This window comes from Chaetodon trifascialis, chromosome 11 (assembly GCF_039877785.1).
Source record: "Chaetodon trifascialis isolate fChaTrf1 chromosome 11, fChaTrf1.hap1, whole genome shotgun sequence".
In the NCBI taxonomy this organism is placed as follows: Eukaryota; Metazoa; Chordata; class Actinopteri; order Chaetodontiformes; family Chaetodontidae; genus Chaetodon; species Chaetodon trifascialis.
This window is the reverse complement of record NC_092066.1, coordinates 694,308-766,145: the sequence shown is the minus strand read 5'-3', so window position 1 is coordinate 766,145 and position 71,838 is coordinate 694,308. Positions and strand designations below refer to the sequence as shown.

At 42.9% G+C, this 71,838-nt stretch overlaps 2 protein-coding genes, 2 pseudogenes and 1 gene segment (V, D, J or C); 2 read left to right on the top strand and 3 right to left on the bottom strand.

Annotated features, from left to right (window-relative positions):
- Nucleotides 1-21,452: 21,452 nt before the first annotated feature.
- Nucleotides 21,453-24,417, bottom strand: LOC139338728 (uncharacterized). Its single transcript, XM_070973971.1, has 4 exons — nt 24,191-24,417; nt 23,635-23,968; nt 21,909-21,970; nt 21,453-21,799 (listed from the first exon to the last, which is right to left on the bottom strand). Exons 1-4 carry the CDS (start codon nt 24,231-24,233, stop codon nt 21,453-21,455), a joined length of 786 nt encoding a protein of 261 aa, XP_070830072.1. The 5' UTR covers nt 24,234-24,417.
- A 7,502-nt stretch (nt 24,418-31,919) lies between these two features.
- On the top strand, nt 31,920-38,314 carry LOC139338727 (uncharacterized; annotated as a pseudogene).
- Nucleotides 38,315-44,162: 5,848 nt separating this feature from the next.
- Nucleotides 44,163-45,630, bottom strand: LOC139338726 (uncharacterized). Its single transcript, XM_070973970.1, has 3 exons — nt 45,588-45,630; nt 45,131-45,458; nt 44,163-44,523 (listed from the first exon to the last, which is right to left on the bottom strand). The coding sequence occupies exons 1-3, from the start codon at nt 45,628-45,630 to the stop codon at nt 44,163-44,165; spliced, it is 732 nt and encodes a 243-aa protein (XP_070830071.1).
- Nucleotides 45,631-61,982: 16,352 nt separating this feature from the next.
- LOC139338725 (uncharacterized) lies at nt 61,983-63,835 on the top strand (annotated as a pseudogene).
- Nucleotides 63,836-69,793: 5,958 nt separating this feature from the next.
- LOC139338724 (T cell receptor alpha variable 3-like) lies at nt 69,794-70,644 on the bottom strand. The segment is given in 2 exon segments: nt 69,794-70,173; nt 70,635-70,644. Coding segments are annotated over 2 exon segments (390 nt in total).
- Between the last annotated feature and the right edge of the window lie 1,194 nt (nt 70,645-71,838).

Here is a 71,838-nt window from a genome sequence, read left to right as displayed (position 1 = left end):
CCAGTTCTATTCACCCTGTATTTGCGTCCTTGAGGCAACATTATCAGGAAACACTCCTTAATATTTTGTTGCCATACAGATGATACCCAGCTACATTTATCAATGGCACCAGATGAAACCAATCACTTAACGAAAGTCCAAGTGTGTCGTAAGGACATAAAGAACAGGATGACCTGCAACCTCTAAATCCGTCATGCTGGTGTCATTCTTGTTGATTTTGGAACATATTTGAGTTTTCAGTGTTTTCAGTGTCCATTTATTTGTTGTCATGGCGTCTTGAGTTTGAAGCATCATCCAGCTGGTTTGTCACTGATTGGCTGCTCATGTCAATCCTCCCACAGTGTTTGATCAGCAGCTGTAACCACAGTGACTCTGATCCAACAGGAATGATCAGAATCCATCTGATATGAAGCTGTGGTTTGAATACCACTTCCCTCCTGCTGTTTGAAGAGTAGTCAGATATCTGTGTTCAGCTTTTTGTACAGCCTCTTCTACACTTTGTATCACTGTGTTTCTAGAGCACAGTAGTAGAGAGCTGTGTCTGCCAGGGTTAGCTTTGTGATGGTCAGTTCAGTTGATGATCTTGATGTTCGACTTTTATATCGATTGTCAGGAATATATTTCTCATCACTCCGTGATCTTGCTCCTTTCCAGAGTATAAACTGAGGAGCCTGAATGTCAGAATGATGTTTGTACCAGTAAAGGTCAACATACTCTGATGTTGTCTCATATTGACATGTGAGTGTGACAGATCGTCCTTCTCTTCCACTGACTTTATCTTCTCTTGGAGAGATTGTGTCTCCAGCTGTGAGTCCTGGAAAAAGTGGATAAAATGAAGCCATTAGACTCACATTGTTCATGAGGCTGAGAGGAGAACACAGTGGAAAATATCAAGTGTACATTGTGATTGTATGGACCTTGACAGTAAAAGAGAAAAAGTACAGTTCAATTTCAATTCAATTCAATTCAACTTTATTTGTATAGCGCCAAATCACAACAGAAGTTGTCTCAGGACACTTTCCATATAGAGCTGGTACAGACCAAGCTCTTTTATCTACAAAGAAACCAACAGTTCCATTAACATTCACTGTTCCAGGATGATGAAAAGGTGAGGTGCTTTCTGTCAGAGCAAAGAAATGAGAGTCGTTGTGAAATACAGCTTGTGTATATGTGGTTAATGCAGCAGCTTCAAGAAAACTTGAGCTCCTGTTCTGTTGTAACACTCACCTATAAAGTGACAGAAGAGCAACAAGAGGTAAAGCAACATGTCTTTGAGTTGTTGAAGTCAGACAGACAGCAGAGGAGCAATGATGTTCCACTGCAGGAGAATGAGTAAGAAATCATGTCATTGGTTGAGTTGAGGCTCAGTGGGCGGGGCCAGTCACCTCCTGATGTCATTTCCTCAGTTGAGCTCAACCAATAAATGTTTCCTCTGTTCACAGGAGCTCTGTCTCTAATCTGCATTGCTTCTTTCTTTGTTGTTGGATTTGTCATCAGTCCAGTGACTCTGGCTCAGACCGTAATGGCTTCATGGTGTGTGACTCCCTCTAGTGGACGTTGTGGAGGATTCAGTTGTGTTTGCTCCAAAGGTTTTTGTACAGAGTTTTGGTGTTTCCTGTCACTGTGGGCTGCAGAGCACAGTAGTACACAGCAGAGTCAGACAGCTGAAGCTTCTGGATCTTCAGAGGAACTGACTTATCCTTGATTGTAGCATTAAATCTGTCTTTGTCGAACTCTTCAGCATTTTGTGTTGTTCTTGAGATGCATTTCAGCATTAACTTTGGGAAACTGTTCACTTCTTGTTTGTACCAGAACAAAGTTGGACCTGTCCTACTGGTCTCAAAAGTACAGTCCAGTGTAACTGTGTGTTCTTCAGTAGCAATGACATCTTCTTTTGTCTGGGTCACTCTGTCTTCTCCTTTACACTCTGAGGAAGAAGAGAACATGCAGAGGAAGAGATGAATCAATAAAGATGATTGATTCAAGTTCCGTCATCAGAGTCAGACACACAGACATTCAAGACTTTTCAAAGGAAATGTGATGTTTTATTTCTCACCAAAGCAAAGAGCAGCCAGAATAATCCACAGCCAATGTTCCATCTGTACAACAAGGTTGAAATGAAGAGGAGAAAGTAGGTGATGTTCAACATTCAGTGTGAGAATGCTTCTCTTCACAGCAGCACTTCTTATTGACACAATGGTTGAACACAGTGCACAAGTAGTGCAGCGCCTACTTGATAATGTGGCCCTCTAGTGGAGGTAAAAAGTTGAGTCCAACAGTGTGGAACAAAGGCCTCCAGCAGCTTGTCAGTGTGTCAGCTTGTGTTTTTGTACAGAGTTTTGCTGTTTCCTGTCACTGTGGGCCTCACAGCACAGTAGTACAGAGCAGAGTCAGTCACTGCAGCAGAGGAGATCTGCAGATCCATTTGGGTTTGATCCTCACTCACTTTAACAGACAGTCTGGAGTCTGGATTAGATATTAGATTTCCTGTTCCTGAGTGAGAGATGAGGAACTCTGGTGGTTTTCCTGGATATTGTCGATACCAGAAGAAATAATCTCCAGCAGCTGCTTTTTTGGAGTATTTGTAGGACAGAGTCACAGTGCTGTCTTCTAAACTGGACTCTTCATTGTTGACTGGACTGAGTTCTTGACAGCTGACACCTAAACAAAGAGATAACTCTGTTATAGCATGTTGTAAAAGCTAATAATGAAATATCAGATCAGATCAGCATCAAATATTATTCCAGATTATGAGCAGGACGCTTAACATCAACAAACAATTTTGCAAGTTTGAATTTGATCCATTTGACAGAAATTTGACGAAAATTTCATGGATCTCCGTTCTAGACTCTGTCAGCCGTATGGAGGTCTGGAACACCAACACTTCACATATAATAAACAATATGGACAACCTGATTATGGACACCTAGTACGCAGTTCCAGTGAATCTGTCTCTTCACTGATCTAAATTAATGCACAGACTATGTCTGAAATGAGTAACCATAGGAAGAGGGATGTAGTCACAGCCTCTGTTTACAGCTCAACTCCACATGTTAACATGTAATTACAACGAGTGACTTCAACATTTCTTTGATCTGTTTAGAGACTTTGGCATTAACATGGAAACCATGGAGTTATGGCTTGTGAAAACCTTTAGATTTGATTTCAAATATGAATAAATAACATTCAACCTGCACAACTCCTCCCTCTGAATGGCCCTTGGACTTTTAACTTATCTGTTACATATTTGACTTAACTTGCACATCCGTTACTTTGTAATCCATTTGTAATTCTTTGCACATCCTTTGCACACCCATTTGTATATACTGTTTATTTTTCCTCAGTACATGAAAATCATCATCCACAGGTTTATATGGCAGGGTGAAAAGTCAACAGAACATTGTGCTTTAGTTCATCTAAAAGTTAGGATCCTCCCTAAATCTGTCCTGTTTCAGCTCTCATGAAAATGTTTCATTTCAACAAAAGTTGAAAAAATATGTTGTTGCACGTTGCCATGGTTACCTTGGTGAATTATAATTGTGAATGAATAAGTTTTCAGTGGTTTAATTTCTGAAGCTTTCCATCACAGTCCTGTCTGAGAGGACAGTGAGTCCAGACTGTTTCATCATGTCTCATTGAAGCTGAACAGTGTGTGACTCCCTCTAGTGGACGTTGTGGAGGATTCAGTTGTGTTTGCTGCAAGGGTTTTTGTACAGAGTTTTGGTGTTTCCTGTCACTGTGGGCTGCAGAGCACAGTAGTACACAGCAGAGTCAGTCACTGCAGCAGAGGAGATCTGCAGATGGACTCGATTTCTCTCCTCATTCAGTTCAGCGGTCAGTCGAGGGTTTGGAGGTTTTGCTTCCACCACTGAAGGATCCTTTGTATCAGTGATGAGCAGAAGGAACTGAGGAGCTGATCCAGGATCTTGTCGGTACCACTGGAGGTTATTGGCTTTAACTGAATAGTTACAGGACAGAGTCACACTCCGGCCCTCTGATGAAAACTCTTCAGGTCTGCTGGCAGTAATATCATCTTCCAAGGTGTGACCTAGTGAGGGAAACAACATGTTGTATTGAGAGTTCAGTTCCAAAGTGAGAAATCCATCATTTGAAAAATATCACACATTGACATTGTTCAGTGAAAACTCTTGATGCTGTTTAGTGATCAGTTATTAGTGATGAAGTGATCACATGGAGAATAGCATCTTTGAAATGTTGAAATGTGAACTCATTCACACTAGATCTGTTTTCTTGTCAGAAACATACGAACCTACGAGAGTTGAAAAGAACAAAATAGCAGTGAGTGTTTCCATGTTTAGAGGTGAAATGTTGTTGCTGGATGTTCAGTATGAAGGAGTTCTGTGAGTTGTGTTTGGTCTGATGTTCACAGCTGGAATCAAACCGTTCGGAGGAGTAGACTCATGTTTCAGATTATCGTCATTACTTGAGCTCATCATTGCAGCTGTATCTCAGCAGTGAAAAGACTGTAGACTGTTTCATCACATCCCATTGAAGCTGAACAGTGAGTGACTCCCTCTAGTGGACGTTGTGGAGGATTCTGTTGTGTTTGCTCCAAACATGTTGTTGTTTGTTCATCTGAGCCTCTTGTAACTTGCTCCAGCAGTCTGGACTTTACCTGTGGTCATCTTGGATAAACAGCAGTTACAGTGTCATCTAGTGGCCACAGAGGCATAAAAGGCAAAGGCAAATTTATTTGTATAGCACTATTCATACACTAGGCAATTCAAAGTGCTTTACAGAAGCATAAAAATACATTAAAATCATACATTTCAAAGAAAGAAAGAGATTATAAGAGAATAGAAAAATAAAAATGAAATACAATTAAAGGAAAATTAAAAACCGAAGCCAGCAAAAGACAATAATTTAGCATTTAGAATGATTAAAATCATTGAGCAAATACATTTACTTTAATCAAAAGCCATAGCAAATAATGTTTTTAGCCATGATTTAAATGAGCTGACACAAGCTGCTTCACTTTGTTTGGTTCTGATTCTGGGAACACACAATAGACCTGTCCCTGATGACCTGAGAGGTCTGAATACTTCATATGGAGTTAATGAATATAGAATATATTTTGGTCCTAGACCATTTAATGCTTTGTAGACCAACAGTAAGATTTTAAAGTCTATTCTGTGACCACAGGAAGCCAATGTATCTGATCTGAGGACTGGTGTGATATGGTCCATTTTTCTGCTGTTTGTAAGGACTCGTGCAGCAGCATTTTGGATCAGCTGTAGTTGCCTAATTGATTTTTTGTTTAGGCCAGTAAAGACTCCATTGCAATAGTCCAACCTACTGAAAATGAATGCATGAACAAGTTTTTCCATGTCTTCTTTGGACAGACATCCCTTGATTCTGGTTATATTTTTCAGGTGGTAGTAGGCTGATTTGGTAATCAGCTTTAAATGGTTGTTAAAATTCAGGTCAGAATCAATAATTACACCAAGATTTCTGGCTTTATCTGTTGTTGTCAGTGGCATGGATCTTTGACCTTTCATTTTTGGGGCCAAATATAATCACTTCTGTCTTATCTGCATTAAGCTGAAGAAAATTCTGGCACATCCACTCATTGATTTGATGAATACAGTCACTCAGTGAAAGTAAGGAACTGTAGTCATGTGACGACACAGAAATAGAAAGTTGTGTATCATCTGCATAAGTATGATAAGAAATATTATGATGCTCCAAAATCAGAGCTAGGGGCAACATGTAGATATTGAAAAGAAGTGGTCCGAGAATGGACCCTTGTGGCCCCCCACACATCATCTTCTTTCGTTCAGACACATGCTCACCAATTGAGACAAAGTAGTCTCTATCTTGTAAATAGGACTTGAACCAGTGTAGTACAGTGCCAGTAAGTCCCACCCACTTTTCCGGTCTGTCAAGAAGTATGTCCTGATCAACCGTATCAAAGGCAGCACTGAGATCTAATAATACTAAGACTGAGGTTTTGGAAGCATCATTATTCAGATGTATGTCATTTAAAACTTTAATAAGTACAGTCTCAGTGCTGTGGTGTGGACGAAATCCAGACTGAAATGCATTAAAACGATTGTTCTGCATCATGAAAGCATGCATTTGTTGAAAAACAACCCTTTCAATATTTTTTCCTAGAAAGGGAAGATTTGATATTGGCCTGTAGTTACTTATTACTAAAAGATGCCATTGAAACTTCAGTCCTCTCCAGGAGCATCATGCAGTTATTAGCTGATGATCGGTGTGTTCAGCATTTTCCAAACACAGCATGGTTAAAGTCTGTACTTCTGTGTTCCATCGTTGCCTCGTCACACCTCTGAAATATGTGTATTTACCAAAGAAATTAACTGTCAAAGTGATGCTCTGACCTTTTCTGTCACCTGTCAAGCTCCCAGCTGTTGAGCACATGGTAGTCAAATGAGATATCTTCAGAGGAATATTCTTTGAAACCAACAAAACCTCCATCTGGATGTTGACATCAAGTGTAGTTTATAAGCACAGCCCAGTATCTCAAACAGTGTCTTGGTGGATTTTACAGACCAACATCATCAACAAGTGGAAAGTCCACATACTGTCCCTGCCTTAACATGTCAGAAGTGTAAGTGGAACCTCAGAATGGGACATTCAGAGAGATGTCCTCCCTTCATGTCTGACCGGAGGGGAAATAGAGGCTCAAGATGGGACATAATGAAATGAATATTCATTCACCAATCATGGGCTCATCATAACTCCAACTGAAGTATGAAAGGGCCAGTATGTCGAGTCAAGTATGAGTTCTTCATGAAACCACACTTTCCCCTCATTGTGTGTTTTGTCTTTAGTTTCATTGTCTGTTTTTTCATAATCACCTCAACAAAGAATCTAGACTCTGTCATCAACCACTGAAGCTGAACAGTGTGTGACTCCCTCTAGTGGACGTTGTGGAGGATTCTGTTGTGTTTGCTCCAAAGGTTTTTGTGCAGAGTTTTGGTGTTTCCTGTCACTGTGGGCCTCAGAGCACAGTAGTACACAGCAGAGTCAGACTGCTGAAGCTTCTGGATCTTCAGAGGAACTGATCTTGAGGTGGAATTCTGTGTGGATGAAAATCTGTCCTTGAACTCATCCTCTGTTTTTCCCGAGCCAACCTTAAACTGGCTCAGTATGAATCTGGGGCTGTTGTTTCCATCCTGTTTGTACCAGAAGAGACAATCATTTGATGAACTGCTGTTATATTGACAGCCAAGTGTTACTTCCTGTCCTTCGGTAGCAGTCTTGTCTCCTTTGGGTTGCAGCACGTTGTCTTTTTGTGCTCTGCTTCCTGTAAAACAGCCACAAACAGTATCAGTGTGCTGTCAAAGAATCATGTCAATGTTGGATTGATGTCAAAGAAACAGAGTTGTGTTCATACCAAGGCACATCGCAGCCAGCAACACTGAGATGAACAGAGGCGTCATGTGTGCAGTGTTGAGTCACTGTGAGGTCCAGCAGGTCTAAAGAAGGCTGTGATCTCTGTGTTTAGTCTTCATCAACAATCAGTTGGTGGATTAGGAGGAGCCTGATCACAGTGTCAGGGCTCATTCACAGCCCTGTTATTCCCCCGACTGACGAGTTTACACTCAACACATTTCACTGACACTCTCCTCTCCTGTAGAACTTGTCTTGTATGTGGTCATTATGTGAAACTACAGCTATAGGTTCATTGCATATGCCACTGAACTCTATTGTCCTTCTAACAAAAAGAAGATAACAAAACAGAGGAGGTCCACTTTGAGAAACCTTGGGAAACCTTGGGAAACCTTGGGTCCTGCCATCCATGTGGATGTTACTTTGACACGTACCACCTACATAAATATTTTTGCAGACCATGTAAACCCTGTCATGGAAACGCTATTCCCTGATTGCTGTGGCCTCTTTCAGCAGGATCATGTGCTGTGCCTCAAAGCAAAAATGGTTCAGGAATGGTTTGTGAACAACAACAACAAGTTTGATGTGTTGCCTTGGCCTCCAAATTCCCCAGATCTCAATCCAATCAAGCATCTGTGGGATGTGCTGGACAAACAAGTCTGATCCATGGAGGCCCCACCTCGCAACTTACAGGACTTAAAGGATCTGCTGCTAACATCTTGGTGCCAGATACCACAGCACACCTTCAGGGGTCTATTGGAGTCCATGCCTCGATGGGTCAGGGCTGTTGTGGCAGCAACAGGGGGACCAACACAACATTAGGCAGGTGGTCATAATGTTATGCCTGATCAGTATTTGACCTCCTCTTTCTCTTTGAAATTCTTGAGAATGGAGTCACCAATCAGCTGTGTGATTTTCTACACAGCAATAGTTTGTCAGCATTTAGAGTGCACCACAGCACAGAAACAGCATTGGTCAAAGTTACAAAAGACCGTCTAATTACATCAGAGCAAGGACTGGTCTCTGTCCTCGTCTTGTTAGATCTCAGTGCTGCATTTGACACCATTGACCATGGTGTCCTGTTATAGAGACTGGAATACTTCATTCGCATTAAGAGAACTGCACTAAGCTGGTTTGAATCCTATTTTTCAGATCAATTTCAATTTGTCCACATCAAGGATGATTCTTCGAAAGCCAGTCATGGAGTTCCACAGGGTTCTTTGCTTGGACCAGTTCTATTCACCCTGTATTTGCATTCTTGAGGCAATGTTATCAGGAAACATTCCTTAATATTTTGTTGCCATACAGATGATACCCAGCTACATTTATCAATGGCGCCAGATGAAACCAATCAGTTAACGAAAGTCCAAGCGTGTCTCAAGGACATAAAGAACAGGATGACCTGCAACCTCTAAATCCATCATGTTGGTGTCAATGTTAGTGATTTAGCAACATGTTTGAGTTTTCAGTGTTTTCAGTGTCCATTTATTTGTTGTCATGGTGTCTTGAGTTTGAAGCATCATCCAGCTGGTTTGTCCCTGATTGGCTGCTCATGTCAATCCTCCCACAGTGTTTGATCAGCAGCTGTAACCACAGTGACTCTGATCCAACAGGAATGATCAGAATCCATCTGATATGAAGCTGTGGTTTGAATACCACTTCCCTCCTGTTTGAAGAGCAGTCAGATATCTGTGTTCAGCTTTTTGTACAGCCTCTTCTACACTTTGTATCACTGTGTTTCTAGAGCACAGTAGTAGAGCGCTGTGTCTGCCAGGGTTAGCTTTGTGATGGTCAGTTCAGTCGATGATCTTGATGTTTGACTTTTATATCGATTGTCAGGAATATATTTCTCATCACTCCGTGATCTTGCTCCTTTCCAGAGTATAAACTGAGGAGCCTGAATGTCAGAATGATGTTTGTACCAGTGAAGTCTAATATAACTATAGCTTGTCTCATATTGACATGTGAGTGTGACAGATCGTCCTTCTCTTCCACTGACTTTATCTTCTCCAGGAGAGATTGTGTCTCCAGCTGTGAGTCCTGGAAAAAGTGGATAAAATGAAGCCATTAGACTCACATTGTTCATGAGGCTGAGAGGAGAACACAGTGGAAAATGTCAAGTGTACAGTGTGATTGTATGGACATTGACAGTAAAAGAGAAAAAGTACAGTTCCATTAACATTCACTGTTCCAGGATGATGAAAAGGTGAGGTGCTTTCTGTCAGAGCAAAGAAATGAGAGGCGTTGTGAAATCCAGCTTGTGTATATGTGGTTAATGCAGCAGCTTCAAGAAAACTTGAGCTCCTGTTCTGTTGTAACACTCACCTATAAAGTGACAGAAGAGCAACAAGAGGTAAAGCAACATGTCTTTGAGTTGTTGAAGTCAGACAGACAGCAGAGGAGCAATGATGTTCCACTGCAGGAGAATGAGTAAGAAATCATGTCATTGGTTGAGTTGAGGCTCAGTGGGCGGGACCAGTCACCTCCTGATGTCATTTCCTCAGTTCAGCTCAACCAATAAATGTTTCGTCTGTTCACAGGAGCTCTGTCTCTAATCTGCATTGCTTCTTTCTTTGTTGTTGGATTTGTCATCAGTCCAGTGACTCTGGCTCAGACCGTAATGGCTTCATGGTGTGTGACTCCCTCTAGTGGACGTTGTGGAGGATTCAGTTGTGTTTGCTCCAAAGGTTTTTGTACAGAGTTTTGGTGTTTCCTGTCACTGTGGGCGTCAGAGCACAGTAGTACACAGCAGAGTCAGACAGCTGAAGCTTCTGGATCTTCAGAGGAACTGACTTATCCTTGATTGTAGCATTGAATCTGTCTTTGTCGAACTCTTAAGCATTTTCTGCTGTTTTTAAGTAACGTTTCAGCATGAACTTTGGGAAACTGTTCACTTCTTGTTTGTACCAGAACAGATAGGGATATTGGTCACTGGTCTCAAAAGTACAGTCCAGTGTAACTTTGTGTCCTTCAGTAGCAATGACATCTTCTTTTGTCTGGGTCACTCTGTCTTCTCCTTTACACTCTGAGGAAGAAGAGAACATGCAGAGGAAGAGATGAATCAATAAAGATGATTGATTAAAGTTCCGTCATCAGAGTCAGACACGCAGACATTCAAGACTTTTCAAAGGAAATGTGATGTTTTATTTCTCACCAAAGCAAAGAGCAGCCAGAATAATCCACAGCCAATGTTCCATCTGTACAACAAGGTTGAAATGAAGAGGAGAAAGTAGGTGATGTTCAACATTCAGTGTGAGAATGCTTCTCTTCACAGCAGCACTTCTTATTGACACAATGGTTGAACACAGTGCACAAGTAGTGCAGCGCCTACTTGATAATGTGGCCCTCTAGTGGAGGTAAAAAGTTGAGTCCAACAGTGTGGAACAAAGGCCTCCAGCAGCTTGTCAGTGTGTCAGCTTGTGTTTTTGTACAGAGTTTTGCTGTTTCCTGTCACTGTGGGCCTCACAGCACAGTAGTACAGAGCAGAGTCAGTCACTGCAGCAGAGGAGATCTGCAGATCCATTTGGGTTTGATCCTCACTCACTTTAACAGACAGTCTGGAGTCTGGATTAGATATTAGATTTCCTGTTCCTGAGTGAGAGATGAGGAACTCTGGTGGTTTTCCTGGATATTGGCGATACCAGAAGAAAGAATCTTGACCAGTTGCTTTTCTGGAGTATTTGTAGGACAGAGTCACAGTGCTGTCTTCTAAACTGGACTCTTCATTGTTGACTGGACTGAGTTCTTCACAGCTGACACCTGAAGGAGAAGAAATCTGTTTAATATGAAGTTTCAAGACTCTCAAGAAGTGAATGACATTTAAAAACATTGGAGTGAAAAAGCTTTCTTGATTGCAGAATGTAATGTACCTGTTAAAACAGTGACAAACATCAGACAAAGTAGAAAATATTGCAGAGACAGCATGTTGAATAAAGGTAATGTTTGTGGTTTGTGTGTTGAACTCTGCTGAATATGGAAGCTCCTCTCTCTTCTATAGTTCAGTAACAGCTCAGCTCCTCCCTCAATCTCTCCGTCTCCTCATAGATCTGGATTTTCTCTTCTCTCTGTTTCTCTTCCTCTACCTTCAACTGTGGAAATGACACTGATGCTACAGTCACCGTCATGTAAATGATAATAATATCAGAAATAATACACATACACCACCAGTCAAAAGTTTTAGAACACCCCAATTTTTTCCAGTGATTTCTTGCAATTTCAAGTCTTTCAAGTCGAAGTGCTGAACCGCCAGAGGTTATATAAAAAAAGTTAGGTTACCCAAAATTGTAAAAAAATAATAAAATAAATAAATAAATAAATCAGAATTATACTAAAAGGCCTTTTTCAGTGAACATGACTTGGCTTTACAATTGAAAGCTGTTCTGCAGCAATGAGGCTTGATGAAGCCTCGAAAGCTGGTGCTACTAACTCCTACAGGTGCAGGGTTAGGGTTAGACATTGCAAAGAAAGTCGAGGTGTTAGTACAGTTTTATTCACCATTAAAAGGCACTCAGAAACTGGGGAAACTCTGACAGGAGAAGGTCTGGCAGACCCAACACTACAACTGAATGAGAGGACAAGTTTCTGAGAGTTAACAGCTTGCATGATCGGCGGCTCACAGCACAACAGCTTCAAGCACAGCTTCATAGTGGTCGTAGAAAGCAAGTCTCAGTTTCAACTGTGAAGCAATCTGCTGCAGCAAGAAAGCCAGAATAAGACAACGAGGCTTGCCTGGGCCATGAAACACCGCCATTGGACTATTGAAGACTGGAAGAAGGTATTATGGACTGATGAATCAAAATTTAAAATCTTCATCACGCAGGACCTTTGTACGCCATCAAATAGGCAACAGGGTGGTTCCACAGTGTGTGACATCAACTGTCAAACATGGAGGAGGACATGTGATGGTCTGGGGTTGTTTTGCTGGATCCAGAGTTGGTGACTTGTACAGACTGACCCTACGTTTGCATGTCGCAGAGTATTTTGGAAAACGGATAATTTAGCCCCTCCGTTTTTAAAAATAACATCATGCACACAACATCGTTTTTAAAAATGTTGTCCTTTACATGAACCCGGATAAATATGCTGTTGAGCGCCATCATAACTATGCCAAACCCATGGCCGTGAGTATAAACAAGGTCGGTCACATGTTGTTAGGTATTTTCAGTCGCTTGTGACGTTTTGGAACCTAAAACGCTGTCTAACCCTGTTTACACTCCAACACATCACCAGCGTTTTCAGAAATCTCCACTTTGGCCGGAGTTTTTCAAATAACGATCGTTTTCCGTGACAAAAACTCTGTTTGTGTGTAAACGAGAGGCCAAACCGCATGAAAACATATGTGATTTCCCTGAGTGTAAACGGGGTCTGAGAGGCACCCTGAACCAAAACAGCTACCACTGCATTCTGCAGCGCCATGCAATACCCTCTGGTATGTGCATAGTTTATATTATTCATCCTACTGCAAGATAACGACCCAAAATATCAGTCAATTCAATTCAATTCAATTCAATTTTATTTGTATAGCGCCAAATCACAACAGAAGTTGTCTCAGGACACTTTCCATATAGAGCTGGTACAGACCAAGCTCTTTTATCTACAAAGAAACCAACAGTTCCCCCATGAGCAAGCACTTGGCGACAGTGGCGAGGAAAAACTTCCTTTTAACAGGCAGAAACCTCGAGCAGAACCAGACTCTGGGTGGGCGGCCATCTGCCTCGACCGGTTGGGTGAGAGAGGAAGAGCAAGAGAGGGAGAGTGAGACAGACAGACAGACAGACAGAAATGCAGAGAGAGAGAGAGAGAGAGAGAGAGAGAGAGAGAGAGAGAGAGAGAGACATGCAGTCACAGTAACAGTGACAGTGGATGTAATAACAGCAGTAGCAGTTGCAGTGGATGTCAGGCAGGGCCAAGGCAGGAGATGCAGCTGAAATCCACAATCCAGATTCAGCCACTGTCCATGGGAACCTGCAAGACGACAAGGCACAGAGACTCCGGGGAAGGAGCTAAGTTAGTAACACGCCGTGGTAGGACATGAGAGCGTGCGGATGGAGAGGGACAGAAGGACAGAGGAGCTCGGTGTATCTTTGGATGTCCCCCGACAGTCTAATCCTATAGCAGCATAACTAGGGGCTGGTCCAGGACAAGCCTGAGCCAGCCCTAACTATAAGCTTTATCAAAAAGGAAAGTTTTAAGCCTACTCTTAAATGTAGAGAGTCCAAGCCATCCAGAACTACCTCAGGAAAAAGAACAAGATGGTAAGCTTGAAAACGGAGTGACCATCACAGTCTCCAGACTTAAAGCCCATCCAGCTGGTTTGGGATGAACTGGACAGAAGAGTGAAAGCAAAGAAACCTACAAGTGCTGCACATTTATGGAAACTACTGTGTTCAGCTGTGATATCTGCCAAAGGTGGCTGCTTTGATGAGTCAGAAGTTAAGAATTCATTTTGGTCTACAAACTGATTCCATAATTTCTTTTTTAACTCCAATTGATTATTTGTACTATGCTTTCATTTCAGAGTGCAATGAGATATTAAACTGAATAATTTTCAAGAAAAAAAATGGAAAAATTTGAGATCTTCTAAAGCTTTTGTCCGGTAGTGTACATATAACTAATAGAAATGTAACTAATAATAAAATAATATATGATGGTATATGCATATATTAATATATGATAGTACAGGGTACTACATGTACATGATGACAATGAACTGTATGTAGTAAAAATAGCAAAATGATTTGTCATAATAATAACCACAGTCAAGCAGCAGTCAACCAGGACCACCACAGTGGACTCAACTGTGATCCACAATCCAGGTTCAGGCTTGATCCACGTGAACCTGTGAGACGAGACTGCACAAAGACTCTGGGGAAGAAGCCAAGTTAGTAACATGTATTAATGGGACTTGAATGTGGACTAAAGGGAGGGAGAGGAGGAGAAAGGAGCTCAGGACATCATGGACGGTCTAATCCCACAGCAGCATAACTAGAGTCTGGTCCAAGTGAAGCCTGAGCCAGCCCTAACTGTAAGCTTGACCAGAGAGGACATCTTTAGCCTTCTCTTGACCACAGAGAGGGTGTCTGTCTCCTGGACAAAGACTGGAAGATGGTTCCACAGGAGAGGAGCTTAATAGCTGGAGGATCTGGCTCCAGTTCTGCTTTTGGAGACTTTAGGAATCATGAGTGATCCTGCGTTGTTGGACACAGTGTGTCTGAATTTAGTGGCACAAAGTTAAAGGTCCTCCAGGTCTTTATGTCCTCAAGATGTGATTGGTTTCATTTGGATTCATTCATAAATGTAACTGGATATAATTTGCATAACAATGAAAATTTATTTTTCGATTGTTTCCTGATAATATTTCCTCAAGGAAACATTTATAGGGTGAATAGAAGTGGTCCAAGCACAGAACCTTGTGGAACTCCATGACTAACTTTGGCGTGCACAGAGGAATCGTCATTAATATGTACAAACTGAGACTGATCTGAATAGTTGGACTTCCATCTTGGTGCAGTTTCTATAATGCCTAATGAGGGATCCAGTCTCTGTAATAAGAAGTGATGGTCAGTGGTGTGGAATGCAGCACTAAGATCTAATAAGACGAGTACAGAGACATGTCCTTTGTCTGATATAATTTGGAGGTCATTTGTAACTTTGACCAGTGCTGTGTCTGTGTTTTCATGCACTCTAAATCTCTAAACCCTGATTGACGTCCTCAAACCAGTCATCTCTTGATGTTATTTCCTCAACCAATAAATGTTTCCTCTGTTCACAGGAGCTCTGTCTCTAATCTGCATTGCTTCTTTCTTTGTTGTTGGATTTGTCATCAGTCCAGTGACTCTGGCTCAGACCGTAATGGCTTCATGGTGTGTGACTCCCTCTAGTGGACGTTGTGGAGGATTCAGTTGTGTTTGCTGCAAAGGTTTTTGTACAGAGTTTTGGTGTTTCCTGTCACTGTGGGCCTCACAGCACAGTAGTACAGAGCAGAGTCAGTCACTGCAGCAGAGGAGATCTGCAGATCCACACGATGTTTGTCTTCAGACAGTTTTGTAGAGAACCTCGTGTCTGACTTTAGAGACTCTGCTGCGCTCGTAAAATTATTCCCTGAGATATACAGAAGAAACTCTGGTGGTTTTCCTGGATATTGCCGATACCAGAAGAAATTATCTTGAGCTGTTGCTTTTTTGGAGTATTTGTAGGACAGAGTCACAGTGCTGTCTTCTAAACTGGACTCTTCATTGTTGACTGGACTGAGTTCTTCACAGCTGACACCTGAAGGAGAAGAAATCTGTTTTATGTGAAGTTTGAAGACCCTCAAGAAGTGAATCACATTTAAAAACATTGGAGTGAAAAACTTTTTCTTGATTGCAGAATGTAATGTACCTGTTAAAATAGTGACAAACATCAGACAAAGTAGAAAATATTGCAGAGACAGCATGTTGAATAAAGGTAATGTTTGTGGTTTGTGTGTTGAACTCTGCTGAATATGGAAGCTCCTCTCTCTTCTATAGTTCAGTAACAGCTCAGCTCCTCCCTCAATCTCTCCGTCTGTGTTACATCCGTGAAGCTCATGTACCCCAGAGAAATACTTTGAACATGAGAGATTTCCTTTGAGAGAAAGTGTAAAAGGTGACTGTGAGTAATCAGAAAATGAAGCTCCTTTGAGTGTTAAATACTCAACACCTGAATGTTCATCTGAGCCTCTTGTAACTTGCTCCAGCAGCCTGGACTTTACCTGTGGTCATCTTGGATTAACAGCAGTTACAGTCATCATCAGTCAACATCAGAGAAAAACAAATATAACCTGCCCTGTTTGTAATGAAGGCAATCGTTTGGACATACTTTTGATTTTATTATCCTGAAGGGAAGAATGATCTGGACTAGACTAATGAAAGTCATACAGGAGCAAACATGAATGAGAAGTTTCAGGCTGTCGCACTGGAGTGGACCTTCACAGCCACAGACATGGTTACTGATAATGGTGCTAACATGGTAGCAGCTACACAGCTGGCCAACTTCAAACAGGTTCATTGTTTTACACACATCACCAACCTCCCAGCACAGAGAGCTGTAAAGCTGCCGCCTGTGTCACAACTGCTTGGTGGGGGTTTGGAGATTCACAGGATTTTTCCACAGCAGCTGCACTGCAAATCACGCCCTCCAGCAGGAGCTGTAACTTCTGGAGCTGACAGCCCATCAGTTGAAGACGGATGTGGCTATGAGATGGAAGAAAGATTGCTCCAGCAGCAGGGGGCCATTTCCATCTAAACTTGACAGGACAACTGAATTTAGGAGCAGTGTATACACAGCCTCTTGTGTGAATGTATTGTTTGGAGAATTGATTTTAAATCAAGAAACAAATTTATTCTAAGTTGTGTTTCGTTTTGAAACGCGATTTGATGTTTAATTGAATTGTGACCCCAAGAATCAGAATCAAATCTGGTCATGAGATTTCCTGAATCGTACACCCTTCTAGGCCAGTGAAAATATCGCAGTTTTAAAGTCAGTCAGTTATTGGAAGTCTGGAACACCAAGATTTGACCTGGTCCTGAGCCACAGGTGCCTGTAGTCAAGAGAGTGTCAGTCGAATTGCTGTTGGTTTATTCATTTTTGTTGTGTTGTACGAAAACCTTTCCCTGTGTAACGCATGCGCCAATCGCGCGTGCAGCCTGTAGCAGTCGCTCCTTTTTCTAGTTTTACAATTCTGTTGCTCTTTTCTTTATTATTAATATCTTTAACTTAAGGACTGTCATTTTGAAGCTGTTCCCTCTCCATGTTGAAATTACTACTCTCACTGGGACACAGCATCGATGTGCAGCGCATTGTTTACGCCAGAGATCAGCTGATCGCGCTGAGGTCGGCCGGCTTGTCAGCCAGAACAACAGAGATCCCCGCTGAAATCTGGAGAAAAACACACAGAGGATGCAGGGGAGGACAGAAACAGCGGAGGAAACGAGCGGGGTTGAGACAACAGAGGCTTATGGAGAAGAGGAGTTATAAGCCGTATCTCCCCTCTTTCATCATGGGCAACGTGCGGTCGCTGGCGAACAAGGTGGACGAGCTAACAGCACTCGCGAGGAGTCAAAGGCAGTATCGGGAGTGCAGTCTGATGTGTTTTTCGGAAACATGGCTGCATCAGGACATACCTGACGACGTCTCCATCAGTGGCTTTCAGACTGTTCGGGCTGACCAGGACTGCACGCAGAGCAGTAAGCGTAAAGGAGGGGGGCTCGCCGTTCTAGTCAACAACCGTTGGTGTAATCCTGGTCACATTACCATCAAGGAACGTATTTGTTGCCCGGATATTGAACTGCTGGCTGTTGGACTCAGGCCATATTATTTGCCCAGGGAGTTTTCACATGCTATCAGCGTTGCTGTTTACATCCCCCCCTCTGCTGACCCGATGGTGGCATGTGACGTCATTCACTCCGCCGTGGCCCGTCTGCAAACTCAACACCCGAGTGCATTCATCGCTATCTTGGGTGACTTCAACCACGTCACCACACTGCCCAATTTCACGCAGTATGTGAGCTGTCCTACAAGAGAGGAGAGGACCCTGGACTTGTTGTATGCTAACGTCAAGGATGCATACAGCTGCTCCCCCCTCCCCCCTCTGGGCAGGTCAGATCACAATCTCGTTTACCTCACTCCCTGTTATGTGCCCCTGGTGAAGAGTCAGCCTGCGACCACAAGGACAGTGAGGAGATGGTCAGAGGAGACATATCAGACACTGCAGGGCTGTTTTGAGGTGACAGACTGGCAGGCACTCTGTGAGTCCCATGGGGAAGACATTGACGGGCTCACAGAGTGCATCACGGACTATATCACTTTCTGTGTGGACTCCACTGTCCCATCCAAGACTGTCCATTGTTATCCAAACATCAAGCCGTGGGTGACAAAGGACATCAAAGACATCCTCAATCAGAAGAAGAGGGCCTTCAGAGCTGGCAGCGGGGAGGAGGTGAGAACGATACAGAAGGAGCTGAAGGTGAGGAACAGGAGGAAGCTGGAGTGGAAACTCCAGCAGAACAACTTGAGAGAGGTCTGGAGTGGTATGAGGACCATCACTGGCTTCAGGGCGGGTGGCAGAGGAGTTGAAGGCAGCATTGACAAGGCAAACGAGCTGAATTTGTTTTTTTAACAGATTCGATGCTTCAGGCCTGGCTCATGCTGCCTCTGGCTCCTCTGCTGTCTGTCTTGGATGACCATCATCATCCACTCTCCTCTCCTCCCCTCCTTCTCCTTCTCCCCCTCCTCCTTCTCCTCCTTCTCACCCCCCCCCCCCCCCCCCCCCCCCGTTGTCCTGTGTGAGCCCTCTTCACACCTCCGCAGACTATCCTCACTCACAAACCAGAGGACTACACCACACCTCCCCTTCCTGTCACCTACACAGTGTGCTTCACTGCTGACCAGGTGAGAAGACAGCTGATGAGACTCCACTCTAACAAAGCTCCAGGCCCTGATGGTGTCAGCCCCAGGGTGCTCAAAGCCTGTGCCCCCCAGCTGTGTGGAGTTATTCAACTCGTCTTCAACATGAGCCTAAGTCTCCAGAGGGTCCCCATGCTGTGAAGACATCGTGCCTCGGTCCTGTGCCGAAGACATCACGGCCCAGGGACTCAAAGGATTACAGACCTGTAGCACTGACCTCCCACATTATGAAGACTCTGGAGAGACTGGTCCTGGAGCAGCTCTGGCCCATGGTCAAGTCACTGTTGGACCCCCTCCAGTTCTCCTACCAGCCCCGACTTGGAGTTGAGGACGCCATCATCTACCTGCTCAACTGTGTCTACGCCCACCTGGACAAGCCGGCAACCACTGTGAGGGTCATGTTTTTTGACTTCTCCAGTGCATTCAACACCATTCGTCCAGCTCTACTGGGTGACAAGCTGACAGCGATGCAGGCGGACGCCCCCCTAGTGTCCTGGATTGTGGACTACCTGACTGGCAGACCACAGTATGTGCGCTTGTAACACTGTGTGTCAGACAGAGTGGTCAGCAGCACTGGGGCCCCACAGGGGACTGTCCTCTCTCCCTTCCTCTTCACCCTCTACACCACAGACTTCAACTACTGCACAGAGACCTGCCACCTTCAGAAGTTTTCTGATGACTCTGCGATAGTTGGATGTATCAGTGAGGGCGATGAGGATGAGTACAGGGCTGCTGTGAACAACTTTGTCACATGGTGTGAGCAGAACCATCTGCAACTAAATGTGGCAAAGACTAAGGAACTGGTAGTGGACCTGAGGAGAACCAAGACACCTCTGACCCCTGTTTCCATCCAGGGGGTCGGTGTGGACATTGTGGAGGATTATAAGTACCTTGGGGTACACATGGACAATAAACTGGACTGGGCAAAGAGCACTGACGCTCTCTACAGGAAGGGCCAGAGTCGTCTCTATTCCCTGAGGCGACTGAGGTCCTTCAACATCTGCCGGACTATGCTCAGGATTTTTTATGAGTCTGTGGTTGGTAGTGCAATTCTCTATGCTGTTGCATGCTGGGGCAGCAGACTGAGGATGGCAGACGCCAACAGACTCAACAAACTGATCCGCAAGGCCAGTGACATTGTGGGGATGGAGTGTGACTCTCTGACGGTGGTGTCAGAGAGGAGGATGCTGAAGAAGCTAAGGACTATCATGGACAACGTCTCACACCCACTCCATGATGTGCTGGTCAGTCACAGGAGGACGTTCAGTGGGAGACTCATACCACCAAAACTCAGGACTGAACGATACAGGAAATCATTCCTGCCTGTGGCCATCAACCTGTACAACTCCTCCCTCTGAATGGCCCTTGGACTTCACTGTCACTGTCTGTTCTGTTGTATATCTTACTATTTCAGTTTGCACATTCAACATTCAGTACATAGTACATAGTAATTCTAATATATATTTTACATCTCAATTTTGCACATCCAATTGTATTGCTGTACATTTTATATTGTTGTACATTCATTGAGTGGATATTTCTGTATATTTCTTATTTACATATATCCTTAGTATTAATATTCTGTTTCTTTTATATTGTCTTTATATATATATATATATATATATATATATATATATATATATATATATATATATATTCCTTCTCGTCCTTCTTTCTAATTTTATTCTAATCTATAATTATGTTTTGCATGGAGCACTGCTAAAAACAATTTCCCCTCGGGGATAAATAAAGTTATTCTGATTCTGATTCTGATTCTGATTCTGATTCTGTGTTTCATCTTAAATGCTTCATTTTCTGACCACGGCAAAGAATCTACTCAACCATCACATCTCATTGAAGCTGAACAGTGTGTGACCCCCTCTAGTGGACGTTGTGGAGGATTCAGTTGTGTTTGCTCCAAAGGTTTTTGTACAGAGTTTTGGTGTTTCCTGTCACTGTGGGCTGCAGAGCACAGTAGTACACAGCAGAGTCAGACAGCTGAAGCTTCTGGATCTTCAGAGGAACTGACTTATCCTTGATTGTAGCATTAAATCTGTCTTTGTCAAACTCTTCAGCATTTTCTGCTGTTTTTGAGAAACGTTTCAGCATGAACTTTGGGAAACTGTTCACTTCTTGTTTGTACCAGAACAGATAGGAAGTTGGGCTACTGGTCTCAAAAGTACAGTCCAGTGAAACTGTGTGTCCTTCAGTAGCAATGACATCTTCTTTTGTCTGGGTCACTCTGTCTTCTCCTTTACACTCTGAGGAAGAAGAGAACATGCAGAGGAAGAGATGAATCAATAAAGATGATTGATTAAAGTTCCATCATCAGAGTCAGACACACAGACATTCAAGACTTTTCAAAGGAAATGTGATGTTTTATTTCTCACCAAAGCAAAGAGCAGCCAGAATAATCCACAGCCAATGTTCCATCTGTACAACAAGGTTGAAATGAAGAGGAGAAAGTAGGTGATGTTCAACATTCAGTGTGAGAATGCTTCTCTTCACAGCAGCACTTCTTATTGACACAATGGTTGAACACAGTGCACAAGTAGTGCAGCGCCTACTTGATAATGTGGCCCTCTAGTGGAGGTAAAAAGTTGAGTCCAACAGTGTGGAACAAAGGCCTCCAGCAGCTTGTCAGTGTGTCAGCTTGTGTTTTTGTACAGAGTTTTGCTGTTTCCTGTCACTGTGGGCCTCACAGCACAGTAGTACAGAGCAGAGTCAGTCACTGCAGCAGAGGAGATCTGCAGATCCATTTGGGTTTGATCCTCACTCACTTTAACAGACAGTCTGGAGTCTGGATTAGATATTAGATTTCCTGTTCCTGAGTGAGAGATGAGGAACTCTGGTGGTTTTCCTGGATATTGTCGATACCAGTAAAACTCATCTCCAACAGTTGCCTGTTTGGAGTATTTGTAGGACAGAGTCACAGTGCTGTCTTCTAAACTGGACTCTTCTTTGTTGACTGGACTGAGTTCTTGACAGCTGACACCTAAACAAAGAGATAACTCTGTTATAGCATGTTGTAAAAGTCTGACTAAATGAATGACAGACAACAAACATTTGACTGAAGCTTTTTGGTGCTGCATGATGGAACATACCTGTTAGAATGGAAAGAAACAGGAGAGAAAACACACAATGATGCAGAGACAGCATGTTGAATAAAGGTAATGTTTGTGGTTTGTGTGTTGAACTCTGCTGAATATGGAAGCTCCTCTCTCTTCTGTAGTTCAGTAACAGCTCAGCTCCTCCCTCAATCTCTCCGTCTCCTCTTAGATCTGGATTTCCTCTTCTCTCTGTTTCTCTTCCTCCTGGTTAACAGACTGCTAGCAGCACTTTGTTCCAGCTGGAGGTGAGAAGGTTTTTCTCTGTTTCTGTGGTTCCTTTATGAGAGGAGTTACAGGAAGGACGTTGCATTGATTTACAGGATGGATCACATTTTCACATATAATAAACAACTGCTAAAATCACTGAATCGTAATGAAATATATGATCAAATATTGTAAGCAAAGCAAGTGAAATTGATGTGTTTTAAAAGGATTTGATTTAAGAAATGTGTCATTTGAACATGAGAGGACCCAGGATTGAACCCTGTGGTACACCACAAGAAATCACAGGCAGAGAAAACAAAAGATAAACTTGTTTTATAAAGAAAATAATCAAATCAATCAAAACCTGAGTCTGTGATGCAACTAGTTCATGGACATGGGTGAATACTTGATTGTGAAGAGGGACGGAGTCACAGCCTCCGTTTACAGCTCGACTCAACACGTTAACAAGCTGACATGTAATTACAACAAAGTCAACGTCAAAGTGTTTTATTGTCATATGCACAGCAAGAAACAAGTTTCCTTGTACAATGAAATTCTTACTTTGCTGTCCACGAGAATGCCAGGATAAAAAAGATATATAAAAAGCAACAATATCAAACCAAGAGCAATTTAAAGAATCAAAGATAAATAAATAAACAAATCCGAGATAAATGAACAGAACTGCAACAGCTATAAGCAGAAATTGCAAATGACTATATACATAATTTCAATAGCTATTCACGTAGTGCAAAGTGGTGTTATGTGCAAACTGGTAGGTGTAAACAGTCGACAGTAGCATGTGCAAATTGGTCAAAGTAAACATTAAACAGTAAGTAAACATTAAACAGTAAGTGTGCAGTCCAAAAATGGTAGAACTAAACCGTAAAAAAAACCAAAAAAAAAAACAGTATAGTACACAGTGGAGAATAAAGTGTGAGGTACAGTGCAGTTATGAATGCAGCTGAATGAATGAATGTTGCCTAACCCTAACCCTCTCTGCCGTCCATGACTTCCTGACAATGGACACATCGACAGACATTGTTCCTGATGTAGTCTGTCTCAGTTATCCTGTGAGTCCATGATTTAGTCTTTACTGATAACCATGGAGGTTTTATTGTACTCTTTAAATATGAAATGAAGGTCAGATCCATTGATTGAAGTCAAATGTTGAACCAAGAGAAGTGACGTCACATCCACAGGTTTATATGGCAGCGTGAAAAGTCAACAGAACATTGTGCTTTAGTTCATCTAAAAGTTAGGATCCTCCCTAAATCTGTCCTATTTCAGCTCTCATGAAAATGTTTCATGTCAACAAACGTTGAAAAAATATGTTGTTGCACGTTGCCATGGTTACCTTGGTGAACTATAATTGTGAATGAATAAGTTTTCAGTGGTTTAATTTCTGAAGCTTTCCATCACAGTCCTGTCTGAGAGGACAGTGAGTCCAACAGTGTGTGACTCCCTCTAGTGGACGTTGTGGAGGATTCAGTTGTGTTTGCTGCAAAGGTTTTTGTACAGAGTTTTGGTGTTTCCTGTCACTGTGGGCGTCAGAGCACAGTAGTACACAGCAGAGTCAGTCACTGCAGCAGAGGAGATCTGCAGATGGACTTGATTTCTCTCCTCATTCAGTTCAGCGGTTAGTCGAGGGTTTGGAGGTTTTGCTGTCAACACTGAAGGATCCTTTGTATCAGTGATGAGCAGAAGGAACTGAGGAGCTGATCCAGGATCTTGTCGGTACCACTGGAGGTTATTGGCTTTAACTGAATAGTTACAGGACAGAGTCACACTCCGGCCCTCTGATGAAAACTCTTCAGGTCTGCTGGCAGTAATATCATCTTCCAAGGTGTGACCTAGTGAGGGAAACAACATGTTGTGTTGAGAGTTCAGTTCCAAAGTGAGAAATCCATCATTTGAAAAATATCACACATTGACATTGTTATGTGAAAACGATTGATGCTGTTTAGTGATCAGTTATTAGTGATGAAGTGATCACATGGAGAATAGCATCTTTGAAATGTTGAAATGTGAACTCATTCACACTGGATCTGTTTTCTTGTCAGAAACATACGAACCTACGAGAGTTGAAAAGAACAAAATAGCAGTGAGTGTTTCCATGTTTAGAGGTGAAACGTTGTCACTGGATGTTCAGTATGAAGGAGTTCTGTGAGTTGTGTTTGGTCTGATGTTCACAGCTGGAATCAAACAGTTAGGAGGAGGAGACTCATGTTTCAGATTATCTTCATTTCTGAAGCTCATCATCACAGCCGTGTCTCAGCAGTGAAAAGACTGTAGACTGTTTCATCACATCCCATTGAAGCTGAACAGTGTGTGACTCCCTCTAGTGGACGTTGTGGAGGATTCAGTTGTGTTTGCTGCAAAGGTTTTTGTACAGAGTTTTGGTGTTTCCTGTCACTGTGGGCGTCAGAGCACAGTAGTACACAGCAGAGTCAGTCACTGCAGCAGAGGAGATCTGCAGATGAAACTCCTTTTTCGATTGATCTTGTTCAACAGACAACTTTGCTGTTTTTTCTGAATATCCTGAGATTAGAAACTGTGGAGATGATCTGGACTTCTGTTGATACCAGAAGACGTAGTCAGCAGATCCTGAATATTTGCAGGAGAGAGTCACATTGTCTCCTTCCAAAGCCAACATTACGTCTTTAAATGGCTTCACTAAATCCTCCGAGGATCCTGAAAAGAACAAAGATATTTTTCACTGTGACATTTTCTTTAACGTCGGTGTCGTCCTAGAAAAACGTTCTCAAAGCGTGAAATGGTTTTGAATGATGTCTGACGATCTTGTTGAAGTTGACTCACCAGTCTGAAACATGAACATCATGATCCAAACTAAAAGGAGCTGCATTATTTTCCTCTTGTCCTGAATGAACAATAGACAGAACACAGCAGCTCTTCACTTCCAACATGAAGCCTTTCACATTCAGCTGTGGAGCTCCTCCTCCTGCTGTGGTCTGTTTGCATTCAGGCTGATGGAAGCTTGAGAAATGACAGAGATGCTGCAGTCGTCATCGTCGTCATCGTCATCATCATCATCATCATCATCATCATCATCATCATCATCATCATCATCATCATCATCCAAATTGTCCTGACTGAATCTGTGGAGAAACAACTTTCTGAAACATCCAGAAGCTCAGCTGCATACTGCCCTTCAGGAGGATGCTCACAGACTCACACACCAAAGCGCTGATTGTGTTTTGTAATCTTATTAAATATACATCCATACATTTAAATGTAAGATTAAGATTAAGTATAAGATTAAGATTATTAAGATTAAGATTACTTTATGAATCACAGCACACACATGCTACAGGGAGGAGGAGACTGTACACACGCCATTCATTATGTGAAATTATTTTTTCCGCGTTTGACCCACCCTCGGTCCGTCGTTCCTCCGTGGCAGACCAGGAGCGGTGGGCTGCCAGCTGCCAGCCGATGCCGGTGCCCGCGCCCGGGGACCCATCCTTTTTCACCGTTGGTCAGGTGGTGATCTTTTTGCATGTTTTTAGTGGGGGTTATTTAAGGAGGAAACCCCGGGTGAACACGGGGAGAACATGCAAACTCCACACAAAGGCCCCCTCGAGCAGCAGGCACTGAAGACATGGTGGAGGACACGCCACCAGCGCCCACAGCGGGATTTGAACCGGGGACCTTCTCGCTGTGAGGCGACAGTGTTACCACTTGTGCCACTGTGCTACCCAAATGTAAATATAACATTCAACAGTCACTGTAACACAGTATTACACACGAAAACCACATGAAACATTTAAAAATTTACTCAAAAATGTTGTTTCATGATTTGAAATTTCACGTTTCGACACTTATGAATATGTGTTGGAGAACCTCACTAATGCAGTTAAGCTCCTCTCTCTTCTATAGTTCAGTAACAGCTCAGCTCCTCCCTCAATCTCTCCGTCTCCTCTTAGATCTGGATTTTCTCTCTGTTTCTCTTCCTCTACCTTCAACTGTGGAAATGACACTGATGCTACAGTCACCGTCATGTAAATGATAACAACATCAGCAATAATACACTTGCATATACATTCATGTAAAAATAATACAAATATAACTAATCATAAAATAATATATGACAGTATATGTATATATTAATATATAATAGTAGAGGGTACTATATGTACATGACAACAATTTATTGTACACTGATCAAAAATATATATAATATATATGTAATATAAACGCAACACTTTTGTTTTTGCTCCCATTTTTCATGAGCTGAACTCAACGATCTAAAACATTTTCTATATACACAAAAGAACCATTTCTCTCAAATATTCTTCACAAATCTGTGTTTGTGAGGGCTTCTCCTTTGCCGAGATAATCCATCCCACCTCACAGGTGTGTCTTAGGCTGGCCACAATCAAAGGACACTCTGAAATGTGCAGTTTTATCACGCAGCAAGATGCCACAGATGTCGCAAGTTTTGAGGGAGTGTGCAGTCGGTATGCTGACTGCAGGAATGTCCACCAGAGCTGTTGCCCAGGGGGGCACTCCTGAAGACCTTCTATGACTCTGTTGTGGCCTCTGCCTTGTTCTATGGTGTAGTCTGCTGGGGGAGCAGCATCACAGCAGCTGACAGGAAGAGGCTGGACAAACTCATCAGGAAGGCCAGCTCTATCCTGGGATGTCCTCTGGAACAGGTGGAGGAGGTGGGGGAGAGGAGGATGACAGCCAAGCTGTCCTCCAGGACAGACAAATGACTCCCACCCCCTCCAACACACACTCACTGCACTGAGGAGCTCCATCAGTGACAGGATGCTACATCCAAAGTGTGTGAAGGAGAGGTATCGCAGGTCATTCCTTCCTGCAGCCGTCAGACTGCACAACAGAAACTGCTCCCAGTAATCAGTACAATAATATGTTTACAATCTGTGCAATAACCTGTGCAATAATGCAATAATGTGCAATAATCAGTGCATAACAATCTGCAAATACTATCTACAATTTCTTAGGATGACGTTATTCTTTTATCCCACTCTTGTATATATACTTGTTTTGAATTTGCATTGCACTTGTTCTTATACTTTATACACTTTATTGATGCTGCTGTATATTGGAATTTCCCCTCGTGGGACTAATAAAGGAATACTGAATTGAATTGAATTCAATACAATTCAATTCAATTTTATTTGTATAGCGCCAAATCAAAACAGAAGTTGTCTCAGGACACTTTCCATATAGAGCTGGTACAGACCAAGCTCTTTTATCTACAAAGAAACCAACAATTCCCCCATGAGCAGCACTTGGCGACAGTGGCGAGGAAAAACTTCCTTTTAACAGGCAGAAACCTCGAGCAGAACCAGACTCTGGGTGGGCGGCCATCTGCCTCGACCGGTTGGGTGAGAGAGGAAGAGCAAGAGAGGGAGAGTGAGACAGACAGACAGACAGACAGACAGACAGACAGACAGACAGACAGACAGACAGACAGACAGACAGACAGACAGACAGACAGACAGACAGACAGACAGAAAGAAAAGCAGTCAGAGAGAGAGAGAGACAGAGACAGAGAGACAGACATGCAGTCACAGTAACAGTGACAGTGGATGTAATAACAGCAGTAGCAGTTGCAGTGGATGTCAGGCAGGGCCAAGGCAGGAGATGCAGCTGAAATCCACAATCCAGATTCAGCCACTGTCCATGGGAACCTGCAAGACGACAAAGCACAGAGACTCCGGGGAAGGAGCTAAGTTAGTAACACGCCGTGGTAGGACATGAGAGCGTGCAGATGGAGAGGGACAGAAGGATGGAGGAGCTCGGTGTATCTTTGGATGTCCCCCAACAGTCTAATCCTATAGCAGCATAACTAGGGGCTGGTCCAGGACAAGCCTGAGCCAGCCCTAACTATAAGCTTTATCAAAAAGGAAAGTTTTAAGCCTACTCTTAAATGTAGAGACAGTGTCTGCCTCCCGGACAATTGAATCGAATCGAATCGAATCGAATCGAATCGAATCCTATAGCAGCATAACTAGAGTCTGGTCCAACTGAAGCCTGAGCCAGCCCTAACTGCAGGTCTTTTCACAGAGGACATTTTCAGCCTTCTCTTGACCACAGAGAGGATGTCTGCCTCCTTAACAAAGACTGGAAGATGGTTCCACAAAATACAACTTGATAGCTGGAGGATCTGGCGCCAGTTCTGCTTTTAGATAATCCGTGGGGTACCACAAGGGTCCATTCTTGGACCGCTTGTTTTCAATATCTACATCTTGCCCTTACCTCAGATTATGGAGCATCATAATATTTCTTATCATACTTACGCAGATGATACACAACTTTATATTTCTGTGTCATCACATGACTACAGTTCCTTACTTTCACTGAGTGACTGTATTCATCAAATCAATGAGTGAATGTGCCAGAATTTTCTTCAGCTTAATGCAGGTAAGACAGAGGTGATTGTATTTGGCCCCAACAATGAAAGGTCAAAGATCAATGCTCACCTTAACTCCATGTCACTGACAACAGATAAAGCCAGAAATCTTGGTGTAATTATTGATTCTGATCTGAATTGACAAATATAACCAGAATCAAGGGATGTCTGTCCAAAGAAGACATGGAAAAACTTGTTCATGCATTCATCTTCAGTAGGTTGGACTATTGCAATGGAGTCTTTACTGGTCTAAACAAAAAATCAATTCGGCGACTACAGCTGATCCAAAATGCTGCTGCACGAGTCCTTACAAACAGCAGAAAAATGGACCATATCACACCAGTCCTCAGATCACTGCACTGGCTTCCTGTGAGTCACAGAATAGACTTTAAAATCTTACTGTTGGTCTACAAAGCATTAAATGGTCTAGGACCAAAATATATTCTAGATTTATTGACTCCATATGAAGTATTCAGACCTCTCAGGTCATCAGGGACAGGTCTACTGTATGTCCCCAGAATGAAAACCAAACAAAGTGAAGCAGCTTTCAGTTATTCTGCTCCTCACCTGTGGAACATTCTCCCTGCACACCTGAGGTCTGCACCACCTGTCAGCTCATTTAAATCAGGGTTGAAAACATTATTATTTGCTAAAGCTTTTGATTAAAGTAAATATATTTGCTCAATGATTTTAATCATAATCATAATGCTGAAATGTTGCCTTTTACTGGCGTCTGTTTTTAATTTGCCTTTAATTGTATTTTACTTTTATTTTTCTATTCTCTTCTAATTTCTTTCTTTCTTTGAAATGTATGATTTTAATGTATTTATATGCTTCTGTAAAGCACTTTGAATTGTGTGAATATGAATTGTGCTATACAAATAAATTTGCCTTTGCTTTTAGAGACTTTAGGAACCGTGAGTAATCCTGCGTTCTGGGACACAGTGTGTCTGAATTTAGTCGCAGAAAGTCAAAGGTCCTCCAGCTCTTTATGTCCTCAAGACATGCTTGAAGTTTAATGAAGTCATTGATTTTATTTTGCTTCATTGATAAATATAACTGGATATAATATGAATAACCGAAAATTTATTAATGGAGTATTTCCGGCAATATATTCCTCAAGGAAATATTTATACGGTGAATAGAAGCGGTCCAAACACAGAACCTTGTGGAACTCCATGACTAACTTTGGCGTGCACAGAGGAATCGTCATTAATATGTACAAACTGAAACTGATCTAAAGAGTCAGACTTAAACCATTTTGGTGCAGTTTCTATAATGCCTAATGAGGGATCCAGTCTCTGTAATAAGATGTGATGGTCAGTGGTGTGGAATGCAGCTCTAAGATCTAATAAGACGAGTACAGAGACATGTCCTTTGTCTGATATAATTTGGAGGTCATTTGTAACTTTGACCAGTGCTGTATCTGTGTTTTCATGCACTCTAAATCTCTAAACCCTGATTGACGTCCTCAAACCAGTCATCTCTCGATGTTATTTCCTCAGTTCAGCTCAACCAATAAATGTTTCCTCTGTTCACAGGAGCTCTGTCTCTAATCTGCATTGCTTCTTTCTTTGTTGTTGGATTTGTCATCAGTCCAGTGACTCTGGCTCAGACCGTAATGGCTTCATGGTGTGTGACTCCCTCTAGTGGACGTTGTGGAGGATTCAGTTGTGTTTGCTGCAAAGGTTTTTGTACAGAGTTTTGGTGTTTCCTGTCACTGTGGGCCTCAGAGCACAGTAGTACACAGCAGAGTCAGACAGCTGAAGCTTCTGGATCTTCAGAGGAACTGATCTTAAGGTGGAATTCAGTGTGGATGAAAATCTGTCCTTGAACTCGTCCTTCGTGTTAAAGTTGCTCAGTATGAATTTGGGGCTGTTGTTTCCATCTTGTTTGTACCAGAACAAAGTTGGAGTTGGGTTACTGGTCTCAAAAGTACAGTCCAGTGTAACTGTGTGTCCTTCAGTAGCAATGACATCTTCTTTTGTCTGGGTCACTCTGTCTTCTCCTTTACACTCTGAGGAAGAAGAGAACATGCAGAGGAAGAGACGAGTCAATAAAGATGATTGATTAAAGTTCCGTCATCAGTCAGACTCACAGACATTCAAGACTTTTCAAAGGAAATGTGATGTTTTATTTCTCACCAAAGCAAAGAGCAGCCAGAATAATCCACAGCCAATGTTCCATCTGTACAACAAGGTTGAAATGAAGAGGAGAAAGTAGGTGATGTTCAACATTCAGTGTGAGAATGCTTCTCTTCACAGCAGCACTTCTTATTGACACAATGGTTGAACACAGTGCACAAGTAGTGCAGCGCCTACTTGATAATGTGGCCCTCTAGTGGAGGTAAAAAGTTGAGTCCAACAGTGTGGAACAAAGGCCTCCAGCAGCTTGTCAGTGTGTCAGCTTGTGTTTTTGTACAGAGTTTTGCTGTTTCCTGTCACTGTGGTCCTCACAGCACAGTAGTACAGAGCAGAGTCAGTCACTGCAGCAGAGGAGATCTGCAGATCCATTTGGGTTTGATCCTCACTCACTTTAACAGACAGTCTGGAGTCTCTATTAGATATTAGATTTCCTGTTCCATAGTCAACGATGAGGAACTCTGGTGGTTTTCCTGGATATTGGCGATACCAGAAGAAATAATCTCCAGCAGTTGCTTTTTTGGAGTATTTGTAGGACAGAGTCACAGTGCTGTCTTCTAAACTGGACTCTTCATTGTTGACTGGACTGAGTTCTTGACAGCTGACACCTAAACAAAGAGATAACTCTGTTATAGCATGTTGTAAAAGTCTGACTGAATGAATGACAGACAACAAACATCTGACTGAAGCTTTTTGGTGCTGCATGATGGAACATACCTGTTAGAATGGAAAGAAACAGGAGAGAAAACACACAATGATGCAGCATGTTGAATAAAGGTAATGTTTGTGGTTTGTGTGTTGAACTCTGCTGAATATGGAAGCTCCTCTCTCTTCTATAGTTCAGTAACAGCTCAGCTCCTCCCTCAATCTCTCCGTCTCCTCTTAGATCTGGATTTCCTCTTCTCTCTGTTTCTCCTCCTCCTGGTTAACAGACTGCTAGCAGCACTTTGTTCCAGCTGGAGGTGAGAAGGTTTTTCTCTGTTTCTGTGGTTCCTTTATGAGAGGAGTTACAGAAAGGACGCTGCATTGATTTACAGGATGGATCACATTTTCAGGGTCTGCAAACAAAAGATGGACTTGTTTTATATTCCTGAAGTGACAACATTATTTCATCATACAATTTTATCCAATAACAGAGTTTTGGGGGAAAGTAAAAGGATCTCAATTCTAGACTCACTCAGTTTTAGGAAGGTCCGGAACACTAGCACTTCACATATCATAAACAACTGATATAATCACTGAATCACAAGTAGATATATGATCAGATGTTGTAAGCAGAGAGCGCATAAACGCGCTGTGTTTATCTCCAACCCCTTCAACTTCACCAAGGATCTGCTGGGGTAGAAGCATAGTGGTAAACTTGCCTCCTCGCAGGAAGGCATAGACCAACACCTGAGGCAGACATACAGCCACCCCGCAAGAGAGCAGGAGCTTGGAGAATGTGACATCCTCATAGACCCCATGAACCTGAGGTGCAGTTGAACATGTCAGAGCTGCAGCTACAGGATGTCAGGAAGGTGGTCCGCAACGCAAGGGCATACTCCACTCCAGGACTGAGTCGCTCTTCACACATAGTGTATAAGAACTGTCTCATGCTCCTGCTGCATCTGTGGAAAATCCTGCAAGTCTTCTGGAGAAGAGGGAGGATCCCAGATCAATGGAGAGTATCTGAAGCGGTGTGGGTCCTGATGGAGGAAAACTCCACCCAACTAGACCAGTTCCGCATTATCTCCCTGCTGTGTGTGTCGAGGCAAAGATCTTTCTCAGCACTGTTTCCAAACGGCTGTGTACCTACCTGGAACAGAACACCTACATCGACACATCGGTCCAGAAGGGCAGAGTTTCGGGAATGCCAGGCTGTCTGGAGCACACAGGTGTGGTGACTCAGCTGATAAAGGAGGCAAGAAAGAACAAGGGCAACCTGTCAGTGTTGTGGCTTGACCTGGCAAATGCATTTGGCTCCATTCCACACAAGCTGGTTCAGCGAACGCTGATGAAATATCATGTTCCCAGCAAGTTCAGAACCTCATGGCTGATCACTGCACCAATTTCAGGATGAGGGTATCTTCGGGAGAAATAACGTCATGGTGTCTAAGGTGGCTAAAGCAGGGATCCAAGTGAGGACTGGACGGAAGTGGAGGGCAGAGGACGCAGTTCGAGAGGCTGAGGCAAGGATGCATCAAAGGAGCCTGGTGGTGGTCACACGAGGCAGAGCTGGGCGAGGCTCCTTTCCAACTCCCCAAACGAACACCAGCAGGAAGGAAGGCTGCCACCTTGTTCAGGAGGAGGTGCGGGCTGCAGTGGAAGAATCAAGAACCATCACAGCAGTGCGAATGAAGCAACATGGAGCTTGGACAAATGGGAGAACGCAGTTGAGATGAAAGTGACCTGGGCTGAGTTGTGGAAAGCCGAGCCTCACTGCATTAAGTTCCTTATCCATGCAGTATACGATGTGCTTCCAAGCACATCAAACCTGCACACATGGGGCAAAGCCAAGACACCAGCATGCCCATTGTGTTCCAAGCAAGGAACCCTGGATCATATCCTCAGCTGCTACACCAGGGCACTTGGAGATGGAGAGTACCGCTAGAGGCATGACCATATTCTTAAGACCATCGCTGAAGTCATCAGCGAAGGACTCGGGTGGGCAAAACGGTTCCAGCCCTCCAAGAAAACCGTCACCTTTGTCAGAGCTGGGGAGCAGCCAACCCCTGCCAGAAGAACATCTGCAGAGATCCTGTTCTCTGCAGGAGACTGGCAGCTGCTGGTGGATCTCGAACATCAGCTGAAGTTCCCCAGCCACATTGCAGTCACCACCCTGTGACCAGACATTGTTCTTGTGTCTGAGTCCAGCAAGCAGGTAGTGCTGCTGGAGCTGACCATCCCATGGGAAGACCACAAGCTCTCCAAGTACACGGGACTGGTCAGTGACTGTCAGCAGGCTGGTTGGAGAGCAGCTGAATCCTGGTCAGCGGTGACCAGAGGCGCCGGGGCCCGTCCATCTCCCCCTCCTCCGCCTCTGGATCTACCGCTGGAGAACAGGTACGACATCCTGAGCCTGCAGGATTTCCCTCCCATAGGGGCGTGCTCCAGCTCGCCTCCGCGACCTGTCCACCCAGCTAGTCGTGGCTCTCGCCAGCACAGCAACCGGGATCCGCGTGTCCAGTCTGGCCCCTGTTCTCCATCTCGGCCAGGTGCAACCACAGGCCGGCGCCACCAACCCTGGGTCTCGCCCCGCCATCGGTGCACCTCCAGGCAGCCCGTGGAGCAGCGCACCCCCTCTGTGCTGGTCGTCGGGACCTCGATGGTCAGACACGTGTCGGTACGTGATGGTCGGACCTTCTGCCGCCCCGGAGCCCGCGTCAAGGAGGTTGAGTCCTCCACCCTCCAGTTGTGTGCTCAGCACAGCTCAGCCTCCACGCTGGTCCTGGAGGCCGGCATCAATGATCTCAGAGACCAGAAATCCGAGATCCTCAAGCGGGATTTCAGGTCCATGGTGGACCGCATGCTGGACACGGGGAAGCGACTGGTTATTTCCGGCCCGCTTCCCCCGCCGCGCTATGGTGACGTCACCACCAGTCGCCTCCGCCAGCTGCACCTGTGGCTAAAGGGATTCTGCCTGGGAAAAAGTATTCCATATGTGGACAATTTTATCTCTTTTTTAAACAGACCCCACCTTTTTAAAACAGACGGCCTACACCCAAACCAGGAGGGGTCACGGCTTTTATCAGTAAACATTGACTTGACAGTCCGGTCCTGCACCACAATCACCTCCTGACTCACTACACCCATACACACGCCCTCTGCACCTCACCCACACTCACACTCACCTTCACCCACCCCCACCTACATCATACACGCCCCTCCCTCACTTTACACAATCAAAACCATAATTTCACACAGACATAGGAGACCCAGGACTACTTTTAGATCAAAATGGGTTTTTAACATTCCACTGGAAAAATGTGATGAGCGCAAGTTCAGCAAAGATGTTAAAATGGCTGTGCTGAACGTGCGCTCTCTTTTAAACAAATCTTTTATTATAAATGACATAATTTTAGATAATAACCTGGACAGCATTCTCCTTACGGAGACGTGGCTTGGCACTGACGCACCTGTTGTTCTCACCGAGGCTTCCCCACCCAATTTTAACTTTTTATTTTCAACCAGGGGGTGCAAAAGAGGGGGCGGTACTGCTTCACTCACAAAAACCAACATGCACATGAACGAAGTCAATTTTAACAGCTACTCATCATTTGAATACCATGCCTTCGTTTTTAGCAGCCCACCGATCCTCTGTATAACTGTGTATCGACCACCTCAGTATTCTACTTCTTTTAGTAGTGAGTTTTCTGAGCTCTTATCAATTATTCATACCTCTTTTAACAGAATTTTAATATCCGGTGATTTTAATCTACACATGGATTTTCCCTCAGACTCAATGTCCAGAGAATTTTTAAACCTTTTACACTGCCTTGATTTTAAGCAACACGTGACGCAGCCGACCCACATCAGGGGGCGCACCTTGGACCTCGTTATATCTTATGGTCTGTCGGTTGGTGCGCCCTCTGTTGTGGACCTGGCTGTGTCTGATCACTTCTGTGTGTTTTTTACAATCACCAGTTTTAATCAGCGGGAGGCCCCTGTGAGAACAGTGAGGAAACGCTACCTAACTTCTGAAGTGGCTGCAAATTTTATCCAGATCTTACAGAGCACTCCTGCTGAAATTTTACCAGCACCCTGCGATTTTATCACTGACAGCTTTAACAATAAAATTAAGTCAGCATTGGACTCAGTGGCTCCACTTGTAATTAAAACAATCAAAACAAGACCCACACCTCCATGGAGAACTGAGGAAATTAAAAAACTCAAAAGGGAATGCAGGAGTGCTGAAAGGAGATGGAGGAAATCAAAGTTGACAGTTCACTATGAAATACTACGTCAACACCTCAAAATCTTCAATAACACAGTCAAACAAGCAAGAATCTCTCACTTCCAAAACTTAATCCATGACCATAAAAATAATCCCAAATTTTTATTCTCCACAATTGATCTTTTAACAAACAAAAATTTTAAAAGATCCTCCAAGACACCAGATAACGCCCTTTGCGAGGATTTTGCAGACCATTTCAGAAGAAAAATCAATGACATAAGATCCAGTCTTTTATCTCAACAGCTTTTAACACCTGGATCATTGCTTGGACCTGTGGAAACACTGGAGAGTTTTGCCCTGGTTGATGCAAGGACACTGAGTCGAGTTTTCTCCCAGGTAAAGCCCACAACCTGCCTTTTTTTTAGACCCAATTCCCACACCGTTTTTTAAAACACTCTATGGATTCTTTGAGGAACAGCTGCTGTATTTGGTCAATTGCTCTCTCCAGACGGGTGTCTTCCCCACCTCCTTTAAAACGGCGGTGGTGAGGCCCTTTCTGAAGAAGAGTGATTTAGACCCCAATGTTTTAAATAACTACCGGCCTGTATCCAACCTGCCATTTTTAAGTAAAATTTTAGAAAAACTTGTTTTTCATCAAGTAAATGAATTTTTACTCTCGAAACATATTTTAGAGACTCATCAGTCTGGTTTTAGGATGAACCACAGTACTGAGACAGCACTTTTAAAGATTTTAAATGACATCAGGTGTAATTTAGATAATCATAAACTCACAGTCTTGGTTCTACTGGATCTAACCGCCGCCTTCGATACAGTAGACCATCACATTTTATTAAATAGACTGAGGAACCTGGTGGGCCTCTCTGGTACTGTTTTTAACTGGTTCACATCCTACCTCACTGATCGAAGTTTCTTTGTAAGTATGGATACATGTTCCTCAGGAACCCATAAGATAAAGTGTGGGGTTCCCCAAGGTTCAATTTTAGGTCCAACTCTTTTTAATCTTTACATGCTGCCCCTTGGGGACGTCATCAGGAGGCATGGCATCAACTTCCATAGTTATGCTGATGATACGCAACTGTACATCGCCGTGTCTCCTGATGACCCAGGGCCAATTGATGCCCTTTTTAACTGTATTTTAGACATCAAGTCATGGATGGCAGCAAACTTCCTACAGCTCAACCAGGACAAAACTGAGGTTTTAGTCATTGGTCCTGAAGGCCAGAGAGAGAAACTTTTACCAAAGTTACAGGATTTTAAACCCTCAAAATCAGTAAAAAATCCGGGCGTGATTTTTGACTCTGAGCTCACTTTTATTCCACACATCAAAAACATAACAAAGATAGGTTTTTACCATCTTAAGAATATAGCCAGAGTCCGCCCGTTCCTCTCTCAGGCCAGTATGGAGGTGCTGATGCATGCTTTTATCACTTGTCGTTTAGATTACTGTAATGCCCTGCTCTCTGGTCTTCCCAAAAAGAGCATGTATAACTTACAATTATTACAAAACTCAGCCGCACGAGTGCTGACGAGGACCAGAGGGCGGGAGCATATAACACCTGTTTTAAAATCGCTGCATTGGCTCCCCGTGCGCTTCAGGATCGATTTTAAGGTTCTTTTACTAGTTTTTAAGTGTCTTAACGATCTTGGGCCTTCTTATTTATCTGCATTACTTTTACCGTATCAACCCTCGCGGACCCTGAGGTCCTCCGGTGCAGGCCTTTTAACGATACCACAAATTAGAACTAGAGCACATGGGGAGGCGGCGTTCAGTTATTATGGCCCCCGATTGTGGAACAGCCTGCCGGAGAGCCTCAGGGCCGCAGAGACTGTTGATGTTTTTAAAAAGAGGCTCAAGACCCATCTTTTTAATCAGGCTTTTTACTGACTCATTTAGCTATTTATAATTTCTTAGGCTGACCTTTATTCTTACATTTTCTAATATTATATATATTTTTATTTTTTTTATTTTATTTTATTTTATTTTTTTACTTTTTATTGTGTTACCTCAATGTTTTATTTCAATTGTTTTAGTCATTACTTATGGTCTATTTTATACATTTTACTGTTTTCTTCTCAGTTTTAGCTTCTATACCTTTTATCTTATTTTACTGTTCTAGCCCCTCATTTTCCAGTGTTTCCTCCTGGGGGCCTACCACACCGGGATTTGATTCTGGTTCACCGATGGGGGTGCTGTTCTGTGGATGGCCCTGGCCCAGGTAGCTAGAGAGCTTTACACCTTGGTGTGGAGCCTCCTGCCTGCCTGGGCTGGGGTGGACCCTGTGTCAGCACCCCCGCAGTCATGGACCATGATTCCTCTCGGTGTGCATGGCCCCCAAAGGTAGCTTCTTCCTCACCTCGGTTCTCGGTGCCCAGCCATGTCTCCTCAGCGACAGTTAGTGTATGTATGTGGGTGTGTGTAAGTTTGTGTGTGTGGGTATGTATGTCTGTCCATGTATGTGCGTGACTGTATGTAATTGTGTATCTCTGTGTATATTTGGGGGGGTGGGAGGTTTGGGGTCACAGTGTTCTATAATGTTGTTGTTTTTAACCCCTGTGAGGCACTTTGTATTACTATAAAGTATGAAAAGTGCCATATAAATAAAGTTGATTTGATTTGATTTGATGATGTCCCCCAGTGGAGGTTGGATGCAGGGGCTTTGCAGCCCTTCCCCTGACTAGTGCATTTAACAGTTTGGGCATCGAGGGCAAGAGAAGGAGGAGAGCCATCCGCAGGACCACCGATGCGGATAATGGATAATGTCTAACCAGTTGTCCATCATCAGGAGTTCATGGCCTCTATGAAGGTAACCGTCTGTCCTCTCTGCAGAAATAATGGACACCTCGACAGACATTGTCCCTGACACATCCTGTCGCAATTGTTCTGTGTGTTCATGAATTAATCTTAACCGATAACCATGGAGGTTTTATTGTACTCTTTAAATATGAAATGAAGGTCAGATCCATTGATTGAAGTCAAATGTTGAACCAAGAGAAGTGACGTCACATCCACAGGTTTATATGGCAGCGTGAAAAGTCAACAGAATATTGTGCTTTAGTTCATCTAAAAGTTAGGATCCTCCCTAAATCTGTCCTGTTTCAGGTCTCATGAAAATGTTTCATATCAACAAAAGTTGAAAAAATATGTTGTTGCACGTTGCCATGGTTACCTTGGTGAACTATAATTGTGAATGAATAAGTTGTCAGTGGTTTAATTTCTGAAGCTTTCCATCACAGTCCTGTCTGAGAGGACAGTGAGTCCAGACTGTTTCATCACGTCTCATTGAAGCTGAACAGTGTGTGACTCCCTCTAGTGGACGTTGTGGAGGATTCAGTTGTGTTTGCTGCAAAGGTTTTTGTACAGAGTTTTGGTGTTTCCTGTCACTGTGGGCGTCAGAGCACAGTAGTACACAGCAGAGTCAGACACTTTAGCTGAGACGATCTCCACATCTACACATTTCTCTGTCTTGTTAATGTGAGCTGAGAAATCAGAACCAGTTGGATGGATGGATCCTCCCTCTGTGATGGAGAGCAGGAACTCTGGTCTGGATCTCTGGTGTTGTCGGTACCACTGGATGTTGCGGATAGCACCGTCATATTTACAGGCCAGCTTGATGCTTCTTCCCTCTGCTACATGTTCTTCAGTACTTTCTGGCTTTATGCTGTTCATGGAACCCAGAGCTGCAAAATGAGTATTATTCATGTCAGTTAGTCTGCAAGAGACTCTAACATGAAGAGACTGAGCAGAGGTTCTGGACTCTTTCTGTCATCTTTGACCCTTTTTAGATGCTTTCAATGAAGCAAATGTCTTTTTCCATCGTGGAAATGTTGATCTTCTACACATGAAGCTGACGTTATGAAATGTGGAGCCAATATCTGGTTAATCCAGCAGGTTAAATGAGGCTTTGATCTGTGTTGTAACACTCACCTATAAAGTGAGAGAAGAGTAGAAAGAGGTAAAGCAACATGTCTTTGGAGCTGTTGAAGTCAGACAGACAGCAGATGAACAACGTTCTTCCACTGCAGGAGAATGAGAAAGGAAACAGCCTCTCTGCTGCACAGCCCTTCTCCTCAACATCAAGACCATTGTGCTTTGAGTTCCTCAAAGCTTTCTGCTCTGCAGACAGAGATCATCTCATTGGTTGAGGTGAACATGAGTGGGTGGGGCCAGAGACTCTCTGCCTACCAAAGTTCAGTTCAGCCAGTGAGATGATTTGTTGGTCCAGAGCAGCTCTGCCTCAGAGAAATGTTTGCTGAATGTCCACTTTCAGTCCTTCACACCATGTGAGACTAAGGCAGGTCAGAGTAGAAGGAAGCTTCACCTGAAGATTTTGTCTTTATTCTGGGAACATGGAGGACAGTTTACAGGTCTTTTAATGACAGTGGACGCAGACTAATATGAACATGTCATTTATTGAATCAGCCCGAGCAACGGTCAGACAAAAGCTCATCACACACAAAGTCCTCCTCACTTTAATGTCTCGGTTCATCATTGTTTGGTCGTCCTTCAGCTTGAATTTCTTCGGTCAAATATTGAATCAGTTTGTTTCAAATTGTTCATTTCCAGCCTGGATGCCATTAATTTCTCAGGTGTTCAGTGAGAACCTTGACGTGATCATGTTCATAGAGGGTTTAGTATTCATGAGGGAGGACAGAGGCAGATGGTATAAATCCTCCACATGGTGTCTTCAGCCTGTGTTTCTTCAGACGCTGTCACCTCATCCTGCATGTAGTGGTTGTGTTGGACTCAGCTGAGACGTCTTGTGCTGGACAGCAAACACTTTGAACTGAAGTCCTGAAGGTGCTGATGATTCTGAAGTGCCCCCTAATGTTTGTCACTATACAAATGATCCATGAAGTGGACTGACTGAGTATTGAGACAGAATCAGACTTTTCATGTTTGTGTGGTCTTTTGAAGGGTCAGTGACAAATGGCAAGATGAGAAATTCAAAAACTTTTTAAAATTCTGTTTTAAAAGCATTCATCAGGTCTGTCAAAATGTACATTTTGTGTTCATGTTGATTTCATGACATTTGAAATCAGATTTGTACCATTTTTTTACAAAAATCACACGGAATGTGCCTGAAAATGTCAAATGGTATAACCGAAAAAGAATGACAAATTTTAAAAATCTAATCCACCTAGAATGCATATAAATACAGCCATAAAAATAATTACCTAATTTTAAAATGTCACATGAAAATAGATTTTATAAGGATTACCTCCAAATGTACATTTTAGGCTTTTTTAAATACATTGAGTGGGACATATACTGTAATCATCCTTTGTGTTCTAAATAATCTTTGACAAATCATGTAAAAAATGTTTAAAAACATGTTATTGCACTGCAATAGAGGATTACTTTATATTCCACATTAATTTTTTCTGTATATTATAATATTTTCATGAAAAATACTGGTTACTCCAATTGACACTAACCAGTTACACCACCTGACAATGTTGCTTTTATAGTCAGAGGTCACTGTTTCTTGAAAAAAATGACACTGAAAATCAAGAATGACAGTCAAATGAATTCAAGCTTAACTGAACTTTATTTTTTTCAGTGTAGAAAAATATTTGTCATGTCTTCTGTAGAGGAAGCAGAGACTGGGAACTCGGAGGTCGATTCATCCATCACCAGGGCTGAAGTCACTGAGGTAGTTTGCAAGCTCCTCAGTGGCGGAGCACCGGGGTCGGATGAGATCCGCCCTGAGTACCTCAAGTCTCTGGATGTTGTAGGACTGTCTTGGTTGACACCCCTCTGCAACATTGCGTGGCAGTTGGGCACTGGGTTGGTGGTCCCTCTTTTTAAAAAGGGGGACTGGAGGGTGTGTTCCAACTATCAGGGGATCACATTCCTCAGCCTCCCTGGGAAAGTCTATTCCAGCATACTGGAGAGGAGAATCTGGCCGATAATCGAACTTCGGATTCAGGAGGAACAATGCGGTTTTCGTCCTGGCTGTGGAACACTGGACCAGCTCTATACCCTCCGCAGGGTGCTTGAGGGTTCACGAGAGTTTGCCCAACCAGTCCACATGTGTTTTGTGGACTTGGAGAAGGCATTCGACCGTGTCCCTTGCGTCATTCTGTGGGAGGTGCTCCGGGAGTATGGGGTTGGAGGCTCTCTGTTGAACTGGAGCAGGAGCTTGGTCCGCATTGCCAGAAGTAAGTCAGACCTGTTTCCGGTGCATGTTGGACTCCGGCAGGGCTGCCCTTTGTCACCGGTTCTGTTCATTATTTTTATGGACAGAATTTCTAGGCGCAGCCAGGAGCTGGAAGGTGTTCGGTTCGGGGGCCGGCAGATTTTCTCTCTGCTTTTTGTGGATGATGTTGTTTTGTTGGCTCCATCGAGCCAGGACCTTCAGCATGCACTGGGGCGGTTCACAGCCGAGAGTGAAGCAGCTGGGATGAGAGTCAGCACCTCCAAGTCCGAGGCCATGGTTCTCAACTGGAAAAAGGTGGCTTGCTCCCTCCAGGTTGGGGGAGAGTTCCTGCCTCAAGTGGAAGAGTTTAAGTATCTTGGGATCCTGTTCACGAGTGAAGGAAGGATGGAGGGTGAGATTGACAGGCAGATCGGTGCAGCGGCAACAGTAATGCAGTCGCTGTATCAGTCTGTCGTGGTGAAGAAGGAGCTGAGCCAAAAGGTGAAGCTCTCAACTTACCGGTCAATCTACGTTCCTACCGTCACCTATGGTCATGAACTTTGGGTCATGACCGAAAGAACGAGATCCCGGATACAAGCGGCTGAAATGAGTTTCCTCCGTAGGATGGCAGGGTGCTCCCTTAGAGATAGGGTGAGGAGCTCTGTCACCTGCTCCTCCACACCGAAAGGAGTCAGCTGAGGTGGCTCGGGCATCTCTATCGGATGCCCCCTGGACGCCTCCCTAGGGAGGTGTTCCAGGCATGTCCCACCAGGAGGAGGCCCCGAGGAAGACCCAGGACACGCTGGAGTGACTATGTCGCTCTGCTGGCCTGGGAACGCCTCGGGATCCCCCGAGCTAGAGGAAGTGTCCAGGGAGAGGGAATTTTGGGGCGTCCCTGCTCAGACTGCAGCCCCGTGACCCAGCCCCGGATGAAGTGGGAGACAATGGATAGATGGATGGATGGACTAACATTTATCCTATTACTAAATTATTGAAGTTTTGTCTTTTAAAGCTGCTGTTAATGTTGAAAGGTAGGTGTCACTGTACACCTACTTAATTCTGCTACATTATTAAATTAATACTTTACACTTAAAAATAGTTTCACATAATAAGTAGTTTATATTACAACATAAATCAGCATCATAAACTACTGATATTTGATAAAAGTGACCTATAACAGAGAGGTTTGTAATGGTGTAACCGGTTACACCATTTGCAATTTCAATTTAAAATCAAATTTGACAGGCATTATTATGGACACATATGTACACACATGGCCTTAGTGTGAATATTTCAAACTGAATTTTTAAAGTAAATACTCATTTTTGTAATTATGAAGATTAATTCATGTTTTCCTGGGGTCATACCATTTGACATGTAAACATAAGCATACCTGACCGTACCCCAAAAATGTAAAATTATCTCAAATTTGAAAGAGAGTTACTAACTTTGGCACATGGCAGTTAGTCTCATCAGGGGTCCTTCTCTGTGATGTCATTTCCTGTCACACTGTCTTCTTACATGATATTACCAAAATGGCTCCTTGAATGGTGGTTACACCACTTTGACACTTCAGGATTTTGACTTGACGGACAAAATTCCCCAAATAAAATATAAAATTCTGAACAACTGTGTTTTATTACTTTTATTTACTATTAAATAAATCTAATGTAAGATTATGCCAGACTAGTTGATAGCATGCTTTTTTGAAAATTTTAACCTTTTTAAGCAAGTTAAACTATTTGGTACCAAGTTTTTAGGGTTACACCACATGACATTTTTGCCATTATCCCCCAAATATTCTCTCAAAATATATTAAAACCATATATTTTAGACTAGGTCTTCAAAAGAAGGAATGTATGCAAGTAATATGTAAGTTTATTTTAAAATTTTTACCTTTTTAAATGAAAGCAAATCACATGGACACAAAAAAATAAGCGTCACGTCATTGACCCTGAATTGAACATCACAGATTAAACTCTGCTTTCCAGGTGAAGTTTGGAACTTGTAATTTTGTCCATCAGCGTCAGGTCCACAGCAAAGATGGTGGAGTGTTTGTGGAAGCTGCCGTCGCTTTAAATGAGCCACTTTACTCTGAAACTGGTCGACTGTGGTTGTACTGGATGCATGCTGTAGACTTTAATGCCTGAAAATACAAATTCTGAGTAAATCCACAGTTTATGTCTCAGTGTGTTTGATCCTCAGTTATTTCTGTATTCATTGGTTTTTTGTTGTCATGGTGTCTTGAGTTTGAAGCATCATCCAGCTGGTTTGTCCCTGATTGGCTGCTCATGTCAATCCTCCCACAGTGTTTGATCAGCAGCTGTAACCACAGTGACTGATCCAACAGGAATGATCAGAATCCATCTGATATGAAGCTGTGGTTTGAATACCACTTCCCTCCTGTTTGAAGAGCAGTCAGATATCTGTGTTCAGCTTTTTGTACAGCCTCTTCTACACTTTGTATCACTGTGTTTCTAGAGCACAGTAGTAGAGAGCTGTGTCTGCCAGGGTTAGCTTTGTGATGGTCAGTTCAGTCGATGATCTTGATGTTTGACTTTCATATCGATTGTCAGGAATATATTTGTAATTACTCCATGATCTTGCTCCTTTCCAGAGTATAAACTGAGGAGCCTGAATGTCAGAATGATGTTTGTACCAGTGAAGTCTAATATAACTATAGCTTGTCTCATATTGACATGTGAGTGTGACAGATCGTCCTTCTCTTCCACTGACTTTATCTTCTCCAGGAGAGATTGTGTTTCCAGCTGTGAGTCCTGGAAAAAGTGGATAAAATGAAGCCATTAGACTCACATTGTTCATGAGGCTGAGAGGAGAACACAGTGGAAAATGTCAAGTGTACAGTGTGATTGTATGGACATTGACAGTAAAAGAGAAAAAGTACAGTTCCATTAACATTCACTGTTCCAGGATGATGAAAAGGTGAGGTGCTTTCTGTCAGAGCAAAGAAATGAGAGGCGTTGTGAAATACAGCTTGTGTATATGTGGTTAATGCAGCAGCTTCAAGAAAACTTGAGCTCCTGTTCTGTTGTAACACTCACCTATAAAGTGACAGAAGAGCAACAAGAGGTAAAGCAACATGTCTTTGAGTTGTTGAAGTCAGACAGACAGCAGAGGAGCAATGATGTTCCACTGCAGGAGAATGAGTAAGAAATCATGTCATTGGTTGAGTTGAGGCTCAGTGGGCGGGGCCAGTCACCTCCTGATGTCATTTCCTCAGTTCAGCTCAACCAATAAATGTTTCCTCTGTTCACAGGAGCTCTGTCTCTAATCTGCATTGCTTCTTTCTTTGTTGTTGGATTTGTCATCAGTCCAGTGACTCTGGCTCAGACCGTAATGGCTTCATGGTGTGTGACTCCCTCTAGTGGACGTTGTGGAGGACTCAGTTGTGTTTGCTGCAAAGGTTTTTGTACAGAGTTTTGGTGTTTCCTGTCACTGTGGGCTGCAGAGCACAGTAGTACACAGCAGAGTCAGACAGCTGAAGCTTCTGGATCTTCAGAGGAACTGACTTATCCTTGATTGTAGCATTAAATCTGTCTTTGTCGAACTCGTCAGCATTTTCTGCTGTTTTTGAGAAACGTTTCAGCATGAACTTTGGGAAACTGTTCACTTCTTGTTTGTACCAGAACAGATAGGAAGTTGGGTAACTGGTCTCAAAAGTACAGTCCAGTGTAACTGTGTGTCCTTCAGTAGCAATGACATCTTCTTTTGTCTGGGTCACTCTGTCTTCTCCTTTACACTCTGAGGAAGAAGAGAACATGCAGAGGAAGAGATGAATCAATAAAGATGATTGATTCAAGTTCCGTCATCAGAGTCAGACACACAGACATTCAAGACTTTTCAAAGGAAATGTGATGTTTTATTTCTCACCAAAGCAAAGAGCAGCCAGAATAATCCACAGCCAATGTTCCATCTGTACAACAAGGTTGAAATGAAGAGGAGAAAGTAGGTGATGTTCAACATTCAGTGTGAGAATGCTTCTCTTCACAGCAGCACTTCTTATTGACACAATGGTTGAACACAGTGCACAAGTAGTGCAGCGCCTACTTGATAATGTGGCCCTCTAGTGGAGGTAAAAAGTTGAGTCCAACAGTGTGGAACAAAGGCCTCCAGCAGCTTGTCAGTGTGTCAGCTTGTGTTTTTGTACAGAGTTTTGCTGTTTCCTGTCACTGTGGGCCTCACAGCACAGTAGTACAGAGCAGAGTCAGTCACTGCAGCAGAGGAGATCTGCAGATCCATTTGGGTTTGATCCTCACTCACTTTAACAGACAGTCTGGAGTCTGGATTAGATATTAGATTTCCTGTTCCTGAGTGAGAGATGAGGAACTCTGGTGGTTTTCCTGGATATTGTCGATACCAGAAGAAATAATCTCCAGCAGCTGCTTTTTTGGAGTATTTGTAGGACAGAGTCACAGTGCTGTCTTCTAAACTGGACTCTTCATTGTTGACTGGACTGAGTTCTTGACAGCTGACACCTAAACAAAGAGATAACTCTGTTATAGCATGTTGTAAAAGTCTGACTGAATGAATGACAGACAACAAACATTTGACTGAAGCTTTTTGGTGCTGCATGATGGAACATACCTGTTAGAATGGAAAGAAACAGGAGAGCAAACACACAATGATGCAGAGACAGCATGTTGAATAAAGGTAATGTTTGTGGTTTGTGTGTTGAACTCTGCTGAATATGGAAGCTCCTCTCTCTTCTATAGTTCAGTAACAGCTCAGCTCCTCCCTCAATCTCTCCGTCTCCTCTTAGATCTGGATTTCCTCTTCTCTCTGTTTCTCCTCCTCCTGGTTCACAGACTGCTAGCAGCACTTTGTTCCAGCTGGAGGTGAGAAGGTTTTTCTCTGTTTCTGTGGTTCCTTTATGAGAGCAGTTACAGAAAGGACGCTGCATTGATTTACAGGATGAATCACATTTTCAGGGTCTGCAAACAAAGAGGGACTTGTTCTGTTTTCCTGAAGTGACGACATTATTTCATCACTGTAAACCTGAAGTCTGATAATAATGAAAGATCAGATCAGCATCAAATATTATTCCAGATTATGAGCAGGAGGCTTAACATCAACAAACAATTGTTGCAAGATTGAATTTGATCCATTTGACAGAAATTTCAAGAAAACTAAAAGGATCTCAGTTCTAGACTCTGTCATTTGTAGGAAGGTCTGGAACACCAACATTTCACATATAATAAACAACTGCTAAAATCACTGAATCGTAATGAAATATATGATCAAATATTGCAAGCAAAGCAAGTGAAATTGATGTGTTTTAAAAGGATTTGATTTAAGAAACGTGTCATTTGAACATGAGAGGACCCAGGATTGAACCCTGTGGTACACCACAAGAAATCACAGGCAGAGAAAACAAAAGATAAACTTGTTTTATAAAGAAAATAATCAAATCAATCAAAACCTGAGTCTGTGATGCAACCAGTTCATGGACATGGGTGAATACTTGATTGTGAAGAGGGACGGAGTCACAGCCTCCGTTTACAGCTCAACTCAACACGTTAACAAGCTGACATGTAATTATAACAAAGTCAATGTCAAAGTGTTTTATTGTCATATGCACAGCAAGAAACAAGTTTCCTTGTACAATGAAATTCTTGCTTTGCTGTCCACGAGAATGCCAGGATAAAAAAGATATATAAAAAGCAACAATATCAAACCAAGAGCAATTTAAAGAATCAAAGATAAATAAATAAACAAATCCGAGATAAATGAACAGAACTGCAACAGCTATAAGCAGAAATTGTAAATGACTATATACATAATTTCAATAGCTTTTCACGTAGTGCAAAGTGGTGTTATGTGCAAACTGGTAGGTGTAAACAGTCGACAGTAGCATGTGCAAACTGGTAAAAGTAAACATCAAACAGTAAGTAAACATTAAACAGTAAGTGTGCAGTCCAAAAATGGTAGAACTAAACCGTAAAAAAAAAACAAAAAAAAACAGTATAGTACACAGTGGAGAGTAAAGTGTGAGGTACAGTGCAGTTATGAATGCAGCTGAATGAACGTTGCCTAACCCTAACCCTCTCTGCCGTCCATGACTTCCTGACAATGGACACATCGACAGACATTGTTCCTGATGTAGTCTGTCCCAGTTATCCTGTGAGTCCATGAATTAATCTTTACTGATAACCATGGAGGTTTTATTGTACTCTTTAAATATGAAATGAAGGTCAGATCCATTGATTGAAGTCAGATGTTGAACCAAGAGAAGTGACGTCACATCCACAGGTTTATATGGCAGCGTGAAAAGTCAACAGAACATTGTGCTTTAGTTCATCTAAAAGTTAGGATCCTCCCTAAATCTGTCCTATTTCAGCTCTCATGAAAATGTTTCATTTCAACAAAAGTTGAAAAATATGTTGTTGCACGTTGAGGACAGTGAGTCCAGACTGTTTCATCACGTCTCATTGAAGCTGAACAGTGTGTGACTCCCTCTAGTGGACGTTGTGGAGGATTCAGTTGTGTTTGCTGCAAAGGTTTTTGTACAGAGTTTTGGTGTTTCCTGTCACTGTGGGCTGCAGAGCACAGTAGTACACAGCAGAGTCAGTCACTGCAGCAGAGGAGATCTGCAGATGAAACTCCTTTTTCGATTGATCTTGTTCAACAGACAACTTTGCTGTTTTTTCTGAATATCCTGAGATTAGAAACTGTGGAGATGAACTGGACGTCTGTTGATACCAGTAGACGTAGTCAACAGATCCTGAATATTTGCAGGAGAGAGTCACATTGTCTCCTTCCAAAGCCAACATTACATCTTTAAATGGCTTCACTAAATCCTCCGAGGATCCTGAAAAGAACAAAGATATTTTTCACTGTGACATTTTCTTTAACGTCAGTGTCGTCTTAGAAAAACGTTCCCAAAGCGTGAAATGGTTTTGAATGATGTCTGACGATCTTGTTGAAGTTGACTCACCAGTCTGAAACATGAACATCATGATCCAAACTAAAAGGAGCTGCATTATTTTCTCTTGTCCTGAATGAACAATAGACAGAACACAGCAGCTCTTCACTTCCAACATGAAGCCTTTCACATTCAGCTGTGGAGCTCCTCCTCCTGCTGTGGTCTGTTTACATTCAGGCTGATGGAAGCTTGAGAAATGACAGCGATGCTGTAGTCATCATCTCCATCGTCATCATCATCATCATCATCATCATCGTCATCGTCGTCATCGTCATTATCATCGTCATCATCCAAATTGTCCTGACTGAATCTGTGGAGAAACAACTTTCTGAAACATCCAGAAGCTCAGCTGCATACTGCCCTTCAGACTGCATTCCCACTTGGTCTTTAAACGCTGTATTTCAGACGGTTGTTCCAGAGATTTTAGCCGTTATTAACTGCTCATTTTCTGCTGGTTAAGATTTTGTTAACGATGTCACACTGCTGGTTGTTGGGTCACACCTGTTTTGCAGTCAGAGTTGAGGTGGTGGAGTGAGCGTTGGTGGCCTCTTATTTAATGTCTTGCTGGATTTGCCTTTGCTGCAGTGGATTGGGATGAAGGAAGGCTGGTTTGTGAGCTCAACAGCTGATCCAATGGTGCTCCGACTCATCCAGGAGAGCGTTTCAGCCAAATCTGTGCCAGGATGCTCCTCAGCTCTACACAGATTCACAGACTCACACACCAAAGCGCTGACTGTGTTTTGTATTCTTATTAAATATACATCCATACATTTAAATGTAAGATTAAGATTAAGATTAAGATTACTTTATGAATCACAGCACACACAGGGATTCCTCGCTACAGGGAGGAGGAGACTGTACACACGCCATTCATTATGTGAAATTATTTTTTCCGTCGTTCCTCCGCGGCAGAGCAGGAGCGGTGGGCTGCCAGCTGCCAGCCGATGCCGGTGCCCGCGCCCGGGGACCCATCCTTTTTCACCGTTGGTCAGGCGGTGATCTTCTTGTATGTTTTTAGTGGGGGTTATTTAAGGAGGAAACCCCGGGTGAACACGGGGAGAACATGCAAACTCCACACAGAAAGGCCCTTTTTCCTCGAGCAGCAGGCAGGAGGACACGCCACCAGCGCCCACAGCGGGATTCGAACCGGGGACCTTCTAGCTGTGAGGCGACAGTGTTACCACTTGTGCCACTGTGCTACCCAAATGTAAATATAACATTCAACAGTAACTGTAACACAGTATTACACACGAAAACCACATGAAACATTTAAAAATTTGCTCAAAAATTTTGTTTCATGATTTGAAATTTCACGTTTCGACAGTTATGAATATGTGTTGGAGAACCTCACTAAAGCAGTTAATGACACAATTAGAACTGAAGCTCATTTAAAGGTTAGGATCATCATCATCACAACTTGAATCGTATGAAACAACACTTTCCTTTTCTCTGTGTTTTAACTTTAGTGCTTCATTTTGTTTGTTTTAATCAGCACAAGAATCAACACGACCATCACATCCTACTGAAGTTTAACAGTGTGTGACTCCCTCTAGTGGACGTTGTGGAGGATTCAGTTGTGTTTGCTCCAAAGGTTTTTGTACAGAGTTTTGCTGTTTCCTGTCACTGTGGGCTGCAGAGCACAGTAGTACACAGCAGAGTCAGACAGCTGAAGCTTCTGGATCTTCAGAGGAACTGATCTTAAGGTGGAATTCAGTGTGGATGAAAATCTGTCCTTGAACTCGTCCTCTGTTTTTCCCGAGCCAACCTTAAACTGGCTCAGTATGAATCTGGGGCTGCTGTTTCCATCCTGTTTGTACCAGTAGAGATAATCATTTGATGAACTGCTGTTATATTGACAGCCAAGTGTTACTTCCTGTCCTTCAGTAGCAGTCTCATCTCCTTTGGGTTGCAGCACGTTGTCTTTTTGTGCTCTGCTTCCTGTAAAACAGCCACAAACAGTATCAGTGTGCTGTCAAAGAATCATGTCAATGTTGGATTGATGTCAAAGAAACAGAGTTGTGTTCATACCAAGGCACATCGCAGCCAGCAACACTGAGATGAACAGAGGCGTCATGTGTGCAGTGTTGAGTCACTGTGAGCTCCAGCAGGTCTAAAGAAGGCTGTGATCTCTGTGTTTAGTCTTCATCACCCAGTTGGTGGATTAGGAGGAGGAGCCTGATCACAGTGTCAGGGCTCATTCACAGCCCTGTTATTCCCCCGACTGACGAGTTTACACTCAACACATTTCACTGACACTCTCCTCTCCTGTAGAACTTGTCTTGTATGTGGTCATTATGTGAAACTACAGCTATAGGTTCATTGCATATGCCACTGAACTCTATTGTCCCTCTAACAAAAAGAAGATAACAAAACAGAGGACGTCCAATCAAACAGCTGAGCTACTGTCGCTCAAATTGCCAAATAAGTTCATGCTGGTTCTGATAGAAAGGTGTCAGATTACACAGTGCATCGCAGTTTGTTGCGTTTGGGGCTGCATAGCCACAGACCAATCAGGGTGTCCATGCTGACCTCTGTCCACCTCCGAAAATGGCAACAATGGGCACATGAACATCAGAACTGGACCACAGAGTAATGGAAGAAGGTGGCCTGGTCTGACGCATCACGTTTTTTTTTTCATCACGTGGATGGCCAGGTGCGTGTGCGTCGCTTACCTGGGGAACACATGGCACCAGGATGCACTCTGGAAAGAAGGCAAGCCGACAGAGGCAGTGTGATGTTTTGGGTGATGTTCTGCTGGGAAAGCTTGTGTACTACCATTCATGTGGATGTTACTTTGACATGTACCACCTACATAAGCATTGTTGCAGACCATGGACACCCTTTAGGAGAAACAGTATTCCCTGATGGCTGTGGTCTCTTTCAGCAGGATAATGCATCATGCCACAAAGCAGAAATGGTTCACGAATGGTTTGTGAACCACAACAACGAGTTTGATGTGTTGACTTGACGTGTTGGCTGCTCATGTCAATCCTCCCACAGTGTTTGATCAGCAGCTGTAACCACAGTGACTCTGATCCAACAGGAATGATCAGAATCCATCTGATATGAAGCTATGGTTTGAATACCACTTCCCTCCTGTTTGAAGAGCAGTCAGATATCTGTGTTCAGCTTTTTGTACAGCCTCTTCTACACTTTGTATCACTGTGTTTCTAGAGCACAGTAGTAGACAGCTGTGTCTGCCAGGGTTAGCTTTGTGATGGTCAGTTCAGTCGATGAGCTTGATGTTTGACTTTCATATCGATTGTCAGGAATATATTTGTAATTACTCCATGATCTTGCTCCTTTCCAGAGTATAAACTGAGGAGCCTGAATGTCAGAATGATGTTTGTACCAGTAAAGGTAAACATCCTCTGATGTTGTCTCATATTGACATGTGAGTGTGACAGATCGTCCTTCTCTTCCACTGACTTTATCTTCTCTTGGAGAGATTGTGTCTCCAGCTGTGAGTCCTGGAAAAAGTGGATAAAATGAAGCCATTAGACTCACATTGTTCATGAGGCTGAGAGGAGAACACAGTGGAAAATGTCAAGTGTACAGTGTGTTTGTATGGACATTGACAGTAAAAGAGAAAAAGTACAGTTCCATTAACATTCACTGTTCCAGGATGATGAAAAGGTGAGGTGCTTTCTGTCAGAGCAAAGAAATGAGAGGCGTTGTAAAATCCAGCTTGTGTATATGTGGTTAATGCAGCAGCTTCAAGAAAACTTGAGCTCCTGTTCTGTTGTAACACTCACCTATAAAGTGACAGAAGAGCAACAAGAGGTAAAGCAACATGTCTTTGAGTTGTTGAAGTCAGACAGACAGCAGAGGAGCAATGATGTTCCACTGCAGGAGAATGAGTAAGAAATCATGTCATTGGTTGAGTTGAGGCTCAGTGGGCGGGACCAGTCACCTCCTGATGTCATTTCCTCAGTTGAGCTCAACCAATAAATGTTTCCTCTGTTCACAGGAGCTCTGTCTCTAATCTGCATTGCTTCTTTCTTTGTTGTTGGATTTGTCATCAGTCCAGTGACTCTGGCTCAGACCGTAATGGCTTCATGGTGTGTGACTCCCTCTAGTGGACGTTGTGGAGGATTCAGTTGTGTTTGCTGCAAAGGTTTTTGTACAGAGTTTTGGTGTTTCCTGTCACTGTGGGCTGCAGAGCACAGTAGTACACAGCAGAGTCAGACAGCTGAAGCTTCTGGATCTTCAGAGGAACTGATCTTAAGGTGGAATTCAGTGTGGATGAAAATCTGGCCTTGAACTCGTCCTTCGTGTGAAAGTTGCTCAGTATGAGTTTGGGGCTGTTGTTTCCATCTTGTTTGTACCAGAACAAAGTTGGACCTGGGTTACTGGTCTCAAAAGTACAGTCCAGTGTAACTGTGTGTCCTTCAGTATCAATGACATCTTCTTTTGTCTGGGTCACTCTGTCTTCTCCTTTACACTCTGAGGAAGAAGAGAACATGCAGAGGAAGAGATGAGTCAATAAAGATGATTGATTAAAGTTCCGTCATCAGAGTCAGACACACAGACATTCAAGGCTTTTCAAAGGAAATGTGATGTTTTATTTCTCACCAAAGCAAAGAGCAGCCAGAATAATCCACAGCCAATGTTCCATCTGTACAACAAGGTTGAAATGAAGAGGAGAAAGTAGGTGATGTTCAACATTCAGTGTGAGAATGCTTCTCTTCACAGCAGCACTTCTTATTGACACAATGGTTGAACACAGTGCACAAGTAGTGCAGCGCCTACTTGATAATGTGGCCCTCTAGTGGAGGTACAAAGTTGAGTCCAACAGTGTGGAACAAAGGCCTCCAGCAGCTTGTCAGTGTGTCAGCTTGTGTTTTTGTACAGAGTTTTGCTGTTTCCTGTCACTGTGGGCCTCACAGCACAGTAGTACAGAGCAGAGTCAGTCACTGCAGCAGAGGAGATCTGCAGATCCATTTGGGTTTGATCCTCACTCACTTTAACAGACAGTCTGGAGTCTCTATTAGATATTAGATTTCCTGTTCCATAGTGAGAGATGAGGAACTCTGGTGGTTTTCCTGGATATTGTCGATACCAGAAGAAAGAATCTTGAACAGTTGCTTTTTTGGAGTATTTGTAGGACAGAGTCACAGTGCTGTCTTCTAAACTGGACTCTTCATTGTTGACTGGACTGAGTTCTTGACAGCTGACACCTAAACAAAGAGATAACTCTGTTATAGCATGTTGTAAAAGTCTGACTGAATGAATGACAGACAGCAAACATTTGACTGAAGCTTTTTGGTGCTGCATGATGGAACATACCTGTTAGAATGGAAAGAAACAGGAGAGCAAACACACAATGATGCAGAGACAGCATGTTGAATAAAGGTAATGTTTGTGGTTTGTGTGTTGAACTCTGCTGAATATGGAAGCTCCTCTCTCTTCTATAGTTCAGTAACAGCTCAGCTCCTCCCTCAATCTCTCCGTCTCCTCTTAGATCTGGATTTCCTCTTCTCTCTGTTTCTCCTCCTCCTGGTTCACAGACTGCTAGCAGCACTTTGTTCCAGCTGGAGGTGAGAAGGTTTTTCTCTGTTTCTGTGGTTCCTTTATGAGAGCAGTTACAGAAAGGACGCTGCATTGATTTACAGGATGAATCACATTTTCAGGGTCTGCAAACAAAGAGGGACTTGTTCTGTTTTCCTGAAGTGACGACATTATTTCATCACTGTAAACCTGAAGTCTGATAATAATGAAAGATCAGATCAGCATCAAATATTATTCCAGATTATGAGCAGGAGGCTTAACATCAACAAACAATTGTTGCAAGATTGAATTTGATCCATTTGACAGAAATTTCAAGAAAACTAAAAGGATCTCAGTTCTAGACTCTGTCATTTGTAGGAAGGTCTGGAACACCAACATTTCACATATAATAAACAACTGCTATAATCACTGAATCATAATGAAATATATGATCAAATATTGTAAGCAAAGCAAGTGAAATTGATGTGTTTTAAAAGGATTTGATTTAAGAAATGTGTCATTTGAACATGAGAGGACCCAGGATTGAACCCTGTGGTACACCACAAGAAATCACAGGCAGAGAAAACAAAAGATAAACTTGTTTTATAAAGAAAATAATCAAATTAATCAAAACCTGAGTCTGTGATGCAACTAGTTCATGGACATGGGTGAATACTTGATTGTGAAGAGGGACGGAGTCACAGCCTCCGTTTACAGCTCGACTCAACACGTTAACAAGCTGACATGTAATTACAACAAAGTCAATGTCAAAGTGCTTTATTGTCATATGCACAGCAAGAAACAAGTTTCCTTGTACAATGAATTTCTTACTTTGCCATCCACGAGAATGCCAGGATAAAAAAGATATATAAAAAGCAACAATATCAAACCAAGAGCAACTTAAAGAATCAAAGATAAATAAATAAACAAATCCGAGATAAATGAACAGAACTGCAACAGCTGTAAGCAGAAATTGCAAATGACTATATACATAATTTCAATAGCTATTCACGTAGTGCAAAGTGGTGTTATGTGCAAACTGGTAAAAGTAAACATTAAACAGTAAGTAAACATTAAACAGTAAGTGTGCAGTCCAAAAATGGTAGAACTAAACCGTAAAAAAAAAACAAAAAAAAAACAGTATAGTACACAGTGGAGAGTAAAGTGTGAGGTACAGTGCAGTTATGAATGCAGCTGAATGAACGTTGCCTAACCCTAACCCTCTCTGCCGTCCATGACTTCCTGACAATGGACACCTTGACAGACATTGTTCCTGATGTATTCTGTCCCAGTTATCCTTTGAGTCCATGAATTAATCTTTACTGATAACCATGGAGGTTTTATTGTACTCTTTAAATATGAAATGAAGGTCAGATCCATTGATTGAAGTCAGATGTTGAACCAAGAGAAGTGACGTCACATCCACAGGTTTATATGGCAGCGTGAAAAGTCAACAGAACATTGTGCTTTAGTTCATCTAAAAGTTAGGATCCTCCCTAAATCTGTCCTATTTCAGCTCTCATGTAAATGTTTCATTTCAACAAAAGTTGAAAAATATGTTGTTGCACGTTGCCATGGTTACCTTGGTGAACTATAATTGTGAATGAATAAGTTGTCAGTGGTGTCATTTCTGAAGCTTTCCATCACAGTCCTGTCTGAGAGGACAGTGAGTCCAGACTGTTTCATCACGTCTCATTGAAGCTGAACAGTGTGTGACTCCCTCTAGTGGACGTTGTGGAGGATTCAGTTGTGTTTGCTGCAAAGGTTTTTGTACAGAGTTTTGGTGTTTCCTGTCACTGTGGGCGTCAGAGCACAGTAGTACACAGCAGAGTCAGTCACTGCAGCAGAGGAGATCTGCAGATGGACTCGATTTCTCTCCTCATTCAGTTCAGCGGTCAGTCGAGGGTTTGGAGGTTTTGCTTCCACCACTGCAGGATCCTTTGTATCAGTGATGAGCAGAAGGAACTGAGGAGCTGATCCAGGATCTTGTCGGTACCACTGGAGGTTATTGGCTTTAACTGAATAGTTACAGGACAGAGTCACACTCCGGCCCTCTGATGAAAACTCTTCAGGTCTGCTGGCAGTAATATCATCTTCCAAGGTGTGACCTAGTGAGGGAAACAACATGTTGTGTTGAGAGTTCAGTTCCAAAGTGAGAAATCCATCATTTGAAAAATATCACACATTGACATTGTTCAGTGAAAACGATTGATGCTGTTTAGTGATCAGTTATTAGTGATGAAGTGATCACATGGAGAATAGCATCTTTGAAATGTGAACTCATTCACACTGGATCTGTTTTCTTGTCAGAAACATACGAACCTACGAGAGTTGAAAAGAACAAAATAGCAGTGAGTGTTTCCATGTTTAGAGGTGAAACGTTGTCGCTGGATGTTCAGTATGAAGGAGTTCTGTGAGTTGTGTTTGGTCTGATGTTCACAGCTGGAATCAAACCGTTCGGAGGAGGAGACTCATGTTTCAGATTATCGTCATTACTGAAGCTCATCATCGCAGCTGTATCTCAGCAGCAAAAAGACTGTAGACTGTTTCATCACATCCCATTGAAGCTGAACAGTGAGTGACTCCCTCTAGTGGACGTTGTGGAGGATTCAGTTGTGTTTGCTGCAAAGGTTTTTGTACAGAGTTTTGGTGTTTCCTGTCACTGTGGGCCTCAGAGCACAGTAGTACACAGCAGAGTCAGTCACTGCAGCAGAGGAGATCTGCAGATGAAACTCCTTTTTCGATTGATCTTGTTCAACAGACAACTTTGCTGTTTTTTCTGAATATCCTGAGATTAGAAACTGTGGAGATGAACTGGACTTCTGTTGATACCAGAAGACGTTGTCAGCAGATCCTGAATATTTGCAGGAGAGAGTCACATTGTCTCCTTCCAAAGCCAACATTACATCTTTAAATGGCTTCACTAAATCCTCCGAGGATCCTGAAAAGAACAAAGATATTTTTCACTGTGACATTTTCTTTAACGTCAGTGTCGTCTTAGAAAAACGTTCCCAAAGCGTGAAATGGTTTTGAATGATGTCTGACGATCTTGTTGAAGTTGACTCACCAGTCTGAAACATGAACATCATGATCCAAACTAAAAGGAGCTGCATTATTTTCTCTTGTCCTGAATGAACAATAGACAGAACACAGCAGCTCTTCACTTCCAACATGAAGCCTTTCACATTCAGCTGTGGAGCTCCTCCTCCTGCTGTGGTCTGTTTGCATTCAGGCTGATGGAAGCTTGAGAAATGACAGCGATGCTGCAGTCGTCATCATCATCATCATCATCATCATCATCATCATCATCATCATCATCTTCCAAATTGTCCTGACTGAATCTGTGGAGAAACAACTTTCTGAAACATCCAGAAGCTCAGCTGCATACTGCCCTTCAGACTGCATTCCCACTTGGTCTTTAAACGCTGTATTTCAGACGGTTGTTCCAGAGATTTTAGCCGTTATTAACTGCTCATTTTCTGCTGGTTAATATTTTGTTAATAATGTCACACTGCTGGTTGTTGGGTCACACCTGTTTTGCAGTCAGAGTTGAGGTGGTGGAGTGAGCGTTGGTGGCCTGTTATTTAATGTCTTGCTGGATTTGCCTTTGCTGCAGTGGATTGGGATGAAGGAAGGCTGGTTTGTGAGCTCAACAGCTGATCCAATGGTGCTCCGACACATCCAGGAGAGCGTTTCAGCCAAATCTGTGCCAGGATGCTCCTCAGCTCTACACAGATTCACAGACTCACACACCAAAGCGCTGATTGTGTTTTCTAACCCTAACCCTTAGGCAAGGCAAATTTTTTGTATAGCACAATTCATACACTAGGCAATTCAAAGTGCTTTACAGAAGCATAAAAATATATTAAAATCACACATTTCATAGAAAGAAAGAGATTAGACGAGAATATAAAAATAAAAATAAAATACAATTAAAGGAAAATTAAAAACAGAAGCGAGTAAAATAATAATTAAAAAAAAAAAAAAAGCTAAAAAAAAGCTTTTGTAAATAATAATGTTTTCAACCCTGATTTAAATGAGCTGACAGGTGGTGCAGACCTCAGGTGTGCAGGGAGAATGTTCCACAGGTGAGGAGCATAATAACTGAAAGCTGCTTCACTTTGTTTGGTTCTGATTCTGGGAACACACAGTAGACCTGTCCCTGATGACCTGAGGGGTCTGGATACTTCATATGGAGTCAATAAATCTAGAATATATTTTGGTCCTAGACCATTTAATGCTTTGTAGACCAACAGTAAGATTTTAAAGTCTATTCTGTGACTCACAGGAAGCCAATGTAGTCATCTGAGGACTGGTGTGATATGGTCCATTTTTCTGCTGTTTGTAAGGACTCGTGCAGCAGCATTTTGGATCAGCTGTAGTTGCCTAATTGTTTTTTTGTTTGGGCCAGTAAAGACTCCATTGCAATAGTCCAACCTACTGAAAATGAATGCATGAACAAGTTTTTCCATGTCTTCTTTGGACAGACATCCCTTGATTCTGGTTATATTTGTCAGGTGTTAGTAGGCTGATTTGGTAATCAGCTTTAAATGACTGATAAAATTCAGGTCCAAATCAATAATTACACCAAGATTTCTGGCTTTATCTGTTGTTGTCAGTGACATGGAGTTAAGGTGAGCACTGATCTTTGACCTTTCATTTTTGGGGCCAAATATAATCACTTCTGTTTTATCTGCATTAAGCTGAAGTAAATTCTGGCACATCCACTCATTGATTTGATGAATACACTCACTCAGTGAAAGTAAGGGACTGTAGTCATGTGATGACACAGAAATATAAAGTTGTGTATCATCTGCGTAAGTATGATAAGAAATATTATGATGCTCCATAATCAGAGCTAGGGGCAACATGTAGATATTGAAAAGAAGTGGTCCGAGAATGGACCCTTGTGGCCCCCCACACATCATCTTCTTTTGTTCAGACACATGCTCACCAACTGACACAAAGTAGTCTCTATCTTGTAAATAGGATTTGAACCAGTGTAGTACAGTGCCAGTAAGTCCCATCCACTTTTCCAGTCTGTCAAGAAGTATGTCCTGATCAACTGTATCAAAGGCAGCACTGAGATCTAATAATACTAAAACTGAGGTTTTGGAAGCATCATTATTCAGATGTATGTCATTTAAAACTTTGATAAGTACAGTCTCAGTCAAAGGGAAAATTTGATATTGGCCTGTAGTAACTTATTACTGAAGCATCCAGATTAGTCTTTTTCATGAGAGGTTTTATTACTGCAGTTTTCAAGGCCTGGGGAAACTGACCGGACTGAAGAGAATTATTTATTATCTGTAACACATCTGGAGCTATGGAATTAAAAACATTTTTTAAAAAGTTTGTTGGCAGAGTATCAAGACAGCATGTTGTGGATTTTAACTGTGATACAGTTTCTGTCAGCCTTGTGTGATCTAGAAGGTTAAAATATGCTAGATTAACTGGAGAACAAGAAGGCACAGATAGACTTATCATTTTGCCTGAGTTGGAGCTGCACACTGTTTGTCTTATCCTTGAAAATTTATCTGTAAAAAAGGCTGCAAAATCATCGCATGACTTGTTGGATAGCAGCTCAGGAGGGACTGATGCTGTGGGGTTTGTCAGTCTATCCACAACAGAAAACAATTAAATTAATTAAACATACATCCATACATTTAAATGTCAATATAACATTCAACAGTAATTCTAACACAATATTTTACATGATAACCACATGAAACATTGAAAGATTTACTCAAAAATTTAGTTTCATGATTTGAAATTTCACGTTTCGACAGTTCTGAATATGTATTGGAGAACCTCACTAATGCAGTTAATGTCACAATTAGAACTGAAGCTCATTTAGAGGTCAGAATTTACTGTTAGACTCAATTGTGATGCAACATTGTTTACATACAGAAAATCCCACAAGACCTCATCATCATCATCATCATCATTATGATCATCACAGTTTGAATCGTATGAAACAACACTTTCCTTTTCTCTGTGTTTTAACTTTAGTGCTTCATTTTGTTTGTTTTAATCAGCACAAGAATCAACACGACCATCACATCCTACTGAAGTTTAACAGTGTGTGACTCCCTCTAGTGGACGTTGTGGAGGATTCAGTTGTTTGCTGCAAAGGTTTTTGTACAGAGTTTTGCTGTTTCCTGTCACTGTGGGCTGCAGAGCACAGTGGTACACAGCAGAGTCAGACAGCTGAAGCTTCTGGATCTTCAGAGGAACTGATCTTAAGGTAGAATTCAGTGTGGATGAAAATCTGTCCTTGAACTCGTCCTTTGTGTTAAAGTTGCTCAGTATGAGTTTGGGGCTGTTGTTTCCATCTTGTTTGTACCAGAACAAAGTTGGACCTGTGTAACTGGTCTCAAAAGTACAGTCCAGTTTAACTGTGTGTCCTTCAGTGGCAATGACATCTTCTTTTGTCTGGGTCACTCTGTCTTCTCCTTTACACTCTGAGGAAGAAGAGAACATGCAGAGGAAGAGATGAATCAATAAAGATGATTGATTAAAGTTCCGTCATCAGAGTCAGACACACAGACATTCAAGACTTTTCAAAGGAAATGTGATGTTTTATTTCTCACCAAAGCAAAGAGCAGCCAGAATAATCCACAGCCAATGTTCCATCCGTACAACAAGGTTGAAATGAAGAGGAGAAAGTAGGTGATGTTCAACATTCAGTGTGAGAATGCTTCTCTTCACAGCAGCACTTCTTATTGACACAATGGTTGAACACAGTGCACAAGTAGTGCAGCGCCTACTTGATAATGTGGCCCTCTAGTGGAGGTAAAAAGTTGAGTCCAACAGTGTGGAACAAAGGCCTCCAGCAGCTTGTCAGTGTGTCAGCTTGTGTTTTTGCACAGAGTTTTGCTGTTTCCTGTCACTGTGGGCCTCACAGCACAGTAGTACAGAGCAGAGTCAGTCACTGCAGCAGAGGAGATCTGCAGATCCATTTGGGTTTGATCCTCACTCACTTTAACAGACAGTCTGGAGTCTCTATTAGATATTAGATTTCCTGTTCCTGAGTGAGAGATGAGGAACTCTGGTGGTTTTCCTGGATATTGTCGATACCAGAAGAAATAATCTCCAGCAGCTGCTTTTTTGGAGTATTTGTAGGACAGAGTCACAGTGCTGTCTTCTAAACTGGACTCTTCATTGTTGACTGGACTGAGTTCTTGACAGCTGACACCTAAACAAAGAGATAACTCTGTTATAGCATGTTGTAAAAGTCTGACTACATGAATGACAGACAACAAACATTTGACTGAAGCTTTTTGGTGCTGCATGATGGAACATACCTGTTAGAATGGAAAGAAACAGGAGAGAAAACACACAATGATGCAGAGACAGCATGTTGAATAAAGGTAATGTTTGTGGTTTGTGTGTTGAACTCTGCTGAATATGGAAGCTCCTCTCTCTTCTATAGTTCAGTAACAGCTCAGCTCCTCCCTCAATCTCTCCGTCTCCTCTTAGATCTGGATTTCCTCTTCTTTCTGTTTCTCCCCCTCCTGGTTAACAGACTGCTAGCAGCACTTTGTTCCAGCTGGAGGTGAGAAGGTTTTTCTCTGTTTCTGTGGTTCCTTTATGAGAGGAGCTACAGAAAGGACGCTGCATTGATTTACAGGATGGATCACATTTTCAGGGTCTGCCAACAAGAGATGGACTTGATTTATATTCCTGAAGTGACGACATTATTTCATCATACAATTTCATCCAATAACAGAGTTTTGGGGGAAAGTAAAAGGATCTCAGTTCTAGACTCACTCACTTTTAGGAAGGTCTGGAACACCAGCACTTCACATATCATAAACAACTGATATAATCACTGAATCACAATTAGATATATGATCAGATGTTGTAAGCAGAGAGCGCATAAACGCGCTGTGTTTATCTCCAACCCCTTCGAGTTCACCAAGGATCTGCTGGGGTAGAAGCATAGTGGTAAACTTGCCTCCTCACAGGAAGACATAGACCAACATCTGAAGCAGACGTACAGCGACCCCACAAGAGAGCAGGAGCTGGGAGAATGTGATATCCTCATAGACCCCGTGAACCTGAGGTGCAGTTGAACATGTCAGAGCTGCAGCTAAAGGATGTCAGGGAGGTCGTCCGCAACGCAAGGGCATACTCCACTCCAGGACCGAGTCGCTCTTCACACATAGTGTATAAGAACTGTCTCACGCTCCTGCTGCATCTGTGGAAAATCCTGCAAGTCTTCTGGAGAAGAGGGAGGATCCCCGATCAATGGAGAGTAGCTGAAGGGGTGTGGGTCCCGATGGAGGAAAACTCCACCCAACTAGACCAGTTCCGCATTATCTCCCTGCTGTGTGTCGAGGCAAAGATCTTCCTGAGCACTGTTTCCAAACGGCTGTGTACCTACCTGGAACAGAACACCTATATCGACACATTGGTCCAGAACGGCGGTGTTTCGGGAATGCCAGGCTGTCTGGAGCACACAGGTGTGGTGACTCAGCTGATAAGGGAGGCAAGAAAGAACAAGGGCAACCTGTCAGTGTTGTGGCTTAACCTGGCAAATGCATTTGGCTCCATTCCACACAAGCTGGTTCAGCGAACACTGATGAAACATCATGTTCCCAGCAAGTTCAGAGACCTCATGGCTGATCACTGCACCAATTTCAGGATGAGGGTATCTTCGGGAGTAATAACGTCATGGTGTCTAAGGTGGCTAAAGCAGGGATCCAAGTGAGGACTGGACGGAAGTGGAGGGCAGAGGATGCAGTTCGAGAGGCTGAGGCAAGGATGCATCAAAGGAGCCTGGTGGTGGTCACATGAGGCAGAGCTGGGCGAGGCTCCTTTCCAACTCCCCAAACGAACACCAGCAGGAAGGAAGGCTGCCACCTTGTTCAGGAGGAGGTGAGGGCTGCAGTGGAAGAAACAAGAACCATCACGGCAGTGTGAATGAAGCAACATGGAGCTTGGACAAATGGGAGAACGCAGTTGAGAGGAAAGTGACCTGAGCTGAGCTGTGGAAAGCCGAGCCTCACTGCATTAAGTTCCTTATCCATGCAGTATACGATGTGCTTCCAAGCACATCAAACCTGTACACATGGGGCAAAGCTGAGACACCAGCATGCCCATTGTGTTCCAAGCAAGGAACCCTGGATCATATCCTCAGCTGCTACACCAGGGCACTTGGAGATGGAGAGTACCGCTGGAGGCATGACCATGTTCTTAAGACCATCGCTGAAGTCATCAGCGAAGGACTCGGGTGGGTGAAGCGGTTCTGGCCCTCCAAGAAAACCGTCACCTTTGTCAGAGCTGGGGAGCAGCCAACACCTGCCAGAAGAACATCTGCAGAGATCCTGTTCTCTGCAGGAGACTGGCAGCTGCTGGTGGATCTTGAACATCAGCTGAAGTTCCCCAGCCACATTGCAGTCACCACCCTACGACCAGACATTGTCCTTGTGTCTGAGTCCAGCAAGCAGGTAGTGCTGCTGGAGCTGACCATCCCATGGGAAGACCACCTGGAAGAAGCCTTTGAGAGGAAGCTCTCCAAGTACACGGGACTGGTCAGTGACTGTCAGCAGGCTGGTTGGAGAGCATGATGTCCCCCAGTGGAGGTTGGATGCAGGGCTTTGCAGCCCTTCCCCTGACTAGAGCCTTTAGCAGTTTGGCCATCGAGGGCAAGAGAAGGAGGAGAGCCATCCGCAGGACCACCGATGCGGATAATGGATAATGTCTAACCAGTTGTCCATCATCAGGAGTTCATGGCCTCTATGAAGGTAACTGTCTGTCCTCTCTGCCGTCCATGACTTCCTGATAATGTAGACCTCGACAGACATTGTCCCTGACACATCCTGTCGCAATTGTTCTGTGTGTTCATGAATTAATCTTAACCGATAACCATGGAGGTTTTATTGTACTCTTTAAATATGAAATGAAGGTCAGATCCATTGATTGAAGTCAAATGTTGAACCAAGAGAAGTGACGTCACATCCACAGGTTCATATGGCAGCGTGAAAAGTCAACAGAACATTGTGCTTTAGTTCATCTAAAAGTTAGGATCCTCCCTAAATCTGTCCTGTTTCAGGTCTCATGAAAATGTTTCATATCAACAAAAGTTGAAAAAGTATGTTGTTGCATGTTGCCATGGTTACCTTGATGAACTATAATTGTGAATGAATAAGTTGTCAGTGGTTTAATTTCTGAAGCTTTCCATCACAGTCCTGTCTGAGAGGACAGTGAGTCCAGACTGTTTCATCACGTCTCTCAAGCTGAACAGTGTGTGACTCCCTCTAGTGGACGTTGTGGAGGATTCAGTTGTGTTTGCTGCAAAGGTTTTTGTACAGAGTTTTGGTGTTTCCTGTCACTGTGGGCTGCAGAGCACAGTAGTACACAGCAGAGTCAGACACTTTAGCTGAGACGATCTCCACATCTACATGTTTCTCTGTCTTGTTAATGTGAGCTGAGAAATCAGAACCAGTTGGATGGATGGATCCTCCCTCTGTGATGGAGAGCAGGAACTCTGGTCTGGATCTCTGGTGTTGTCGGTACCACTGGATGTTGCGGATAGCACCGTCATATTTACAGGCCAGCTTGATGCTTCTTCCCTCTGCTGCATGTTCTTCAGTACTTTCTGGCTTTATGCTGTTCATGGAACCCAGAGCTGCAAAATGAGTATTATTCATGTCAGTTAGTCTGCAAGAGATTCTAACATGAAGAGACTGAGCAGAGGTTCTGGACTCTTTCTGTCATCTTTGACCCTTTTTAGATGCTTTCAATGAAGCAAATGTCTTTTTCACATGTTCAAATGTTGATCTTCCACACATGAAGCTGACGTTATGAAATGTGGAGCCAATATCTGGTTAATCCAGCAGGTTAAATGAGGCTTTGATCTGTGTTGTAACACTCACCTATAAAGTGAGAGAAGAGTAGAAAGAGGTAAAGCAACATGTCTTTGGAGCTGTTGAAGTCAGACAGACAGCAGATGAACAACGTTCTTCCACTGCAGGAGAATGAGAAAGGAAACAGCCTGCTGCACAGCCCTTCTCCTCAACATCAAGACCATTGTGCTTTGAGTTACTCAAAGCTTTCTGCTCTGCAGACAGAGATCATCTCATTGGTTGAGGTGAACATGAGTGGGTGGGGCCAGAGACTCTCTGCCGACCAAAGTTCAGTTCAGCCAGTGAGATGATTTGTTGGTCCAGAGCAGCTCTGCCTCAGAGAAATGTTTGCTGAATGTCCACTTTCAGTCCTTCACACTATGTGAGACCAAGGCAGGTCAGAGTAGAAGGAAGCTTCACCTGAAGATTTTGTCTTTATTCTGGGAACATGGAGGACAGTTTACAGGTCTTTTAATGACAGTGGACGCAGACTAATATGAACATGTCATTTATTGAATCAGCCCGAGCAACGGTCAGACAAAAGCTCATCACACACAAAGTCCTCCTCACTTTAATGCCTCGGTTCATCATTGTTTGGTCATCCTTCAGCTTGAATTTCTTCGGTCAAATATTGAATCAGTTTGTTTCAAATTGTTCATTTCCAGCCTGGATGCCATTAATTTCTCAGGTGTTCAGTGAGAACCTTGACGTGATCATGTTCATAGAGGTTTTAGTATTCATGAGGGAGGACAGAGGCAGATGGTATAAATCCTCCACATGGTGTCTTCAGCCTGTGTTTCTTCAGACGCTGTCACCTCATCCTGCATGTAGTGGTTGTGTTGGACTCAGCTGAGACGTCTTGTGCTGGACAGCAAACGCTTTGAACTGAAGTCCTGAAGGTGCTGATGATTCTGAAGTGCCCCCTAATGTTTGTCACTATACAAATGATCCATGAAGTGGACTGACTGAGTATTGAGACAGAATCAGACTTTTCATGTTTGTGTGGTCTTTTGAATTGAACATCACAGATTAAACTCTGCTTTCCAGCTGAAGTTTGGAACTTGTCATTTTGTCCATCAGCGTCAGGTCCACAGCAAAGATGGTGGAGTGTTTGTGGAAGCTGCCGTCGCTTTAAATGAGCCACTTTACTCTGAAACTGGTCGACTGTGGTCGTACTGGATGCATGCTGTAGACTTTAATGCCTGAAAATACAAATTCTGAGTAAATCCACAGTTTATGTCTCAGTGTGTTTGATCCTCAGTTATTTCTGTATTCATTGGCTTTTTGTTGTCATGGTGTCTTGAGTTTGAAGCATCATCCAGCTGGTTTGTCCCTGATTGGCTGCTCATGTCAATCCTCCCACAGTGTTTGATCAGCAGCTGTAACCACAGTGACTCTGATCCAACAGGAATGATCAGAATCCATCTGATATGAAGCTGTGGTTTGAATACCACTTCCCTCCTGTTTGAAGAGTAGTCAGATATCTGTGTTCAGCTTTTTGTACAGCCTCTTCTACACTTTGTATCACTGTGTTTCTAGAGCACAGTAGTAGAGAGCTGTGTCTGCCAGGGTTAGCTTTGTGATGGTCAGTTTGGTCGATTCGCTTGATGTTTGACTTTTATATCGATTGTCAGGAATGTATTCAGATGTGGATCCTTTTGCTCCTTTCCTGAGTATAAACTGAGGAGCCTGAATGTCAGAATGATGTTTGTACCAGTGAAGGTAAACACCACTGTAAGTTGTCTCATAGTAACATGTGAGTGTGACAGATCGTCCTTCTCTTCCACTGACTTCATCTTGTATTGGAGAGATTTTGTCTCCAGCTGTGAGTCCTGGAAAAAGTGGATAAAATGAAGCCATTAGACTCACATTGTTCATGAGGCTGAGAGGAGAACACAGTGGAAAATGTCAAGTGTACAGTGTGATTGTATGGACATTGACAGTAAAAGAGAAAAAGTACAGTTCCATTAACATTCACTGTTCCAGGATGATGAAAAGGTGAGGTGCTTTCTGTCAGAGCAAAGAAATGAGAGGCGTTGTGAAATCCAGCTTGTGTATATGTGGTTAATGCAGCAGCTTCAAGAAAACTTGAGCTCCTGTTCTGTTGTAACACTCACCTATAAAGTGACAGAAGAGCAACAAGAGGTAAAACAACATGTCTTTGAGTTGTTGAAGTCAGACGGACAGCAGAGGAGCAATGATGTTCCACTGCAGGAGAATGAGTAAGAAATCATGTCATTGGTTGAGTTGAGGCTCAGTGGGCGGGACCAGTCACCTCCTGATGTCATTTCCTCAGTTGAGCTCAACCAATAAATGTTTCCTCTGTTCACAGGAGCTCTGTCTCTAATCTGCATTGCTTCTTTCTTTGTTGTTGGATTTGTCATCAGTCCAGTGACTCTGGCTCAGACCGTAATGGCTTCATGGTGTGTGACTCCCTCTAGTGGACGTTGTGGAGGATTCAGTTGTGTTTGCTGCAAAGGTTTTTGTACAGAGTTTTGGTCTTTCCTGTCACTGTGGGCTGCAGAGCACAGTAGTACACAGCAGAGTCAGACAGCTGAAGCTTCTGGATCTTCAGAGGAACTGACTTATCCTTGATTGTGGCATTAAATCTGTCTTTGTCGAACTCTTCAGCATTTTGTGTTGTTCTTGAGATGCATTTCAGCATGAACTTTGGGAAACTGTTCACTTCTTGTTTGTACCAGAACAGATAGGAAGTTGGGTAACTGGTCTCAAAAGTACAGTCCAGTGTAACTGTGTGTCCTTCAGTAGCAATGACATCTTCTTTTGTCTGGGTCACTCTGTCTTCTCCTTTACACTCTGAGGAAGAAGAGAACATGCAGAGGAAGAGATGAATCAATAAAGATGATTGATTAAAGTTCCGTCATCAGAGTCAGACACGCAGACATTCAAGACTTTTCAAAGGAAATGTGATGTTTTATTTCTCACCAAAGCAAAGAGCAGCCAGAATAATCCACAGCCAATGTTCCATCTGTACAACAAGGTTGAAATGAAGAGGAGAAAGTAGGTGATGTTCAACATTCAGTGTGAGAATGCTTCTCTTCACAGCAGCACTTCTTATTGACACAATGGTTGAACACAGTGCACAAGTAGTGCAGCGCCTACTTGATAATGTGGCCCTCTAGTGGAGGTAAAAAGTTGAGTCCAACAGTGTGGAACAAAGGCCTCCAGCAGCTTGTCAGTGTGTCAGCTTGTGTTTTTGTACAGAGTTTTGCTGTTTCCTGTCACTGTGGGCCTCACAGCACAGTAGTACAGAGCAGAGTCAGTCACTGCAGCAGAGGAGATCTGCAGATCCACATGATGTTTGTCTTCAGACAGTTTTGTAGAGAACCTCGTGTCTGACTTCAGAGACTCTGCTGCTCTCGTAAAATTATTCCCTGAGATGTACAGAAGAAACTCTGGTGGTTTTCCTGGATATTGCCGATACCAGAAGAAGTGATCATCAGCACTGATCGACTTGGAGTATTTGTAGGACAGAGTCACAGTGCTGTCTTCTAAACTGGACTCTTCATTGTTGACTGGACTGAGTTCTTGACAGCTGACACCTAAACAAAGAGATAACTCTGTTATAGCATGTTGTAAAAGTCTGACTGAATGAATGACAGACAACAAACATTTGACTGAAGCTTTTTGGTGCTGCATGATGGAACATACCTGTTAGAATGGAAAGAAACAGGAGAGAAAACACACAATGATGCAGAGACAGCATGTTGAATAAAGGTAATGTTTGTGGTTTGTGTGTTGAACTCTGCTGAATATGGAAGCTCCTCTCTCTTCTATAGTTCAGTAACAGCTCAGCTCCTCCCTCAATCTCTCCGTCTTGTTAAATCCATGAAGCTCATGTACCCCAGAGAAATACTTTGAGTATGAAACATTTCCTTTGAGAGTAAATGGAAAAGGTGACTGTGAGTAATCAGAACATGAAGCTCCTTTGAGTGTTAAATACTCACCACCTGAATGTTCATCTGAGCCTCTTGTAACTTGCTCCATCAGTCTGGACTTTACCTGTGGTCATCTTGGATTAACAGCAGTTTCAGTGTCATCTAGTGGCCAACCAGAATCAGGCCACAGAGGCATCAAAGATGCCATTGAAACTTCAGTCCTCTCCAGGAGCATCATGCAGTTATTAGCTGATGATCATGTGTTCAGCATTTTCCAAACACAACATGGTCAAAGTCTGTACTTCTGTGTTCCATCGTTGCCTCGTCACACCTCTGAAATATGTGTATTTACCAAAGAAATTAACAGTCAAAGTGATGCTCTGAACTTTTCAGGCTCCCAGCTGTTGAGCACATGATAGTCAAATGAGATATCTTCACAGGAATATTCTTTGAAACCAACAAAACCTCCATCTGGATGTTGACATCAAGTGTAGTTTATAAGCACAGCCCAGTATCTCAAACAGTGTCTCGGTGGGTTTTACAGACCAACATCATCATCAAGTGGAAAGTCCACATACTGTCCCTGCCTTAAAATGTCAGAACTCCAAGTGGAAACTCAGGATGGGACATTCAGAGAGACGTCCTCCATTCATGTCTGACTGGAGGTGAAATAGAGGTCAAGATGGGACGAAATGATATGAATATTCATTCACCAATCATGGGCTCATCATGACTCCAACTTAAGTATGAAAGGGCCAGTATGTCGAGTTAAGTATGAGTTCTCTTTATGAAACAACTTTCCTTCATTGTGTGTTTTATCTTTAGTTTCATTTTCTGTTGTTTTATAATCTCCTCGACAAAGAATCTAGACTCTGTCATCAACCACTGAAGCTGAACAGTGTGTGACTCCCTCTAGTGGACGTTGTGGAGGATTCTGTTGTGTTTGCTCCAAAGGTTTTTGTACAGAGTTTTGCTGTTTCCTGTCACTGTGGGCCTCACAGCACAGTAGTACAGAGCAGGGTCAGTCACTGCAGCAGAGGAGATCTGCAGATCCATTTGGGTTTGATCCTCACTCACTTTAACAGACAGTCTGGAGTCTCTATTAGATATTAGATTTCCTGCTCCATAGTGAGAGATGAGGAGCTCTAGTGGTTTTCCTGGATATTGTCGATACCAGAAGAAAGAATCTTGACCAGTTGCTTTTCTGGAGTATTTGTAGGACAGAGTCACAGTGCTGTCTTCTAAACTGGACTCTTCATTGTTGACTGGACTGAGTTCTTCACAGCTGACACCTGAAGGAGAAGAAATCTGTTTTATATGAAGTTTCAAGACCCTCAAGAAGTGAATGACATTTAAAAACATTGGAGTGAAAAAGTTTTCTTGATTGCAGAATGTAACGTACCTGTTAAAACAGTGACAAACATCAGACAAAGTCGAAAATATTGCAGAGACAGCATGTTGAATAAAGGTAATGTTTGTGGTTTGTGTGTTGAACTCTGCTGAATATGGAAGCTCCTCTCTCTTCTATAGTTCAGTAACAGCTCAGCTCCTCCCTCAATCTCTCCGTCTTGTTAAATCCATGAAGCTCATGTACCCCAGAGAAATACTTTGAGTATGAGAGATTTCCTTTGAGAGTAAATGGAAAAGGTGACTGTGAGTAATCAGAACATGAAGCTCCTTTGAGTGTTGAATACTCACCACCTGAATGTTCATCTGAGCCTCTTGTAACTTGCTCCATCAGTCTGGACTTTACCTGTGGTCATCTTGGATTAACAGCAGTTTCAGTGTCATGTAGTGGCCAACCAGAATCAGGCCACAGAGGCATCAAAGATGCCATTGAAACTTCAGTCCTCTCCAGGAGCATCATGCAGTTATTAGCTGATGATCGGTGTGTTCAGCATTTTCCAAACACAACATGGTTAAAGTCTGTACTTCTGTGTTCCATCGTTGCCTCGTCACACCTCTGAAATATGTGTATTTACCAAAGAAATTAACAGTCAGTGATGCTCTGAACTTTTCTGTCACCTTTCAGGCTCCCAGCTGTTGAGCACATGGTAATCAAATGAGATATCTTCACAGGAATATTCTTTGAGACCAACAAAACCTCCATCTGGATGTTGACATCAAGTGTAGTTTATTAGCACAGCCCAGTATCTCAAACAGTGTCTTGGTGGGTTTTACAGACCAACATCATCATCAAGTGGAAAGTCCACATACTGTCCCTGCCTTAACATGTCAGAAATGTAAGTGGAAACTCAGGATGGGACATTCAGAGAGACGTCCTCCCTTCATGTTGGCTGGAGGTGAAATAGAGGCTCAAGATGGGATGAAATGATATGAATATTCATTCACCAATCATGGGCTCATCATGACTCCAACTTAAGTATGAAAGGGCCAGTATGTCGAGTTAAGTATGAGTTCTCTTTATGAAACAACTTTCCTTCATTGTGTGTTTTATCTTTAGTTTCATTTTCTGTTGTTTCATAATCACCTCGACAAAGAATCTAGACTCTGTCATCAACCACTGAAGCTGAACAGTGTGTGACTCCCTCTAGTGGACGTTGTGGAGGATTCAGTTGTGTTTGCTCCAAAGGTTTTTGTACAGAGTTTTGGTGTTTCCTGTCACTGTGGGCCTCAGAGCACAGTAGTACACAGCAGAGTCAGACAGCTGAAGCTTCTGGATCTTCAGAGGAACTGATCTTAAGGTGGAATTCAGTGTGGATGAAAATCTGTCCTTGAACTCGTCCTCTGTTTTTCCCGAACCAACCTTAAACTGGCTCAGTATGAATCTGGGGCTGTTGTTTCCATCCTGTTTGTACCAGTAGAGATAATAAACATTTGATGAACTGCTGTTATATTGACAGCCAAGTGTTACTTCCTGTCCTTCAGTAGCAGTCTCATCTCCTTTGGGTTGCAGCACGTTGTCTTTTTGTGCTCTGCTTCCTGTAAAACAGCCA

What these genes read in the sequence shown, in the direction of transcription:
- LOC139338726 (XM_070973970.1), bottom strand. Translation starts at nt 45,630, where the DNA reads ATGGAACATTGGCTGTGGATTATTCTGGCTGCTCTTTGCTTTG. An exon ending in TCTGGCTGCTCTTTGCTTTG is followed by an intron (nt 45,459 to 45,587) that starts GTGAGAAATAAA and finishes CTTCTTCCTCAG; the next exon opens with AGTGTAAAGGAGAAGACAGA. An exon ending in ACAGGAAACACCAAAACTCT is followed by an intron (nt 44,524 to 45,130) that starts GTACAAAAACCT and finishes TTCTCCTCTCAG; the next exon opens with CCTCATGAACAATGTGAGTC.
- LOC139338728 (XM_070973971.1), bottom strand. Translation starts at nt 24,233, where the DNA reads ATGGAAACACTCACTGCTATTTTGTTCTTTTCAACTCTCGTAG. An exon ending in GTTCTTTTCAACTCTCGTAG is followed by an intron (nt 23,969 to 24,190) that starts GTTCGTATGTTT and finishes TTCCCTCACTAG; the next exon opens with GTCACACCTTGGAAGATGAT. An exon ending in ACAGGAAACACCAAAACTCT is followed by an intron (nt 21,971 to 23,634) that starts GTACAAAAACCT and finishes AACATTACCTTT; the next exon opens with ATTCAACATGCTGTCTCTGC.